Raw genomic sequence first — 60,850 nt, forward strand, 5'->3', positions numbered from 1 at the left:
CAATTAGTTGCACACGTATGTGTTCCCTTTTTTTTCTTGCTTTTGTTTTGCTGTGTGTCTCACTCGTTTGTTCATCTTGCTCTGTTGCACTTCTTTGTTCATTCGTTCTAATGTTACAACGATTTCATTGATTAGTAGTTTATCGCTTTGCTGTCCACTCGTCGCACCGTCCCTGCATTACGAGGGAGAGGGTGGGGGAGGGTGCGGTGGCGTCAATTGTCACAATTAATAAATAATACTAAAACACAGACAGCGCGGCAATCCGGCGTGTGATGGATGGATACGAATGGATAAATTATTAAAATGGAATTCTGATTCTCGAACCCGACCCTGTGCAATCCCCCTGCCTCCCAAAATGGCCCCGCAAAACGCAACACCTTTTTGACAGCATCAAAACTCGGTTCGTTACCGTTGGGCGTCACTTTGCCAACGGAACGATCCGGTGCGGAATATTTGACTTCGTTGTCCAGTTCCGGGTTTGATCCGCACTTAAAATCACATTACACGGGCGACTGGATATTGGTGCGGGTCTGACAATTCTCGTTAAATTTTATCGCAAAAAGCATCACGCCTAAAGACGAAGAAGCGAATAAATCAATTGATTTCTGTTTTGGGCGTACCGTACCCGAACGCCTTGAACCGGTTTCGCTTTGCGACCGTGACGGACGGCCCGGGATGAAGAACGACAGTACTTCCGACACGTTGGAATTATGGCGAATAATCAAAAAGATTCGACGTTGCTGAATGTTACGGCAAGATGGAATCAAATTTGCATGTAAAGCCGGTGCGCTTTCTACCGTGAACGGCGTAATGTAACGTTGCTATACATCGTTGGCTTGTCCATCGCCCTTACAGTGTCGTGATGATGTCTACCGTATCTTTGAATGGGTTCGTCGGGGCCAGTACCGGTGGCGGTGGCCTTGGTATGAGCTGATTAGCGCCTTGTGCGGTACTGATTAACGAGCCCGCTGCTGAGTTCCCCTGCGCACCATTGCCTTGCCCGCTGCCGCTTCCACCCGGTGGGCCATGTACGGCCGGGATTGTCGTCATCGTTGTTACCGTCGAGGAGCTGGAACTGGTGTTGGCCTTCATGCTGATTTCCATGTTGGACAGCGCGGACGAAACGTGCAGCAAGTTTTCCATCAGAATTTGATAGATTTCACCGAGCTCAAACTCGGACCGGGACACAATGAACACATCTGTTGGGGTGTGAAATGAAAGGCATTAATTGTCATACCACCTTTATCCTGCCACACATTAGCTATGTGAATAATTCCCACACCTGATGCCATTACCCAAACGGAGCCAATCGTGTGCTTTTTTATAGTTTATACGATTAATGCACATTATGCGAAATACAGAAATTAATGAAGTGTACAGTGTGAGTATAATTAAAATTCTAATGAAATCATTCACCTGAAAGGAACATGTTTACACACGCGAACGAAGCAAAAGCACAAACGCCGAAGTTGACGTCATTTATTAAACACTCTACATTACACTTATAGTAGTAGGAAGCTCACATGGCACCCACGGGTACGGATATCGCACACATGTAAACTAGCTAACCACAGGTTGATTTGGAGAACGGGTTCGCAAGTGTCATTCTACAATCCTTTCCTTCTTGGTGCTTCATAAATGAAGCCATAAATTACTGTCGTCAGCAGTGGCAAAGTCCCAAGGCTTATATTTATGAAGTAACCTTAACCTGACTTTTACAGCATCGTTTAGTGTTTGGGATAACAAAAAAAAAAACATTCTCGATACTACCGGTAAGTCAGTTCCTACTACAACTTGCTTGTCTAACTTTATTACTCATGTGATCCTCGTTTTTAACACATGTAATAAAGTACCCAAAAAAAAAAGGTTCATATAAATCATTGCTGCAATACGTTAAATGTACACTTTTTTTTGTACATGCTTTCTCCTTTTACCCAACTGTTTCGCGTTTAATAAAGGAATTTAACGTGTCACAAGCAATGCTACCAAACGAACGAGAAACAAAAACAACGTTCAACTATACTCCAACAGGGCTGTGGACTTCACCCCACTGGGTTTTTGGGGTGGGTTTTATGGGTCGCTTTTCCACGGTCAGCAAATCATACAAGGGTCCGCAAGGGTGTTCGGTTTATTGAAACGTTGCAATAGTCTTCAAAAAACCCCTCAACAATGTAGGTGACCCGGCTGGGAAAAAACGAAAAAATCTATTACGTTACATTTTATTTCCAGCACAAACCGGTGCATTTTATTGGATTTTAACTTTCAAGTTGCTGCGTGTCGATAGTGGAAGTAAATGTGTAAACGATGTGTGCTAGAGCGCACGGGGACAAATACAATTTACAGAAATTACGCTCATTGAACGGTAATTGCATCAATTCGGTAGTGTCAAATAGAAAAAGCTTCAGCTTCATGTAAGCTTTAAGATTTGAGGAAAAATATTTAAAAGTAAAACATATCTAGCAAAACCACCTCAAGCAGGGAAAACCAGGAAAATGAAACACTAATAAATTCATTAAGGAGGTTGTACACTATGCAAGATTTCACATTATACTATTTTTCTAAAAAAAAATCTTTCGAGTGCTTGCGTCATAAGACATAAATACATAATGGTGATAGCAAATTAATCGGAATTTAGCAGTTCAACGGAATGTTCATGAGAAGTTGTTGTAACGGCCTAAGGTTAATAGAATAACAATGGAATAGGCCTAATAACAGAATGTAGGTCTAATTTTTGTGTTGCCGGATCACAACAGAATAACGATATGTATTCCTATTTTGGTTATACATATACAATTATTCTCCACCACAAAATAACCCACAAAAAACATAGAAGCTTATCGCTTCCACCCAAGATGTTCTTCCATTCTGGCCTATAATCTATGTCCCTTTAAAGCTTACCGTTTCTATCCTTCGTCAGCCGATGGGCGTAAACATTCAGTATGATCGATAAATCATCGATGGTTTTAAATTCCGTGCCAAGATTGCTGAACAGGCCGTCACCTCCACCGCACGCCACCACACCGGTGTTGCTGCCTGAGGTGAACACGGTACCACCACCACCACCACCACCACCAGCACCGGGCAGATTGTAATTCGATGCAGAATGGTTCGACATTTGTTTGTGCTGTTTAACGTGATTTATCGCTGCCGACCACCTGTGAATAAAGGAGTGCAAAAACCATAACGAAAATATCAGACTATAAATATCACACATCTCTATTGCCCATTGCCGATAATAGTAATATCGACATCCCGGTTAGATGGGGAAGAGTTGACGCGGGGCAAATGCTTACAAAAAAAAAGGCAATATGAGTGCTTACCGCTGGTTGTCGATTAGCTCCACCAGTATGTTCTCGAACTCGCTGTTATTCATTGGCAATCCCGGGGAAGGCGTTGGTGTGTTTTCACCCTCGGTCGACGTGGATGTGTCGAGTGATTCCATCTCCGCATCGTCGATGCAGCGCAGCAGGGCACCACGGACGGACATGTACAGGTTGGAAAGGTCCTGCATTTGTTCGTTCTGGCGCAGGTTCTGCACCACGCTGATAGCTATTTTATGGTCCGACTCAATCAGAAGCAGCAACTGGAACATCAGCTTGTACAGTCCACGGCCCAGATCGAGCAGCAGCTCGGCCGTGGCTGGATCGGTCGAGGTGGAAAGGGACACGACTGTGCTGGAACCACCGGTGCCTTCGTTCGCCGAATCAATGTCCGACGTGAAGAGGGCCAACTTGCAGGACGCCTTTACCTCGTCCAAGCTGTCCAGCACCGTTTCCTTACGGTCGAAGAACGTCTCCAGGTGCTCCTGCACCTCCAGCACACCGTACCGCAGGTTCTCGAAGAGCCGCGGTGTGGTCGCGAGGCTTTGGTGGTACCAAATTTTCGGTGGATCACCGCGCGTTGCCAGCAGATCGGACAGCACCGAAATACGGTGGCCGAGCTGCACTCCACACCCGGTGAAATACCGCATACACTCCTTCGAAATCGAAATGGAGCGCAGCGTCAGCTCCTTCATCAGGCGGAACATTTGATTGAGCAGGTCGGGCGCGTGGGACGACGGTTGGTTCACGAGCAGTGCCACCAGATTGCGGCGCCACACATCGACACTTTCGTCCCGTATCGGCCCGGTACGGAACGGGTGCATGCCCGGCAGATGCGGGGACGCATTGCACGGCGTGATGTCACCGAGGTCGCCTGCGCTCGAACCGCTCGTATCGCTACGCGACACCGAATCCCGCCGATGGCGCCGTTCCCGCAGGCTCAGGCTCGTCGGTGGTCCGCTCAGGTAGGCCGCCTTCGAGAAGATTGGGCGCGGTTCCTCGTCCAGCGGCGATTCCGACTCAACTTCCTCGTCCGACGAATCGTCCGCGTTGGGACGCTTGCGGCGATTGAAGACCGGCGTTTTCTCGCTCAGACTCTCGTCAATGTTTGGGTGTGATGTACGCAAACCGCTGCCGCTGCCGACACCACTACCGCCACCACCACCACCACTGGTACCACCACCGCCACCGGCGGACAGTGAGTGTGGTTCGTTTTCGCCCTCGGACAGTGGGCGGCGTCGCACGCCCCAGTTGAAGTTATCCGTCGATTCGCCCTCGATGCTTTCGCTTTCGTACTCGAGGAAATCAAAGTCCTTGAACACACCAAAGTCCGGTGCACCGTCGTCCCGCTTCGAACCACCGCTCAAATCCTGCTGGGCACCGGACGTCTCGTCCGTGCTGGATGCGGCAGACGATTGGCGCTCGAGCAGATCGGACGATTGGCTGAAGATGACCTGTGAGGAACAACATAACAGAGTAATTAATAGCACGTTCGGGGTACTCATTCTACGCAGAAACAATGATGAGCAGTACGGTGAGCGACGGGTGAGATACATCGAAGGTGTGTGTCTAACACGTAGCCTACCGTCGATAGGTTTATTGTGCGAGTGAGTGCAATACGACTACAGAAAATAGCTTTATGAATGAAACTATGAAACAGTATGTCTAGCGACCCAAGATTGCTAAACACAATATGCAAAACCAATTCTTGATAGGTGTTCACTAACAGTTTGCCATATTTTAGCGTCAACCTCTCCTCAACCCCGAAAACTTCAGGCCGTTATTAATAAGGAAGACATTCAGGGGTGTTTTTTTTTTTTGCACGAAATTCTGCTATCTTGTTGGCGTCTTGCATTTTTCTTATCATGCCATTTCGTAAACTTTTTCGCTCATCATAAAAGCTGAACCCGTTTGCTGCACGCCGTTACCACCCAAGCTGTTGTTGACAGTCCCATAAATTTTGCAAATCTGACAAACTTTTCCGATGCTGCAATCTTTGGCCGACGTTTGACCCCAACGGGGACAAAAAAACCCCTCCATTGCTTATTCACAATCAAAATCGCAATAAAAAAAAGTGGAGCTTAATCCACATTTCCACAACATTAGCGAAATTTGTGCAAGTTGTCACTAAAACCCATTCCAGGGGTGTTAAGACGATTGAAGATTAGGTACAAGATAGAGAGAAAGATAGCAGACAAACAAACCGAACAAAAAAAAAACACACTCATCACAGTCCCAGACAAACAAAAGGGTCTAGAAACACTAACACCGTCAGCTTTCATTTTTCTTTCCCAATTGTACTTTTGCTTTGCTTCCCCGGGGCTAGTGCAGTGATTCTTTTAACTGTAAAACGTGTTCCTACATTTTCCACCCACTGAACCGTAACCCGTGGGGCCATTTCGTTTGCCATGAGCTAACGCTACAAGCAGACAGAAATAGTGGGGCAAAACGACCGTAACGCTCCCGCAAACAAGAACCTTGTAACTTGGTGAGAGAGAGAAAAGTAATTGTCCCACTAGTACTCACGATGTGTGTACAATGATTCAGAATGAATGAATGATTTAAATCTTTCCCGGGGAGTGAGTTAACTCACATCTCCAAGAGCAGTATTTATAATTCTCAAGCGAATAAACTCATTCGCAAAGCATTAAATCACTCACAACAATGCAGCTTTAACGCTTCATGAAGACCTTTAACTCATGATTTAACTCTTGTGTGAGTTAACTTAAGCTTTAACGTTGACCTTCAACTCATGATTTAAATCATAAGTAAACTCTTGAGTATATTAACCCGAGATTTAATAGTACAATCACTCGCACGTGTGTTAAATAGCTCATGATTTCACCAAGGCTGAAGGTCACCGTGAAGAGCTAAATCCCGAGTTAATCCACACAAGAGTTAACTCATGATTTGAATCGTGAGTTAAAGGACGCCGTGAAGAGTTAAATCTCGAGTTAATCCACTCGAGAGTGAACTCATTATTTAAATCGGGAGTTGAAGATCATCGTTCAGAGTTAAATCCCGAGTTAACTCACGTTTTTAAATCATCGTGAATCATCATCCCCCTGCGTTCAATTATTTAAAATTGTTGAATTTTGTTTGAGTGAGTGAAAGAGTCTTCATTCTAACTCCACAACTCGGTTTTCCATCCTTGAAAGGATGTAACTTTCCCATCTCTAGCACAAACAAACCCAAACTAGCGCCAAGAGCACTTACAACGGAGCAAGTTTAAAGCTTCACGCTAACCGTGACAAGAAATTGGCCAAATCGGGGGGAGGGGAAAAAAAACCCCCAAATGTGCCACTGTGAACTGGTGAGCAAAATTCAATTTGCTGTACCATTTAAAGCCCAGCTTCACGCTTGGTAAGGTTCCGAATCGTAAAGAAAAATGGAGAATGCTATTTTCGATCCGGCCCAATTGTCGCTCGTGGATGAATGTCACATGGAATGGAATGTGTCGGTTGAGTTCACGATCATAAATCTCCCTATTTGCTGGCTACGGGCACAAAAACCCGTACCCCTTGAACAGTGAGCAATTCAATGTCAAATCAATCTTCCAACAAAAAAAAAAACGGTTCTAAAACTTATTTTTTCTAGCTTCTTCAGTTCAGTTGTAACTTTCAATTCCATGCGTTTCACTTTCGAGCGACCATTTGTTATCCTTGTTTCAATCCTTAGCTGGTTCCGGTGCTCGGAACCGACCCTATTCTGTACGCAGCCACACTCAATTAACGCAAAACGAACGGGCCTTTGAGGCGGAAAAGCCACATTGATGAATGTTCCATACGGTCAGCTTAGAACACTGACAGATTATTGCGCATTTCCAGCCCACATTGTGCTCATGGCCGTGCGGGGGTGTCCATTGATTGCTCGGAATCGCCACAGCACTTCAACAGCTCTTTCCTCACTGCGTCACCTGCCAACCCAATCGAAACTGCCACAAAATCAGCTTATCGCGTTGGTTATCGCGGTTCAATACACGGTTGGAGCAAGTAGAAAAAAATAATTCCTCTGTCAGCTGCAAAATGTGCAGCATGCGATATATATATCTATAAACACATTTATAGCAATCTTTGGCAAACAGGAGGTTAACAGTGCCAAACACACCGCCAAACTCATCCTGCGTTCGTTCACCGGCTTAACAATGCGACGATGGTTACGCGCGAGCCATCCATCCATTATCGGAGCATCGAAGCACCTTCAGCAATCAATAAACTCATGCGAACAAAGGAATTTGGATTTGGAGCGGTTGTTGCCGCCTTTTGTCAAGGCAGCACCGAACAAAAGCGTCTTCGTGTGAGCATTGTGACGTGCAGGGTAAAGACATGTCAATGAGGCTAGAGGTTACCAAAAAAAAGGAAAGGGTGCGAAAACCACAGTAAGACAGACAAGCTGCTAACGACCGGCACGAAACGTGACATATTTAATGGGACACACACACACAAATGCCACCAAACCATCCCACGCACGGGGCGGGAAAACTATTGTACGGTATAATTGCGGGAGTGTCTTCCGTGTTGAGTGTTTGACGAAAACAAAATGCAGAATAAAAATCCTGTCGATTTCAATGAATGCAACACCAACTACCCATGCTATGTGGTGTATTTTGGTTAGCATTTAAAAAAAGGGGTCTGTTTTATGAAGGAATTTTCTATGTTGAAGGCTGTCCCAACATCCAGCCGTTGCCACCGAAAGCGCCTTTCGCCGATTGCATAACCAATTTCCACTAGAAGAGCCAGCGGTTTTTTTTTAACCGACCTCATCACTCATCTCTGCGTTCACCCATCATCCGTCACCTTTGCTAACCTTACAGACGTGCCATTTTCCATTTCGCGGAACTGTTGTAACCAGAGTTGGCCAATTTTTCTCAGCTTATACTAATATTGAGTGCGTTCCGTTTTTTTTTTTTGCTCCACTCAACTCAACAACAAACGCGGCCTCCGCCGTGTGGGTGTCCACGGTTGACGGTGTATACAATTTTTGCCCGTTACTCTTGACTACGCAACAAAACCATTCCAACAGTGGGCACTTCGCGTACTACCCATGCGGGAAACATTGTCCACACGTGTGCGTTAAAGAAGCGTTCGCAATTCGCGCTCCTTCGCGCAATAGAACACTGTAATTCAGCGCGCTGGAAAATCCGATTGTGTCGAGCACCAGTTTTCATCCAACACACTAACACACACTGCTTGCTGAAGAACCATTGCCCAATACCGGGAAACTAAGCTGCCTGCCCTCCCCCTTTTGCCGTTGCAACAGTGTCTTTGAGCAGCTCAATTGCACAACAGCAACGCGAATGAACACACAAATTGCGAGCGAGCAATGTTTCAAAACGTGTTTTTCCCAACTTTCGCAACGGTTTTTTTCTTTCGGAACTCCCGACCATTGTCCCGACCAGTGCTTAAAGCAGTGTCGCGGGAGATATTTTGCTCGAATATCGACACTCCCCCCCGCATTTCGGTGGGACATTTGATTTGACCATGGGAGGATATTCAAGCACTTTGTTGATAAATGTATCTGTCCCCGACAAGCTCATTTGCTACGGTTCATTTGACGCAAAATAGCGACGATACACGCTAATGATTGTTGAGGCGAACACGGGACTTATTTCACAGATGAATCGGCGGCAATTATCCATCACAACACAGCAGTACACAGCAGATGGCGAGAGGGCTTTGTGATAAATTTAGATCATAAGCATCTGGTTTAAACTCACAGACAATTTGTCTTTACAACGTTAATGTGCTTCCTAAAGACTAATTACTGTGATACGCTTACATATGACTGCGAAGCTCATGTACGTTTACAGACAATTAAAAGGAAAAACAAAATTATAGCTCACGAAATGTACAGTAACTTAATGGACAATTCAAACATTACCAATATTCCCATTATCATGGAACACACATGGCATAGTTCTAAAAACAAAACACAATGATAGAAACAAAAAAGAAACAGAAGAAACATAATAACACATGAGCTTTGGAATAAAAAAAAACACACAAACGTCCAGCTGAAGCGAATTGCAGGAAAACGCGTGAAGCACTTACGTCGAGTGTAGGGAAATAAATATGTTCATTACCTTGGAATACAATGAGCTTATGATATCATCCTTTGCGATATCAAATTTACAGGGATAGACAAAGTTATATGAATAAAAAAGAAAATAATAATAATAAATTACACGACCAACAACGCCATTTAAGCAAGGGCAACATTTGGTTCTTGAAGGAATACCGCCTTCTAAATTACTTTCAGTCATTCTGTAGTGTTCATGTTGCGACATTTAGTTATATCAGAATAATTGCCTTTATAGCATCAAATTTAATATCATTTAAACTATTGCTGTCAAATAGAAAACTATTTGTAATCCAAACAAATAGACTCACCGAAGGGCTCTTGGGTAAACCGACACGTTGTCCGCATGTTGTTAGCAGATTTACCAAACATTCCCGCACGCGTCCCTAGAAAAGAATGGACAAAATTTAATAAATCAATTGTCCGATTGCTTAAACGAAGCATTTCATGGATATGTGCAACACATTGCAACCGCTTACCTGTGACATCCATGGCCGTTTCCATCCGCTCAGTGGTGCAGTATCGGCCGGTGAAAGACTGGCACTTCGGCGCGGTGAGTTTGGTGTACCCGCGTGTCCGTAATGCGTCCCCGTCGCGGTAACATTGCTCGAACCGTTGAAACCTTTCGCACCGATTAGGGCACCGCCAGCGCCGGACGGTGCGTTTGATTCGTTGTCGGATTTTAGCAGCAATTTGCGTCCTATCAGGGGCGTTTGCGATACATCGAAGGAAAACTCCATCGTTCGTCCGGCTAGTTCCTTCTTGCAGAATACCTCCGAATCGCTGAAGCTTCCATGCAGGTTAGCAAAGGACGAACCACCCTCGGACGATTGTGGCACCACTTGCAGACTGGAGCTGCGTGTCACCACGAACTTTAGAATCTTTAACGCTTCCTTCCAATTGGGGCTCTGAGGGAAAACGAATAGATAGTAGCGCATAAAATAGCAATTCAAACAACATTACCAGAACACTCAATATCGTCAGTACGGTACATAGGAATATTAAAGGTACTCACATCCAAATACTTCGATATTATCCTCAGCATATCGCCTGCGATCGGTTGTATTGGGATGGCGGACAGATCCACGTAGTGCAGCATGCAGTGAATCACACTCAGCACCTGCAGTTGCACCTGCACCCAACCCTTCTCCAGCACCTCCGTTAGGAACGCCAGCATGTGCAGACCCATGTGGGCGTACGTGTCGTACAGATACTTTACCACACACTTGGTCCACTGGAATGATTCCTTGCTGAAAGTCTTCCTGCTGTACAGCGTCATGACCGTGCCGAGATTCTCCAGCTTGAGCCCCATTTCGGACGCAACCTGGGCGATGTTCTCGGCGCTCCGGATGCAAATCTCGTTGGCATCCTCGTAGTGTAGCAGCATGTATGGCAGGAGAGCGATCACATTCATGGGAAACGCACAGCTTTGCGTTGGATCACACACGGGCAGATTTAGTAGGGGCGTCAACTGCGACAGCAGCGCAATCGATGCTTCATACGTCCCGGAATGCGTGCAACCTTTCAGCAGCAGCGCGTGCACTCCCGGGTACGTAGACCACTTGAGCTGTTGCTGCAACTTTTCTACCTTATCCCGCGCGTCCGGTCTATCCAACGGTAGACGGTGTAGTACGCGCGTAAGCAATCTTAGTGCGAGCAGAAATTCGTGCTCATAGTCACTTTCCAGCAGTGACACGGCTAACCAAAACAGCTGCGCCAGTATCGTCATTTTATCGTCCTGCGTAGCCGTATCGCCGAGTAGCTTAAGACTCTGGGCACTGCGCGATCGCGACAGTGACGTTTGACCAGCACCGAACTTGGCCGCATTGCGTTCAATTTCTAGCGCCGCGTTCCGATTGCGCAGCTCGATCTGCTTGTCGATCGGCGAGTTGGCCGCCTTGCGTGAGCAGTACGAGATGGAGTAGCTGGTGCTGCGCGTGTGCCCACCGCTGGTCGCATTGTGCAAACTTTGCCCGGGCGATCCACCAACAATGCCCCCATCCCCGGAACGCTTGCTGCCGCTGTACATGCCCGATACCACACCTTCCTTGTTGTTCAAGTTCGGCGTACTTTTGAAGATGTCCTTCATCACATCCAGCGGCCGGAAGTCGGAATCGAGACTGTCGACGGCCGCCTCCAGCGTGAGCAGCAGCTCCGTTACGTAGCCCTGCATGTCTTCACCCTGCTCGGCGACGGTTTCGATCAGCCGCGACAGAATGTCAGACAGCATGCGCGAGTTGATTGGTACATTAAGCGAGCGGAACACTTGCAGACTGCGCCCGGCGTAGTGGCGCGACGAGCAGCTAAGCCCAAGCTGCAGCGCTGTCTGTGCCCAGCGCTCCGGGATCCGTGCGTGGGGATAGCTGTCCGTGAACGCCTTCACGATATGTCGCAGGAAGCACTGCAACTGATCCGCCGACTTTATGCTCCAAACTTTCGCCGTTATGTCCTCGTAGTTCCACAGCGGCTGCTGTTGGCTGCTCGCGTTCGAGAGGAACTTGATCAAACTCTTGATGACGTGTGCCGTCGGCATGGTCGGTCCCGGTTGCGGTGGTGCATTCTCCTCAGTTACGATCATCGGCACGGTCGGCGTTTCCTCGTTCGGTTGGTTCGACGCGGGCGAAAGTATCGACTGCTGCGCGGTGCCGGTGTTTAACCCAAACAGGTAGCTATCGAACTCCTGATCCGGCTCGGTAAAATTGTGATCAATCACCGGCAGGGACGGTACAACAATACCTAACCGCAGCTTGGATGTATCACTGTTTAGCAGTATCTTCGCTACCGTTAAATGATCGTTATGCTCGGCCAGCACAATCTGCACACAAAGCGAAACAAGTTAGTGAAGGGATAAACATAAACCGTTTGCTCGCAAATGCCGTTTCGGTAGCATTAACATTACAACCGAATGCTACTTACCAGCAAGTTCAACAGCAGCTTCTTGCAATGGTCCCGCACAATGCGACGGGTGTGATCCAGCCCGAGAAATAAAATGTGCAGCATGAGCGGAACGTGCAGCGTCCAGTCGAGCCCGGGTATGCCATCCACCACGATGTCGGTCAGCAACATGACAGCCACATTGCACCGATGGAACCCGCTGATGGGTATGTTCGTATCCGGCAAAAACTCGGTCAGCGGCGCAAAGTATCCACCGTACTCCGGCATCGGCAGTGGATGGGGTGCGGTCGGCTGTTCGGTGCGTATTTGCACGAAATTATCCTCCTGGTTCATTTCCGGTTCGTTCATCATCATCATTACGTCCTCGTGGCGCGGCAACACGCACGGTCCGGATGCGGTCCGTATCTTGTCGCTGCCACGGGGCGGCCGGTACGCGTTTGCGAACGTGCGTAGCGCACTGTCCGATTTGCACGTGCTACAACGGTGAGGCACAACATGCCGATGACCATACATAAAACGGTACCGGCAATAAGTAAACAATACGTACGGTTAATTAAGATTCCTTTCTGCCGATCGCATTCGCATCAAGCTCAAACATTCACGGTAAACGGTTCAAACTGAATGAGGTTTAATTAGCACGTCACTCTCCGATTCCTATCGCACCAAATCAACATTTCTTTATACATTTTTGTAACTACTATCATCGGGCCAAACATTGTGATGCTGATTGTTAACGACTATTCTATGGAAAATTAATAATCATAACCGTGATGTTAAACAGACAAGTGGGTGCAGTAATATTAATATATATATGATAAACAGCAAAGTTTGGGAAGCAAAATAAAGCCCTTAATTTAATGATTCGCTGGTTAGTTCTTACTCTCAATTCGATTTTGCAAACCAAATTCGTTATCAATATGCACTCCACTCAAACAAACAATTGTTTTAAAAATGTTGATGTTGTAATGGAATTATCTTCTGCAAGCTGTGAAAAAGTCTTACCCGGATTTTATTGGGTCCTCTCCGCTGTGGCGCTTCGTATGGATAGTTCCTTTTTCTACGTCAACATCCTGCACCTTCGGATCATTGTTGCCGGAAGCGGGACCTGTGATGGGCAATTAGCAGTGGATAAGTTTGGTTTGATTTGTGTGTGTGTGTGTGTTTCTTTTCCTCATTTTTCCATTATCAGTTTTAATTGAAATTAATTTTTCCGGCGAAAAATCTCCAATCATTTCTTAACTTAAGGCGCCGTGAAACGCCGCCGCAAGGCAAACGTTCAATAGCGAACTGACCGTCAATCTTATCGAGAAGTTTTTTTTTTTTTGGTAACCGGCAACCGACCAAGTTCGTCTAATTAAACGCCCTGTGCTGGACTTACCATCTGAGTGGCTGGAGGCTTTTCTCATGCTCGTTAGGCGGTAAAATGGTGGTGTTTCCGTGCGCTCAATTAAACAGTTTAGCGTTTCCACCGTTTGCAGTTCGCTCATCAGCTCGTCCAGCAGCCTGTTGGTGCATGAACGGGCCAAATATAATGCAACCCGTTTTGCCTGGCAAGAAATAAAGCAAAGGTGAGAAAGGAAGCAAAGCAAGCTGAATAATTGTGTGCTCTCCATCCCACTGCGGCCAACATTATTTCGTTCGTCATCGTCGTTAGCATTGTGCAGGACCAGGCGCCTCCATCAAAGCCCGTACGAATTGTCAACCTTCAGCACACCATTCGTAGCAGCGGAAACTGGTTCAAAAGTCCATCACACAACAGATACTTACATTGGCTAGCAGCTCGTTCGGTGCCATGCCGGATATGATGAGCAAGTAGCGTAGTATGACTTTAAGGTTGTTGGGCCAAAACTGGCACAAGGTGCCCCAAAGCTCTTCGATGTACGGGTGTGAATCGGCAAACTTTAAGTGAAAATGTTCAAGAAGAGAGTATGCGTTAGGTGAATATAACGAAGCAAAGATACTGTTAGAACCAATACTAAGGAAAGCAAAAATAAATGGCGCACAAAAATAACCTCTTTGTAAGAAAATATAATTTTCATATTATTTACACTGTTCGAACAAAAAAACTGCCGTAGAAACAGATTAATTTTTATTACCTTAGCTGTAATGTAAAAGAGATTATTCAGTATCATTTCCGTTGCCTCGGTCGAGCCAGATCCTTCACGGCGTCCCCTTGTACCAGCATCCGGATAATACTGTTGAGCAGACAAGAACACAACAACAACGCATTACAGCTTATGGCGTTCGGCAAATTTCGTACATTACTTCTAATTAAATGTGTATAAACACAGCGTTCATTTACTGTACAATATCGGTATGCAAGTGTACATGTTTTCTCAATAATAAACAACATTTACCATAATGTAGGAGAGTGGAGTCGCTGGCGGAACGCTCGAGGCTACAAGTTCTACATTTTCCAACCATGGTAGCAAGCACTGTAGCAATAGTGCACGTGCTTCGGCTCGTGCCGTCTGAAATCGATACGTAATCTCTGCAAGTATAGCAAGAACGTTAGTCAATCGGCAGTTCTTCGGTACTAATCTTATTAACAAGCGTAACTACGCTGGATTGGATTTATCTGAAAAGTGATCACTTACCAGAAAACATTGACATTGTCAGTTCCGGACGAAGGCGCGCTATCTGCCGAGACAGATACATCTGGGATCGACAGTACGCCCCACTCAGTACGGCATCCAACGTGCCTATTTTATCCGGTTCTGCAAGGTGGAAATTAGAAAAGAAAAACAAAAGTTTAATGACATTCTTTTAAACGTACGTAATATTTAATGCGGATTTGAACGATCTCACACAAATATTTTGCACAAAATAGAACAATTAAATCGATAATTTAAATCAAATATTCAAATCGTATCAGTTCAAAAACAGTTCAGCATGATTATCATCATCATTCATCAACAAAAAGCAGCGTACATCACTTAAGACAAGTATACAGTAAACTTATGTACAACCGAAAATACATCCGAAACGTAAAATCTAAACAGGGTAGAATTAAAAAAAAAAACTGCACGAGCTGCAACATCTTTTATCAAGATACTGGTGGATGAAGGATCCTATACCTCATTAAAGCATTTGTTCACCTACTGGCAGTATTTTTTTTTTTCGTATGTACGTTATGCGCACCAAAACATTATTACATTATTCAGCAAACAGATGGCGCCCTGATGGACGGGAAGCATACGAACTGGCAGCTCAGCTGAATACTGCTCGACTGATATCGGCTTTATAACGTATTGTTCCCACTCCACCAAGCCAATGTATTGCGCTCCCTTCCAGTGTAAGCATAAGAAACAGTCGGTTCACTCTGCCGATTTATTAGAACTCCTGAATGTTTGGAAGTATGAACCAGTTATTTGTGATGTTGGTAACCAAAGCACTTACCACAACAATACTTGATAATGATTCAGGGCAATAATGATTAAGGGAGATGTGGTGTTGTATCAAACCTACAATTTAATTACACCCGGAAGCAATAGGGTCACTGTTGGAAACGTATATTTACATTTACATATTAAATTGAGACGAATAAAAAAAAATGCTCTTCCAATTCATTACATATTTTGAACAACAGCGAACAACAGTTCAACCGCGATTTTTAGAACGTTTTTGTTGTTTTTTCTGGGATAATAAAATTTGAAAGCTAAGTTTAGTGTAGAGCACCAAAATTTAGGATTATTTTTCAATTCATACTATAAAACTAATGTAAAAGAAATAATTATTCTGATGATTGATTTAATATGGATTTAGTATGATGAATATGTAATTAATAATTATTGAATTGTTTTACTAAATATTTAATTTTTGTTAATATTTTCTGTTCAAAAATTGCCAAAATACTGAATTCATAACGAGCTCTTTGCTCGACAATCGACTCTGCAACCTTCAGGTGTAAACGGTATTGCACCCCGATTTGACGTAAGGGGATCTCCACGGATACTTGCGATCTGCCATAAGTGTATCGCGGGGATTACTCGGAATTTTAATACACAACATCTAAGTGTAACCATACGTAATGCTCACAACATCTTTTTCAAAAAAAATTGAACTTCATTTTACATGCTGATGGGTTGTTTCATCAAATTGGTAAGTCAAATTTATTCATTACATCAAACACTACCCTGTTTATCAATTTTACACAATTTTCCTCTTATCGTGTTCAAAGGACAACCACCGTAATGCAATTGTCCGTCCTGTTGCAAAAAAAAAGGGTTTCCATTTCCAATTCACACTCACCAAACAAAACTTCCGACTGTCCAGGGTATTAAAAAGTAATAACTCAACTAAACAATCACACGCCATACATATTTATGAACCGTGCACACAACTACTAACAGACAAATAGCTTAACTACATGCGGGATTTAACTCTCCGGGGATACGACACGATCTGGCGCTTTGCACGATAAATCCCTCGCCATCCCTCATCGATCGGTCACGCGTGCCGGCAATACGCTCGTAAAGAAATAAATACAGCAACAGATAGCTTTACGATTTCCAGAATCGATGTTTGCCCAGAACAACTGTCAACAACGATTTAGCAATGAAAATCCCATCCGCACACATGAGAGACAGTGCAATGGAATAAAAATGCAAAACCCCTTAGCACGGATGGGACCCTCGCACGAATCGAACATAAAACCAAATGGACACCAATTCCCGATGCACAGTTACAGCCGTGGCGAAACGTGGGTTGTGTTGCCAGGGAAGGGGAAAAAGTTTGAGCTTTGAAAAATTTAGTCAACCTTTCAGTTTCAGTGCAGTGCAATCCAGTGAAGCAGTGTTGTCCCCTGCGTGTTTAGCACGCTTTCCAATAGAGCCTGTACAGTGCAACAGTTGTCTGATCATAACCGGTAACCACCGACATGTATCGGGTAGCACTCGCGTCGGCTTTCTTTGTTCTTATGTGCCATTTCGGTTTGACAAAACACTATTCGGAATATTACTACTGTGAGAAAAATTATTGTCCCACGGGCAAACCCAACGTGGGCTGTGGATGCAAATTTAACGAATCGTACGCACCGGGCTGCGGTGGCAAAAGTGCCACGCTGCATAAGTTTACCAGGAAGGATGTACAGTTTATACTGCACATGCACAACCATCTCCGAAATTTGTTTGCCTGTGGTTCGGTAAACCGGTTCTTCCCAGCCGTACGGATGGTTCAACTGGTAAGATATCTTATGGCGAGACGATGCAGGGCGTTCTACATGCATACAAATTATTATTATGTGCTAAAAATCATGGTCAAACGGAGGGAGGAATTCAGATTGGGTGCACAAGTAAGTTTGCAGCGTTTTCCCTATAAAATATGTGACATCATTGTGCAAATTTTGCTACAAAGCATTTAGTCGATAGATTATCGTTCAGAAACTACGACGTTTCCCAAACTTTCTGACAATTACTAAACTGCACACCAAATCAATTATTCGCCTTTGAACCCATGAAAGAATCAATCCAATTTTACGATTTCCTAAGAACTAACAACTATGATTTTGATTGGGGCATTCGTCATTCTGATCATTCTGAACAGATTCGTCAAGGATATAGCATATTGACGATTAATGCTCAGAAATTTTACTTTAAATTCGATTCATTTGAAACAATATATAAATCTGGTCGTTTAAATATAATCATTAAATAAATAAAATAAATAAATAATATTATTAAACTAATGCATACAAAAAAAAACTGGCAAAGACTATGAATCCATGAATTCCAATCCATGAATCCATGACCGTATGAATTCCGCCATTGCTGTCGTTAATAAATCGGTGGCATCATTTTTTGCAAAGCACTGGAAACTTACTGATACACCCAATACCCAAAACTACTGCTAAAGAAATCGATAAAGAAAGCTCAACATCTTCATGCAACGAGTATAGGTTGGTGGGTTCTACTGGTTTTATGGTAGAGATGGTGGCTTCACACGATAAAACCCCATACCGCCCAGCATTTGGACCGTTCATCCGTGCGCAGCACTAAATATCTAATCATGTGTAAATAAAATCGAAAGAAAGCATTGGCACACAAACAGTTCTCCTGAAGTCGTAGTGACCGTTCTATTATTCTATTATAATTTCGACCGATTCGAACATATTCAATTCCATCCCGCAGCGTACAGACGACGACTTGCAATCGTTGGCCGAGTGCAATGTGAAAAACTGCACCTACGGACACGATCAGTGCCGTAGCACGGAACACTATCACTACGCTGGCCAAAACATTGCCAAACGTACGGTGTGCGGACGAACGCTTACGGTGACCGAGGTGGTCAACAGCTCAATGTACGCCTGGTTCGACGAGTACTGGGACACAAGGAGTGAAATGTTGGCCAAATATCCCGACTATAGCCCCAGGTAAGTTAAATTCAATGCCACCGGAATAATTTACGCACTAGCTTTTTTTTTGTGTTTTACCGTTTGGTGGTTTTGTTTGTTCATATGCAGAAAACCAATCGGCCACTTCACCCTGCTGGTAAACGATAACGTGTTCTTCATCGGTTGTGCGATGGTTTCTTACGCCAAGCGTATAAAGGATTACTTTGAGGAAACGGGGGAAGACTGTCGTGCATATTATTTCGTCTGCAATTATTCCTTTATCAATCTGAAAAATCGTGCAACTTATACCTCGGGAATGAAGCCAGCCACCATGTGCCAGACGCACCACAGCAAACAGTACCCTTGTTTGTGCAGCGTTCATGAGCCATACTCAACGTCCCTAGATTGGCAGGATCAGGTACTCTGATGGTTGTGATTTTTTGTTTTTGATTTGTAAGAATATTCCTTGCTGTCGTCTCCATGAATATTAATAAATCGGTTCAAACTGTTCCACACCAAAACGATTCATTTTGAAACGCTTTTACTTTGCATTTAGATGAATTTATTTTGGTAAATGTACATCATATTTCAGTTATTAAATCAATTATGGAAGAATTATTGCTGCTCATGTAGCGTAAGTGCAGTTATTATAGCGGAACACTATAATTGCATATGTAGAACACGCACTCAATATCATTTATACTTGAAGGTTATAGTGTCCACTTTCTTTATTGCTCAAGCAGTATTTTGAAAGGAGATATTATTACAAAAAATAAAACATAACTTTTGCGATGTCTTACCATTCAATTGTATTAATTTAGTCCTTGAATTTCGTGCTTTAAGTCGGCAATACTATTATTTTATTAAATTTAATTGATTTTATATTCCAAGTGTCATTTGTAAAAAAAAAAACAAGTTTCACTTGTTTATCGAATCATAATACAAATGCATTATTTATAAGTTCATAAACAATGAGTCGTTTATGCTTTGTTGAAAATTCGTAAATGAAAACTCATTGCGCTTTATGTTATGTACCGCTCTTAGCGTCGAGCTTACAAAGGCAACAAAACGTCTTGAAAGTAATTCTAGTTTCACCGTCTTCACATACAATCGTATCGCACCATTCATTTCAAATTTATTGCACACCCAGCAGCATTGTAAATAAGGCTTCATGACAAAATTGAATCACATCAATGTTTGTTTGCGTATGAAAATTAATTAAACGCCTCATGTACACACCACCAGAGGGCGCAGCTAAGAAATGATCGAATCGAACAGAATCATCTACTTAAACCACATCCTAGCACAACACAGATGAGATTTAATAGATGCATAACATCAATCAATCAATATCCTATTTGTATTGTATTATCTGCTTCAAATATTTAATTAAATGCATCAGTATAACTTACCCCGATCGCTCTCGGTATGTAACGGTCCAACGTTACCAAAGAACCGTTTGTCCAAAATCTGCAGCAACTGAAGGGCGGTCGAGTGTACCTCAACTCTGGGACAGCCAGTCATCAGCAGCGTTACGTTAATCACAGATGTATAATGGTCGCATGGATATTCTCTGTAAAGAGAGTTCACACATTTATTAGTTTTAAGTCCATTAGTAACTATTATTGGTGCATCATTACAAACTGTGCTATAAAAATAAAATCTAACTAACTAGTAACTAGTATTAGTACATGAGAATACATTGTGCTATAAAAATATAATGCACGTCATAATTAGGTTTAGTACCGACTAAACAAAAAAAACTTTTATATTTTTTTGGCAAAATTTTCGAAAAACTTTTGCTACACCAAACAACCAAACGGAATGACTACTTTATTAAGTTCATAAACACATTCATTTCCGATCATTCCCGCGTAATAACAAATGATAAGAATGATGCATTGTGCCACATCAACGTTCGGGTTCGATCCAAAGCACTATCATAAATTTTATCCTTGCTAAGGGCTACGTTCGCCTAGGTGGGAGTGTTCCCACAACGTTGCTGATTGTGTGGATGCATTTCTGTGGGTACTCAAATAATACGTTTTGAGTGCCTTCAATAGGATACCTTTTTTTTTTGGGGGATATTGCGAGCATTTTCGTTTTCCCCCATTGGACGAAGAATGCTATACAAGCGAACTCTCCCCATATAACCCCGGGATTTTCTCTCAGTTTCGACGAAACCCTCGCCATAGCCTACGGAAACAGTTGATGGATCGTAAAGCGGAATAGGTTTGTCTCTACCCATCTGCACGAATTTTGCAAACTCACGACGGTCGTAAAACCGGAAATTGATAAGGAACTTGAGAGCACATAAAACGCGCTGGGTTCGCGTCGTCGCAAGCTGTTATGCACAGCGCAACCCATCCCAGCTGCTGTTGTTGCTCAATATACTGGCAACATTATGTTGAGTCGCATTTTTTTTTTTTTTTACACAATGACTGGTTACGAATTGGTGCATCATGGATTGTCTCCCATCGTGAAGCTGACGGAACAAAGCCTGTTTTTTTTTTGCATTCATAACAAACCTCGTTGTGTGTAAGGGCCTTGTGACGCAAACGTTCGCAATGTCGGATAAACAATCAATTAAGGAATAGGTACGAGCGGAACTAACTCGACTACGTTGCCCTATTTTGCCAATCGGCTGAATATTGGTGTCATTTATAATTCCGTAACCAGTTAATCAATCCCGCTATAACCTGCCAAGCCGACATTTTATTGTGATACAATACAAAAAGTTTACCATTTTATTATGATAAACATGCACTTAAAAAATCATTTTATAACTGAAATAGCTAAAAATTTTACAAAGTAATTTTAAACTATAAAAACTGCTGAACAAACCTGAATTTGATTCGAAACGGTTGGCCATTTCTCGGCCTACATTGCTGGTCACAAAAAAAACACGAACCCTAAACCTAACACAATCTCAACGATAATTGAAAAACAGCAGCATCTTGTGACACCAGCAGAGCAAAAATATCACATTACCTCGTCCTGCAATGTTGCGCGGACACTCGGTAGCTAAAGCTTTACGGTGATAATAAACATTAAAATGCCGTAAAGCTTTTATTTCCACCCGGTCGTACCTGAACGCGCGCTGCTTTCGTTACAAGCTCTAATTGATAGTATGCCACCAAGGCAGCGGAAATGAACCGATCTGTACAGCAAACTCATTAGCAAACAATTTCACACTCAGCGGTCCCTTTCACTCAAGTGTTTGCTTTGTGCAGACATCTGGAGAGAAATCTTTCCATTGTGCAAAGCTAGTGGGGGGAAGGCTTTTACAATAATTAAGACGGTGTCGGGTTGTTTTTTTTTTGTTTGTCGCTAGATCTAATTCCGATAAATTCGTACCGGGAAGGGATAATTCCTTACTGAGAGGGAATGGTTAAATGATAATTAAATGATACAATGTTTTAATGCCTTCGCATTGCAGCGATAAACCATCTATTTACAAAGGAAAGCATAAGTTCAGCCGCCTTTTTTTCCTTAATAACAACGTTAAACAATATCATTCCTAAACCATACTGAACGAATGCGAATAAATAAATTGTTCCAAAACAAACACGTAAAAAGACCGAACGGAACCCTTACCTTGCGCTGAATATCACAGCCAATGCTAGAAAACAAGCATCTGCTTCACGTGGAGAAGCCGTATAACAGCGATCAATGACCCACTCAAGAAGCTGCCCTATATCGGGGTTTGATTCAAGCAGCAGTACGACCGTCTCCTTGGCCAATTCATAAATCTGAAAGTGGAAAAAATGAATGGAAGGTAAATTTTAGTTTTATCAGAGCTATGCAGTTTAAAAGGTTGCTTTAAAGCACAAGAACAAAGACATTTGTCGAATCCGATGCGATCATTACGATAAACAATAAAGTTACGCAGTTGCAACAACATTATTTCATAGTTAAATAGAAGCAAAAATGGCGATTTTTATAACTCCAAACAGCAAAAGTTTGCATGTTAATAGCTATATATACTATTTTTATTTATTTATCAAATGATGACGTATTATCAACGCCGCTTGCGTTGAATTTTGTACAATTATTACAAGGCATTTCCTCCTTGTAATTTGCCTTATCCCGGCCATACTCGGTTGTTAATGTAGCTATATATATATATATATATGTAGCTATATGCTAGCTGCATTTTATATGCCAATTAGAATTCCAATTCAACAACCTACAATTGTACCGCCTTGGGTAGAATATGCTGGGAGCCATTTAACCACACCACTATCCTATTCAACACACATTGAAGTTGTACGTACCTTATCATCTTTGGAAGTCATTAACATGTCCAACCAGCTGTAAATTGCACCATCTTCCGCCAAGTGACCGGAATCAAAACATGGACCACAACATAGAACTGCTGACATGGCCTGTAAACGGGAAGAGAAAATCGTAGCACATGGTTTTAAAAACACTCATATTGCATTCACTATGAATTTATACACTCCTGTTCCATTTTATTATCTCACTTATCTGATGAACTCGTTGCGGCCTCTTCAATTATTCTTCATTGTTTCAAAAATACACTTTCCGAGTACAGGTGGATAAAAGCATTTTTCTCGTTAAACAAAGCTCATTACTGTTTGCATTGAAGCAATATCCAGAATAAAGATAAATACGATTTTCAATCATCAGAAAAACCTCGAAGCGTATTTATTACTCTGCTGGTGTGACTGATGTTTTCTGTGCTTATTAACAATGCCATTGGTTGCTAAAAGGATAGGACTTCAGAATTGCTTTATTACATTACTGGAGATTACGAATATAAAAAATGCGTGTGTTTTAAAAATGTTTTATAATGTTTGTATTTTAACTAGCAAAAAGTTGAGCATCATTGAAAACGTTAAACGTAGCAAGAAATTTATCGAAAACAATATTATTAAAACGATCCAACTCGTCAACAAAGACACAAAGATTATCATCGTTAAAGAACTTTATGGGTTTGCTATAATTTCTTCTTACAATACTATAAATATTATTATGGCTTCTTTGTCCTTTTCACTTGTTTATAACTATAATGCGTTTAAAACTAAACTTATAAAATGCTGTTGTTTGCAGAATAATATACGAGAAGTGAAATAAATGATTTCATCTGACCAATGCCATTAAATTGAGTGTAATCTCTCTCTCTAATTCTCTTTACTATGCACTTGCTATATTAAGATAATTTTAAGTAGAATTGCACAACTCAATACACTCACCTGTAATGCGCTGAATTGTAACCTTTCCTCTTCCGCTGCAATGGTTCCAACGGACGCGTTGGCCGCAGAACCGATACCGGTCGTGGTAGACGAGCTGCCCCATACACTCGCACCAATCGTTCCACCACCGATGCCGCTAACACCACTGCCGATTCCGGTAATGCTAACACCACCGCTACCACTGCTACCCACCCCATGGTGGTTCCCATGGTGGTGGTGCGTGGAACCATGATGGCCATGTGCAAAGGGTAGCGCATATGCACTACCACTCCAACCGACAAACAGATTGACCAGGTTCCGTTTCAGCTCACGCGACAACAGTGTGCCGCACGATTCGAGCGAAAAGTTTTTTATCATCTTGCGTATAAAGTCACAGAAGTGTGTCTTTACCTCGCGCATGCTGCTGCTGTCCTTGCCGTCCGTTTCCGATTCCAGGTACAGGCGGGCACCGTCGATGTACTCGACGAAGGTCGGATGCAGCGACATCGTTTCGCGCTCCAGCACAAATTGACTGATGCCGAACGTGCCGTTCTCCGCAATCTTCTCCAGCACACGCACCAGTTGCAACCGCAGTGCATCACGCCGTCGGCGGCGTCTCATATTCTCCTGCTTCCGATCGATGGCTTCACGGATGTACACTACTAGCTCTTCCATCAGGTCCCTGTTGTAATGACGAACGAGCGGGTAAAGAAGGTGATGCAAAATTTAATCAGAATACGAATACGAAAAATGCATAATCCAATCAAATGATACACTGTTCATTAGAATCTCTATCTCCTGGCAGTATGTACAGTATTTCAAACAGGTGCCATCGTTATCATTACGCATATGTAGGTTCACATTTAATTACTTTGTGTATCTGTCTACATCTTTTACCTTGTTAGGAAACTAGCTTTTTTCCTAATTTTTATCGAACATTCATTCTAAATGTTCACTTCAAATTTTTGTAAATGAACTTAGCGTCCCTTTAGAAACAATTTATATGTACTTTTCCGTATAATTAAACTGTTATAATTTTCCAAGATTTCAAAAAAATTATAAATTCCCTAAAGTTATATTACATTCTCTTTTTTTGGTGATAGCTATGTGGGATTCTCATTATAATATTCTGTAATACATGAAAATAATTTAGTATTTTACTGCTATTCTAAATTCGAGAGATATATTTCGACTAACATCTGTTTTTTTCATGTTTAACTGGAATTTGTTGAGATAGATGTGGGTAAAGTCAAAAAGAGGGAAAAAATCCACATCTACCGCTACATATTCCCCTTAAATTAATAGTTTTTTTGAAATGGATAAATTTGTAACACTTCAACTCGACAATCCTGTAATATATAATTGAAGTAAATAAATAAACAAGAGCGTAGGACGTTAGAAACATTGGGAAGAGAAGAATATTAAAGCTCAGTTCAGAAAAGATTACTGGATTCGGATCAAGTTGAACATGGAAGGCGTCGGAGTTGATTTCCCACTTTCTGGAATGTCTGCATACTGAAATTCCGTTCATAGCAATCTCAATACACCGAAGCAATTGCAAAGCTTTCAGTGTGTCACAAAAGAGAGAAAGCATAGAACAAAACCGTTCTCAGCATACAAAATGTACGGAAATTAGGAGCGGATTCCAGTACTAGCTCAACAAAAGCTCTATTGCATCTTTACCAGAATGAAGGAAGCTAATAATAATAAAAGAAAAATTTGATCAACTGGAAATAAGACAACGAAGTAACATAACCCGATTCAGGGATATAGTAAGTAAATGTGAAAACATAATCAAATCCATAATAATAATATTAAACGGTTCCCTTTCTTTACTCACTTGAGCGCGTCATGGTTTATCATTCCCAGTGCATTAACGGCCGCATCTCGTATATCGACGACTTCGCAACGTAACAACGGTATTACCAGCTTGTAAAGTGCCACCGGTGAAGCGGTCGTCCCGCTGGACTTGTCGCTACGATCCGCCGACAGCGAATCCGGCGACGAGCTGCAAGCAAAACCCCATTCGCCAATATCACATGCAGCGCATACCGGATGAGAAGAGAAAAACAAACGAACAAACGATGAAACGGCGGCATTATACACAGACACGTACAATATGCTATACAAGAAAAAACCATTACCATGCTACAAGCCGCTAAGGTAAAACAACCGAACAAAGTATAAATCGCACTATAGTAAAGGTAGTAGTAACAATGGTAATAGTGATGGTATGATGGTACAATGAGCTGCAATACTTTCGCTGTGGGTTTCTAGCAGGCAACCTCGGTGCGATCCGTTGCCAACGGAAATGCAACCTTTTTGTTTCTGCCTCAAACACATCGACAATATTGCGCGTCAAAAGAACAGCAAGATCAACAAGTAATTGGTACTCAATATTTATGTTGCTACATCCAAATGTGTACACTACGAGCTATACTGAAGAATTACCCTCACGGTAACGAACACGGCTTGTCACAAAATTGGTATTGATTGAAAAGTTATGCAAAGTGTTAAACTAATATTTTTGCTATCCGCTAGAAACAATGAGTGAGTTGCACTTAGATTAATCGTTAGCCTTGAACATTTATTAGGCATTTCAAATACCTTTATCTAAACATTTTACCATCAAATCAAGAATGTACGTTCCCAAAGTGTATTTGGTTGCTATTTGCCATGTCCGTAGCTAATACCGTATTTTTTTTTTAATTAAACCACATGAACTCTCCAATTATTCAAATAAAATGTTATAAAACATATGACAAACGAGCTGTGCTAAAAGATGACGAATAGTTGGATTAGTTGGCACCGCTTCATTCCGGATGCGCAAACTATACCAATAACAACAAAATGGACGTCGCTGTTGGACGCACACCGGATGACTTCAAATCACTAACTTTCCAATTAGGTTTTAGTAAATGTGTGTGTATGTGTCGGGAAGATCAAGCAACTAATTTGATGCTGATGACTCTACAGCAACCAAGAGCAACGTAACGCACACTAATAAAAAAAGAAACAAAAAAGACCGATTATGCTTTCGTTAAAAACGGAAACACACTGTAAATGAATGAAACCTAGAGAACATCATTAAAAAAAAACCTATTTAGAAATAAAAGAAATGTGCATCTGCTGAACAAGGTAACTAAAAATGAGCAGATTAACACTGAAATTATGAACGCGAGTGAAACAGAAATGAAAACGATTAACCAAAGAAAAGAAGAAGAAGAAACACAACAGAATGAGTGAAACAACACATAATGGTAACAAAAACAGTAAAAGTAGTTTGTGTAAAACTATGCCGGAAAGAAAAGAAAATAAACGTTACCCTTGTCTCTTATGTCTGGCATCTTTGCGACCATAGGATAGAGGTAGGGTGAAGCGTGTCACGATTCCTTCTGGTCCAAACACGGATGACGGTATATTGTCCAACGAGTCGGACAACGAGCGGGAATCCGACTGATCATGCAGACTGATCGTTGCGTAATGGTGTAAGTGTGCGTGTGTGCGTGTTTGTGTTTGAATGCGAACGGAAGCGAACATGTTCGGATGGAAGGCACATATTCGGGGTAATAATTGGCCAGCAAAACATTAACATTCCGCATTGGGAGTTCCAGTTCGAGCGTATCGTTATTTTGATGAACCATTATGAGCACGATTTGGGGGGTTTGAGCAGCACGCAAAACCCCGAACATACATGGTAGTAAGTATTTGGTTCGCAATTAGTTAAGCAATAATAAAGGACACCTCGTAGAAAGAGGTGAATAGAATGGCAATAAGGCAATAACAATAGTGTTTAGATTTTCATCATCATTGTTGTTGTTGTTGGTGTTGTTGTAGATGTAGTGGTCGGTCGTAAAGAATAGTGGTGTAACAGTAGAAGGTCGATAAGCGGTGGAAATTGTTGTTTCGATTAACAGGATATGACGCGTCGGCATAGAGAGAAGAAACATGAAAGAAAAACATACTTTAAGTGTTACATATCATTCAATGTCACTAGTCAAACAATTTGTAATGCTTTCTGCAGCATGTGCCAGTGGTTTTACACCTGAAAATTACAAAACAATAAGAGAAGAAGAAAAAAACACGAACGCCAAATGTGTTTACCGGACCCCAATATCCCGTATGCACCGGTGCAATTTACATTAGATACGCCCGCTTGTGGTAAAACACTTTATAGCACAAATTTATAGCAAACGGTGATTGCACTGTTGTGCCTTCACTAAGTGAAACGTGTGAGTATAACAACAAACTCGTGTATCCGTAATTCCCTCGATAAACCAAACACACACAAAAAACACTAAAAAACACACACACACAATCAACTAAACAACCGAAACCGAATGATTATGTGTTTCCATCACATAACATTTACGAAAAATTGGTACAATTTTTCAAATGTTTGTGCTCGTTTCGAACAAAAAGTGGTGCGATGAGTGTAGAATGAATCGAAGTGAAGGGAATACAACAACACGACGATTTGATTCGTTATTTACAGCAAACATCGTGGAAGAGAGTGGAACAGAGTATAATGATGGAGTTTGCACGGCACCAAAAATTTGTGTACTGATGTTAAGTTGTGGCAGCATGAGTATCAAAACAGTGTTTAAAAATATTTAAAAATAAACACACACACACGGTAAACAAAACCAAAATTAACAGTTTATAATTGAAACTTATAGGTTAAAGTGACTGAATGTGAAAACTGTATCACGTCTTTTGAGTAACTAGTAGTTAATATGAAACGTAAGCCTCAAAAACCAACAGACAAAGCGTCTATCCTTTGTTCGTTCTATATATTTAAAGAATGGACATTCTGTACAAACATCCTATTGTCGGTGAATAAACTAAACATTATCTAGCGCGAACCATATCCATCTAAATCCATTTACATTTGGTTAACAACAACCCCCAACATTCTATTGCATCAACAAATGTTATGTTCAATTGTGTGAAAACCGCTTGAATGTTATTGTGTTTTTTGTTCCATCAAAACAAGGTGTTATGATGTGTTTTGACAAAACAAGAAAAAACCGAACAATCCGAGTTACGAAATAATTGTTTCTACAGTACATAGTCACATTTAAAGAAAACACATACACAGACACACGCTACCAAAGGCTATACATGTTGTAAATAATAACCTACGTAGAGGTTACAACTAAATATATTACCAACTGGAAACGAACAATGTTATAGAATACTGTAACGGTCTGAGACCGAGGGCTGATTATCTTTTTACGAGACCATCCATAAGTTTACATACAATCGACACCCATCATCACACGACACGCATACACATATTGTTGGAAGGAAGAAGTGTACGACAAAATAGCAATCGACGAACAGTATTTCCTTTTGGTACGAGACAGTATGCTGTTTGCAGTAAATATGTGTCAAGTCTACAGTTCCGTGTGCGACGCTTGCCACATGCACACAGTACACTTACCTCAGGCTAAGATCAGGCGAGGCACATCGCACAGCAACGCTTGGCATTTGCGGTATAAGACGCATTGCGAGTGCTACCTGATTTTTCCACAGATGTGCCAACGAGTCACGCTGCGCCTCGGAGGGTGGTTTCTTCGTCGGTGCAGAACTGCGTAGTAACGATGCACGATTATCACTAACCGGGCTGCAGGGCGAACGAAACGATGCAAAAAGATAGACGGATCATTAAAATTTAAAAGACGTTGCTGCGTGTTGTTTCTTTTCCAGCTTGGAGATGAAATTCTCTTCCGGCTATTACGTACGTTGGATCTATCACGTTGAACAGGCTCGTTACACGTTGGTAGCAAATGGGCCAGGCTTGCGCCACTACTGATGGACAATGCTGTAAAACGCGTGTCCGCTCCATGAACCCGAACAAACACACACTCCAGGGATCGTACGCTTGGCCAAGCGCTGATTGCGACAGACAAAGGGTTAAGGTGGACGCTTTAGTTGATTCCTCGATGTGCCCCGTTGTCCATACGCCACTGTTACGATCCACAATCCATTGCAGATCGATCAGGTTAGCGTTAAGCATTGCCGTACGGTCAGTCTGAGGTAGCATATGTAGACATTTCTCAAGCACCTACAATGAGAAAACACCCAAAAAGGGAAAAATGTGAAAACTGGGTGAAATTTTTGAATCAAATCGTTATATATTTACCTGCGGACAGCATTTATCGATCACATCAATCAAGGGTGGTTCCGTTTCGGGAATGCCTAGTAATTTTTTCAATACTTTCACCTGCAAACAAAAATGTATAAATTATTCTTTTGATATTGAACGGTTTTTTGCAAACACCACACGCATAATTCACGATAAGAAGTAATTAATATACTAAGCACACTCAACTCTTGATCTAGACATTTGATAATAACATTGAATTTCCTTGAAAAGATTGCATTTTATGGCTGGTTATCGTGATTGTCACAATCTCTAATCATTCAGATTCTAAAATAGCAATGCAATCTGTTATGTAACAGATGAAATATGAATATCTCTGAGTCGTTAATTTAAGTGCATCGTCCACTAAATAATTTCTTAAACCACAACGATTTGTTAATTACGATGGCACACCCATCGATAACGACCATATAAACCATTTAAATCGTTTAAATTTAATCTCATCAATCAAACCACCAACACTCACCTCCTTCAATATGCTGACCGCAAACTTGCGTGGCTGTGATCGACAATTACAAAGCATAACCAATGCTAAACCTTCCACCATGTGCATTGTCGTCGCTAGCGGTAGCTCGTGTCCTTTCTTCCCACCGGTAGCGTGGCTACTGCCTGCCGTCGAGTCCGCAGTGCCTCCACCAGCACCACCACCAATGCCACTGCTGCTGCTCGTACCCACACCACCGATCGCACCCGCCGTAATGGTGGTTGTTTGTGTGATGGAAGAAATGCCCGAGCTACCACTGGAATTGGAATTTATTGTAGCCGCATTCAACGAGGCATTGGCAGCCGTTTGTGGCAGAGCAAGGTTTGATTTTAACATTCCCAAATCTTGCTGATTAGTGGGACGTCCAGCCACCAAACCGCCACCACCGGGTTGCCCCGGTGCAGGAACACCACCGGTGCCAATCGGGCCGACCTTCGTGTTGAGCGTATTGTTGTTACTGTTGCTGTTGCTTCCCGTGCCAAGCAAATTACGCCACACCGTCAGAAATGCGTACAACATGCGCAACCCATTGTCGAGCAGCTGTGGAAATGTGTCCACTACATCTCGTGCCAAAAACTGACTAAAGCCTTGTATCACATCCTGACGCCATTCGGGAAAATCACAAACCAACGTCTGTAACGATTGATGTGCCAAGCCACGTAACTCCTCGTCCATGTGGATCGTCAAGCGGGACAGCATGTCCACCAGCTCGTGCCCGGTCATATTATCCGGGGTGAGCCGTGGAACCGCGGCAATACACGTACGGAACAAATCGATGCGTGGCTTCCGTTCGCCGGTGAGCATTTCGTCCAGCTCCTTGTTTTGATTCTGTATCACCGTCATCATCAGTGGGCGACCGCAGTGAATGTCGAGCGCACGCAAGATGTCCACGAATACACGCCGAACGTGCGGGAAATAGTTCGACATCCCGATGCTGCGGGCCGTATCTTCGGTGAGCATTTTGTTCAGATACGTTTTCTTCACGCGCAGCGTATTGCCGGATGGAAGAACGCCCACCGTACGTGGCATGGGCGGTTCGCCGTCCTTCTGCTGCAGCGAGTCCGCCACCACCATGAACGCGCGCAGCCCAATGCTCATACGCTCCGGCGTCATGATGATCTTGATCGGACGGCCCACACACAGCAGCTCGAACACGATCTCGCGCATCGCAAAGTCGAGCCGTTCCTGGGCGATAAATTGGATGATTTTTACAAATATGTTGAGCGGTGTGTCGCGCGGGACAACCGCTTTGGAGCCGCGTGGAAACAACGAGTTCACGATGCTTTGCAGCCGCGAATGGGTGGCGGAATTGGATTCACACTTTATCCGGATGATGTACACCCAGAGCAAGCGGTACAACGATTCCAACGCAACGCGGCTCATTTTCGGATCCTTGTTCTTCAGATTGCTGAGACACATCGCCAGAAAGCAGTGCCAGTTGCTGAGAAAGAAGGATTTCTGCGAAACGCACAGCAGGCACGTCACCAGGGGGAACAGGGCCAGCTTGTGCTTGGACTTGGTGCATGCGTCCAACGTTTGCGAGTACAGCAAATCGATGAAGTTTTTCACGCACGGTACATTCACCTCATTTTTCACCGTAGCCGCTACCGGGACTAGAATTTCCACAAACAAGCCAGCCATCGCGTGCTTAATATCCTTATCCTTTACCTCCAGGAAGTACTGTGCGCATTCGTGCATGAACTGAAACGATGCCTCAAACTCCTCGATCGGGGCCATCTTCACGCGGAAGAACTTCATGCCCATCAGCAAGCTGATAATACTGTGCGTAGTGAATGGGCTCGGTTCCTTGCTGCGCAGTTCCTTCAGCTCCGTCATGAACCGCTTCCGCACGGAGGAAAATCGACTCTGGGCCAGCACACCGACCACCTCTGCGTATAGATCGGCAATGCGATAGCAGTCGTTTGCGTTCGGCGCAGTTTGTGCACCCTCTTTGTACTTGAACTGGCGAAAGGCAAGGTTTTCAATCTGCTTCGTTATATCATCATGCCCGGGGTGGAACGGAAACTGACGCAGGATCTCGATCAGTGCAAGGCAGAAGATGAACTCTACTGCCGCTTCTCGGCGCAACAGTTGATACTCTAAATCCAGCCCCGATTTGTTCACCGCGTGGTGTGCGGTGGTGGTTGGTCCTGTTTGTAAGTCTCGCTTTATGTTCTTGTCACAAATCTGATGCTTGTGCCAGGCAAGCAGCGCCTTCAGTAACGATGGCAGACAGTGTTCAGCGACGGAACCGAGTGCCTGGAGCAGCTGGTCGAACTGGTAGTCCTCACCGCGCTGCAGCAACTTTGGCAAGTTTTTGTCCGACCCATCCAACAGTACGCTTTCGATTTTCTTCTCCGCCTGCACGGTAAAGTCTGTGAACAGCGTACGCATTACGATTTCTCCAGGCCGTAGCGTACCATCCGATGCGGCCATCATATCGATGGTGGCCGCCATTCCACCGCCACTGTTGCCGGACAGAATCGCCGAACGATTGTGGCTATTCCAAGGCAACAAACTAAGCCGCACTGAGGTGATGTTGGAGGCGCTTAGTGGTGATTTCGATGGTTCCGAGGTTTCGATATTAACCGGACGCTCGATCACGGTTATAGTATCGCCTTCGTCCACTATTGTACTGTTGTTCGCTCCAGTGCCGAGTCCCGATGCTCCAGCACCGCTGGCAACCGGTGCCAATTGCGACAGTTGCATTTGAGATCCATTCTTTGAGGTCCGATCGTTGCTAAGCTTCGGTGTGCTGCGTACACTGTCGGATGATTGGCCCACAGTTCCAACACTAGCGGCACCGATAGATTCATGCTGAACAGTGTTGGCCTGCTGCTGATTTATTCCCACATTTGTTGGTTCACTATTGTGCTGAGATTCTACAACGAAACAAAAAGAAAAGATAAGCAAAAGTATATTAATAACATTTTCCAAAACTAACGACAGATTTTGTATGCCAAAATTTACACCTATGTCATTTATTTGAAATGTAAATAACCAGTCTATGCCATATTTTAATTAATTTAAATATAATATACGCAAACCGGAAGCGATTGCGGTGTTAAAGCCGGAGTAAAATCCATAGTTGTCGAATCCGACGTCAAATCGCAAGTTCAATCCGAAGTTTCGAAGATTCGGAATCGAATACGGAGCTGAATAGGAAGTCGAATCGGAAGTCGAACATGGAGTTGAATCGGAAGTCGTATCCTTAGTTAAAACCGGAGCCAAAATCAAAGTTGAATTCAGAGCCGAATTTGAAGTCGAAACCGAAGTCGAATGACGAAGGTGAATTTACGATAAAAGTGCACACTTTATCATTATTAACCGTGACACTATAACTCCCTTCTAGCTATCAATAGCTTTCATTGGAACATTTCTGGCATAATATTCACAAGTAGTACAGAAGGACAACAAGGATAAAGCGTTATTGGGAAAGATTAGAAACAAATTGGCTTAAATGAGTGATGAATTCTTAAAACATGATTTTTACATTATTGAAAAATGTAATTATAATTCTTCATAACTTCTGCCGCACCATTATTATGTATTTTTACAACATTATACTATTATCAAACATTTGACGGATCACAATTCCGAATAGTAAACAACTACCAAACGCACCGTAAACTGTTCCGTTGCACTTTCATTATAACACATCTAATCTTGTTACTTTATTATTTTTAAATCATACGTTTTTAGATTTTTTGTTTTTTTTGCGGAAACGTAAACCTTCCTTTTGCTTGTTTCCACACACTCAGCACTTTCAAATTACTCAGTTGTTTTAGCGGAACATAACCAGTTCGCATCACCAGCAATACAAATTTGCATTACCATGCTTTATGCAGGGTGTTTTACGACTGGAACAGATGCTATTCTTCTACCAAAACACAGACCAACACACACACACACCACAGGTCGACACCTAATCGATAATGAAACGTTCGTGTGGTAGCGCTGGCGAACGGTAGAGTAAGCGGAAGTAAATGAATCGCGCCACCCAGCCACGTGACTATTGCTAATTCCTGAAAACGACAGACACAAATAAACACACTAAGCCGGCAAGAGGGGCGCCGATGAGTTGAAACATAACGAGAACAATTTACTGTCGTGATTAGAAGTTATTTAATGTTGTACTAAAAATTTTAGTACACTTTAGTACAAATGATCCCTTTTCGACGGGGAGTTTTATAGGCCGATAATGATCACAAACAAATCCTTTCCATCAACCATAATGCCATGTGTGTGTGTACCGATATGGGGATGCGACCAAAAATAAACAACCTATCACTGCCGTTAACGCCGAGCAGCAAACGGTCTTTGATCTTTGGTGGGGACCCGATAAAAAAATAAATGAAAAATCAGTTCGACAAACTGAACGGAAAAGAAACTAATTTTTTCACACCATTTTTTTTGCTTGCCCACCCCACATGTAACGGTCGCAAAATGTGGGTGAAAAAAAGAAGAAGAAATAAACATTCATTACCCCCACGAAACATGTACCGCACGTGCGCCATTTCAAAAATAGCCACCCAGCGCAAATAGTACAATTACGTAGGACATGGTTTTTCGGGCGGCATGTCTGGGTACGGTCCAGGATCGTGTGTGTTTTTTTTTTGCTTGTTTTGGCATTTTATTTTATTTCGTTATTACTTTTCCACTTTTTTCTATTGACATTTGCAGTCATTCGTCAAGGAACACAAAAAAAAAACAGCAATTATTTAATAATAATGTTTTTCTTTGCAACTTTACTGTATAATGCTCGTTTAAATGACTTGCGATCATTCGTTAAACTACTCTCAACTTTGTTAAAACACAAATTATACTCACGTGCCGGGGACAGTAGGACAAGTGCGTGCCCAAAACGTGCCACTATTCTAAGTAATTTTCCAGGCAAACTGCCGCGTTCAAACATAAACTAGTATTTGTGTTTCCTGCCTCGCCTGGATCGAACTCCTCTATTCACGTCCAACTGCTGCTAATGTAAATGCACAGGACAGTGATCGTTCAGCTGCTCACTGATCCCATTTCACTGCGTATCGCGTGGTAACTGCTTTCTGCGCCACGCAAACAGCACCAAACACAAAGCTCAAACCACCACAGCCGATGCGGCCGAAAACGGAAAGGAAACGACACGAAAAAACAAAAAAACACGGGAAACGAAACACAAAATGCCACCCTTTTCCCTTTCTGTCAGGACGGACACAGTCCGAAGCACTGCTAGTTATGTTACCGTGTAAGGTGCCATTTTTAGCACCAAACTACCGTCCCGTCCCACCACACACAGACACACCCTGTGCGAAGGGGGAAGGAAAATAATACACACACGTAACTAGTTCATCACGTACCGAAGCAATAATTCCCGACAAAACTAGACGGGATGAAATTTCATTCCTTTCAAAGTTGGATCATTTTTTTTGTAGGGTGTGAAAACATCCGATTTCCACCCGGTTCGATCGCGGTTTCGATGATCGCGTCGGCGTACGATCGGGCTTCCCAATACACATCCCGCCGACACATCGATACACATGTTGTTGGGCGGGAAAAAATCGCATACATCATTTTTGAACCGTCAGCAACCATTTTACTAACGCTACGACCCACTGATGCCACTGTTGCTCATCATTAGCCAACGCGCGTTTGATGCCATCTTCGCACGGGTTGACGTTCCAAGTTGGCTAATGATGCTGGCGACATTCGCCGTACTTTTCCTTTGCTAAAAGAGTGAACGGGACTAGTGATCCTCAACAAAACGCTCGTTAATTATACCCTGCACTGTTTCTAACTACGCGGTTTACGCGGAAAACACACGAAATAAAATCAATTTCGTACACATTCACCAAACAGCTTGCACCTGTTAAGTTACGGAAAATTCACTCCACTCCACTGTCAGATAACAGATAATACGGAGAGACCAGCAGATTATTGCACACCTCTCGATAAGAGGAAGACTATAGACATGACGCTTCATTGCTTTATCAATAGAAGTATTGATTTCTAATTTAATTACCCTTTTTTAACAAAGGCAAAATGCACTCCGTGTGCTAGAAGGCGCACTAGTATTCACCAACAAAATGCCACCCCGAAAACCTCGATCGCGAAGCAACCGTTCCGTTTGTCAACGATTCACGCTTACATGAGTGGCCACACTGCTGGCCGGAAGAAAAATTCATCTTACACCCCGCACGGGTCTTCGGTCTTTGCCGGTTTTACAACAACAACAACAACAACAGCAGACGGTTCAAACGGCCGTCCGTCTGAGCAACACATGACTGCGCGATCTCAGCAACGGGCAGGCCGCCGTTCTGCGCGTACACGACAGACACGCAACAGGCCGCGAATGCGCGTCACACGGTAGAAAATGTTGTTATCTACCGTTTACACCGTAAGGCATCGGACGGACGGCGAAAGCGACGGCAGAGTGATGGTACATGATAGCGCCAAAACGTACATCACCACCGCTACCGAAGCGACGATAATACGCACAGAAAACAATTCCACCGTATGGATGATTGTATGTTTTTTTTCCTTCCTTTTATCAACCCCTTAAATATGAGGAGAAATTAATTTTAAGTGTTGGGAAGGCAAGAAAAGTGTCATGCGGTTGTTTGGTCTGACCGTTGGATAATTTAAAGGATAATTCTGTGGGATAAAGCTGGATGCTGTACACATAAGCTTTCCCAACGGGAAAAAAAACACATCATCGTGTCGGAAAGCTTTTCCACTGCCGTTCAAAAACACAGCTTTTGCAAAGAACCTGTTTCACTTTGCAACAGCTCAAGAAAGGTGAACCCGATCCTAGATCATATTCCAGTTCAATTGGACGAAAACACAGAAATAACTCCAAACGACCCATTCTCAGCTGTCGCATTCGTGATGCATTGAGACAGGGCTTTCCAGTTTAAGTAATAATGGCCGGAATCATACTCTAGGCCAGTTTTTTTTTTTTGTATGCGTTTTGACGTTTCTAGGCTTATCCGCTTAGGCAATGGTCTAACGTGGTTGCTGGTGAAATGTATGGGATTTGACATTTTAATAATCTGAACTATACATTGTGTCAAATGGATTGATTTTAAAGGTAAATTTCTAAACTTTAATCGATTTTTCTCAAATTGTAATTCCGCAAAAATGATCCCTTGTGTTCTTCTTTACGTCAAAATGCTATGTCCTTTACGAATCTGTTCAGAATGACCCTCTACCTGGACTATTTGACAGTTACAGGCTAAAAGCTTAAGCATTCTTACTTATGGTATGATCTGTCCCAATGTTGAGAAAACCTTTTGGATTTTTTTTTTTAAGTTGAACTAGAATGTGGCAAAGGTAAATCTGGAATCCGTTCCACTTGCAGTTGCAAGTTGCTATCGATTTTGACGAAAGCTGCCACGACTGACTCTTCTGTAATGTTGGAGATCTTTACTAATTGAGCTTTACCATCGTACCGATGTCACACAGCAAAAGCTGGAGAAATCTCTCGTTATTGCAGAACAACTTTGCAAAGAGTTTATGTCTAACATTTCACAAAATATTAACATGGTTATAATGTTGAATCTAAGAATATTTATATTGCGCAGGGTTTCAAAGGAATTCCCAATTTAAGATACAATGTCGAAGCTATTGCGGGATTTGCGCGATTCGTTGCTACAAATGTAAAACATTCCACTTTCTGTTTGAGCTCTAGGTCTTGTAGTTAAATTTTAATTTGCACCTACCCTAGTGGGAGGACTATTCCAGATGAGAATTGGTCGACGACATTCAGTTTTAAGAACCCAATTTAGTAGAACTATGCATGTGAAGAACTCCGACTATTTCGCATTGCGATGAAAGCATACACAGTACAATGAAAGTGCTAAAAAAGGGGTGTCTCCCAGGGTTTGGTTAGCCCCATGAAGTTTATTACGTCATTTGATACATAAGTTCGGAAATCTACTGATTGTGATTAGGGGTTTGCCGCGGAACAAAATGCTTCTATTTCGCCTGGAGCATGACGCATTGCTGCTACATCGATGTAGCTCTTCGATTCTGCCATCGAATCAAATGACCTGCATCAGCAAAACAAAGCATACAGCGTATGTAAACAATGGTGGCGCGAGGAGGCCTCCGCTTTACGTCATTCCGATTCTGCTGAATTTTCCCTATACAATATCAATATTGTAATCGAAAAGCTATCGCAATGGTGCGTTTAGTTACACAAATAACATTCGGAGAACATGTCCACCAAGCTTGGCAATAGCTCTCAAGGGCAGCAAAGGGCTAAAGCAGGAAATGAAATACAAAAGAAAGCACCAAGTGCACGCAAGTGAACTGGAGCCTTTCTCGCAGCCATTGCCGCAGCAGACTGCGCTTTCCCCCACAAGGCAGAATCTTTAACCCTGGAATCAATGATATTTGTCCTACATCTGGCAAACGTACTCCGGTCGCTTACCTGTACTGATGGATGCTAAATTTGTGCTGCTTGCGGACGGAATGTCTTCGCCATTGTCGGCCGTATCCATCCCATCGTCGATGCTTTCGCGCTGCATTGTGCGGTTACGGATTGGACGACACCCGTCGAAACGGTGGTCCGGTTGCGATTGCAAATCCCAGCTACGTGATTCACAAACAACAACAGCTTTGGTAAACACTGGTACGCACGCTTTTCACTTTTCACTATTGATCGAACGGTTCGTGGGGCTATGTTGTGTTAATGTTGCCACTTTTTACTCTTCTTCGTTGCTTTGCTTTCTGTTAGTGCTGTCAAATCAATCGTTGACAGTGACAGACAAAAAAAACACCGCCGCATCGCCTAATGACAGCTCAATACACCACCCACTTTCGCGCACTCCCTCTGGCTGACAGCATATGCAACAGCTGATTATTGTTTACAACACGCAAAGCTCTGTTCCTTTCCCTCGTACACTAATTATCTTCTCACAGCTGCGAACGATTCTTCCATAAAGAGTTTAAATTTTATCGGCATTTGCAAATTGCCTAATTGCGCCATTCAAAACACCGACCGGCTTTCTAGCCAATCAGCTGTTTGAGGTAAACAATCTCCACTTACAATGCCCAGCGCGCTGACTTTGACACATTGTCGTCTTGTTTGCCTAAAGTTGTTGGCCTAATTGGCGTCATTTGTTCGTTGTTAAATGACGCCCTAAACAAAAGCAGGGCAACGCTCCACTTCCACACGTAGAAATTGAAGTGATCTATATGGAGGGAAAAATACCGTTTGCCCAATTAGTCCATAGTGATCATAAACTTCTTCGTATAATTTGCAATAGTGAGCTGCCATTTGCCACAACTGCCTTGAAATTCTTTGGTGATGATTAATCGATTAGGTGGATGTGTTTTCTAAAAGGATTTTTAAGTTAAAAATTATGTCCAAATACCAGAATTGCATAAATCACCGATCATAAGCAAACATTCCCACAACAACCTGTCTGCTACCTGTCAACTTCTCATGTTGGGCAGATGCGGCAATTGTTTTGCCTTCGAAATGTCACTACTGCAAATATTTCGCAAGTGTTCCACAACGCTCGATCCGGAACCATAACGCCTCGGCTATGGACATCGAAATTCACCCGCTAACGCACGATCCTACGTCGGCATGGAAGGAAATATCGAAATCACAACGTGTGATAAAAATCAACACCAAACCGCCCGCAGCGGACGTACCACCGAACAAAGTGCGGGTCGTCTGCATGTCCGATACCCATTCGCTGACGCATCACATCAAGTTCGACATTCCCGAGGGCGATATTTTCATACACGCCGGAGACTTTACGCGCTGTGGCAAGCTGGATGAAGTGGTCGACTTCAACGAATGGTTAAGTATGTTTGGTTCGTTTGTTGTTTTCAGGTGCGTGGAACGCTTCACTATATCGTTTTCCCTCCCTTACGCAGAGAAACTGCCACACAAACACAAGCTGGTAATTGCAGGGAATCATGAGCTTAGCTTCGACCATACCTTCACCCATCCGTTCCAAAATGCGAGCGCCTGTTGCAAGAAAACGGGCTCCACCCTGCTGGACGAAATACCTACGCTGGGCAATTCGAAGGAAAGCCTGGCGGAAGCGGTGAAAACGGAAAACATTCGACAGTATTTGAGCAACTGCACCTACCTGCAGGATGAGTGCATCGAGCTGTATGGTTTGCGGATTTACGGAACGCCCTGGCAGCCAGAGTTTTGCAAGTGGGCATTCAACGTGAAGCGCGGCCAGGCATGCCTGGAAAAGTGGGAACAGATACCGGAGAATGTGGATATACTCGTGACACACACACCGCCCGTCGGACATGGAGATCTTTGCTGTTCGGGAGTGCGTGCCGGGTGTGTGGAACTGTTGGCCACGGTACAGCAGCGTGTCAAACCGAAGTATCACGTATTCGGGCACGTCCACGAAGGTTACGGCATTACCTCGGACGGGAGAATCATCTTCGTGAATGCTTCAACGTGCGATATTAACTACCTGCCCAATAATCAACCGATAGTTTTCGATGTGACTCTGCCGAAGGGTCGCACCAAAGATGATTAGAGCGTTTGTGAAGGTTTCCCGTGTTAAGCGGCCAACTGTGCCATACCATGACATGCACTTTACAGCATCGTGACCACTACCACTAGTGTAGTTTGCGCACTGACAAATCGAAAAACATACGGCATCTGCGGGGAATATGACCGCCCAGCTCAAAGTCACTATAAAACTTCTAGCAGGCCTGTTACTTGAAGGGAGTGATCCTATCCATTTCCTTCTCGATAGTTGCTTTATTATCAGGCAATTTTGATTCCGTACTGTTTGAAATGGCGCATATAAAAGAACGCCGGTGTGATGATCGATGATCGTGTGTTCGCAAACACCCGAGAACCATAGGTTCACCCAACAGAAATGGAACATTAGGTATTATTGTACACGTGTGATTGTTTGCTTCATCGAATTTTCTATGCAGAAGTCTTTTTTACTTTCCTCTATAATCTACAAGATATACATCTGCCTGAGGGAAGCATGATTGTGGCCTTTCAATGCCAATAAAACAAATAAAAAGAGGAAGCTAATACAAGTCCAACTCTATAGGACAGTTCTTGTACTGAAACCGCACAAAGAGAAACGCAATTAGTCATTATTGGGGTAAAGGAACGTAATAAAATAAGCCACATTAAGACTAGAGTTTAGCTGTGCAAACTATTAGCTACACGTTCGTTTTCTATTTATAATGCGTAACAGTAGGGTTAATTGAAACAGTAGAAGTAATTGCTCAAGCTCATTTCATTTCATTTTTGGAATATAAAACCAATACTGTAATGAATGCCGCATGTCCTGAACCATTCTTACCCGTGTGTTTGGGAAGTTTCGGTTGCTTTCGGTGAGGATATTATAATGTTTGTGATTCATTTTACTTAGATGCTTAGAAGTTGCAAAAGCTTAAACCATGGTGTATTTGTAAAATTGTTTCTTTAAAATACAGTTTTGTTTTGTTTACAAATGTGTCGGAGTCCTTGTTGCGCAACATTCTTTCTTTCGCAGACAATAAAAAACCCCCTTCGCCAGGTTTGTGTTCAATTGTGCTATTTATTATAAAACTACTGCCAGATTGTGTTTTTTTTTCTTTCAACCAAATCGGTAGTACATTTATAACTTGCACGGCCTCTACTTTCTGGTAGCTAATATCAGCACTAGCTAACATGGTTTTATATCAAATTACAATAAACTAAACATAAATTGTACCATAAAATAAAATGTATGTCTGTGTTGTTACATTCATTTCGGGGTCGAATCGCGGAGAATGGGATGATCAAAAACATATAATAGCAGTAGTACCTTGGGCGTTACACGATCGGGCCTAAGTGAAATCAATCCTCACTTACACACACACACACACATTTCTGTTAAAGTGTCCTACACTAAAGCAAACCCTAACAAGCATGTAAATTTTTAGATTGCTATTTCATTCTTCTGTAACGCTATTGCATCCAACAAGCGAGTGTGTTATCCAATCTAATAAATGTCCTTATCCAAATCCGTTTGATAGGAAACCAAGACTTTTAACCTAACATACCGATCCTTGTTTAGATTTTCTCAAAATTGAATAATTCTGCATGTAATGTGAGTGATTAATAACCGTATCACGATAGTAAGAAGCATTATATAATTGTGCAAATAAATTGTCTTTCCGAGCAATTACTACAAAACAAACAAACGTAACTACAAAGACGTGGACACATCAACGACATGTACGTTATTGCTAAGCAGATAGAAAATGCGAATCGCACAATGTCTTTTTTTATTAACCTTTTACAGACTGCGTCAAAAACTGCCGGGCTATGCATGTGTGTGTGTGTGTGTGTATGAAACAAATTCTTTTCTTAATAGAACGATAGCAAAAACAAAAAAAAAAGCATTTCATGCTCGATGGCAGAACCACATCTTCAGCTTTCCTTTGTAAAAACGCAAGCTGTAATGTTAATATTCTCGTTACTGTTTCCTTATAATATGCCTAATTCAATCTGGCGTTGTTATGCTGGCGCAAATGAATGGGCCTTTTGCAAATATCTAGCTTACTTTTTTCACCTGTTTTGCAACTTTCTCACTTGCGCTCTGTAACCGCAGTACAAACTTTAATGGCCTGTCATTTACACTGATCATGAAGATGAATAACACTTTACGCTTATTCACCCCTCCCTTTTCCGCGTGCAACTTACACTTAGTGAGACGATCGAAAAGGAAAGCTTTGTTGGGTTTCTGGGGGCTGTGTGTGTGTGTGTGTGTGTGTGTCCTCTAAATTTAGATGCCAATTCCAATCTTATTGGAGGACAATGGGGGCAAGGGGCGTAACGTGTTGTGTGTCATAGTTTAGAAGAACGGAGGCTCTAATTTCTCTCTCCCTCTGTTTGTTATGCTTCATAACGGCTGGGTTGGGGCTTAGTAAGGAACGTTTGAGAACAGATATGACACACTTTCGCCGTTGTGCGTCCGACGGACAGCCTCAGCGAACATCATCGAAACGTCGATACACTGTCGAAAGGACGAAAAGGATTTTTAATCATGTGCTACCCCCCGTAACCGTACCACACCAAAGCCACTTACCTGAATTTTGGGACAATCCTTCATGTGACCGTCCTGCGGAATCGTGTTCGTCACCACCACTGCCTCAAAGCAGGCATTGTTTATCCTCGAGATGGCCGGCCCACTGAAGATGCCGTGCGTTAGTATGGCGTACACTTTCGTCGCACCAGCCTCGACCAGCTTGTCGGCGGCGTGACAAATGGTGCCGCACGTGTCAGCCATATCGTCCACCAGGATCGCAACCCGGTCCTTCACATCACCGACCAGCACCATGGATGCGACCTCATTCGCCTTCTTGCGTTCCTTGTGGATCAGCGCGAACTCCACGTTTAACCGATCTGCGATCGAGGTAACGCGCTTCGCACCGCCCGCATCCGGTGACACGATGATCGAGTTACGCCATTCGGCAATGTTCTCCCTGATCCATTTCAATACAGCCGGTTCGGCGTACAAATTATCGACCGGTATATCAAAGAAACCCTAAAAAACAAATAAAATAAAGAGTGTTAACAAACAGTCGCAATATCTGCAGTACGTAACATAAATATAAGACCACTAGCTTTATGACAATCACAAAAAAACGGACACAAGAAAACGTTGAAGAGATAAATAACAATGATGTTTTACACAAGCTACGCAAAATAAGAAAATACGATACACCTTTATGTTTTTTTTTATTCTAAAAAAACTAGTTGCCTTTTCGCATATCCGTCAGTCTTACCTGAATTTGTGAAGCGTGCAAATCCATTGTAATAATATGATCGGCACCAGCGACGGAAAGCATGTTTGCAACCAGTTTGGCGGAAATCGGAGCACGGCTCTGTACAGTAACGATGGGGGAAAAAGAAAGAGAGAAAAAAGCAAAAGATAACATTAACGATTAGATGATCGAAAATTGTGGCTAATGTTTCATACTTTTATTAAACAACAACCCCAAACAAAAAAAACCATCCAACATATGCTGCCCTTGCAGTTTTATATTTCCATAACTTATGTTTGTTAATCTCCCGAGGGGTTAGTAAACAATCACATACGATCATCGCTCACAAGTGAATAATGCTTCTCTCCGCTGGCGGCTGTTGCGATCATGCAGTCCAGTATTAGTTGCGAATTCAATATTATGTGTGCAAGGAGGAGGAGCAGGAGTTCCCATTTTATTTATTATAACAAAGCAAGGATTATTTTACTTCAAAATATGACGAAACCAGTACAAGGAATGTAACGAAAACTGACATAAATAGTACAATATAATACAATTAACATGGACGACAATGGAGTTCAACACTTTAGACGATATGTAGTTCTTCATGTGACTGTAGAATACAAATCATATTACCCCAAAAGGTATAATTCAGTTCTCTGCAACAAGAAATACAAGGAAAAAGACGCAGGAATGTACAGTGAATGGTGCAAAGCTGCTCAATCATTCGTGTGTATGGTATACTAAATGGGAAAAAAAACATCAGAACGCACAATCAAATCCGGCTAACATATTTACATGGCCACTGCTACGACACAACACACAATTCACACACAATCTGCGTAGAGTGTTTATTGTTTTTTGTTTGTGATTATCGCAAAGAGAACAGATCCTATCCTGCGTTTTTCGTTTTGTTTGATCGTGATTGTTTCAATGATTTCTACGCAAATTTTAATCAAGCATTTGCCTTAGGAAGGGACACTCGCACAATGTTTTGCTACCAGTTCTCGCATTATTTCGATTTTCCGTTCGCTACTCACTAGATAGGCCTCTGGCAGATAATCCTAAGATGGGTGAGAAATGATCAATACACAATAATGATACCAACAACAAAAAAACAGGGAGAAAACATGAGGGAAAAGAAGAAGAAAGAAAAAAACGTAAGATCTTTGGCTTTAAAATTTACTGCTGTAAAACTAGGCGATCTCCATTACGATAAATCTTGCGATCTTGTGGCTATAATTTTAGCCGGACATTTCTGATATCCTCGGTGCTTTAGGGCGTGTTTTGTTGCTTTAGGAAAAAAAAAAATCACAATTATCAAAATACAAATTTAGAATGATGTGTTATGTGCTGGACCATTAATCTGTACAGGTGTAGGTACACATGTCTAAACACTAAGCGTAGAACATTTGAACAGAATTCTCTAGTTATATGTACAGAGCTAATAAATCGAAGGAAAAAGTGTTGCTCAGTGTCTCTCCCTTACGGCCGATTTACAGTAACATAAACAACGCACATATTCAACAAATACAAATGTAAAAAAGTACACGAGAAAAGAAGAACCCGATAGAACCAAAAATGATTTCGAACCCAGTACCAGTAAAGAACATGTAAAAACAACAAACCAACATACAACTGCACAATGAAAAGCAAACAGAAAACAATGAAAGATAATGAATAAAGGATAAACCATTCGTATAGATAATAAAAGAATATTTTAGCGTAACCAATAAGAATTCATTCCGATTCATTTCCAATTCTTGTTATACAGTGTTTTAGTTGATTTTTCTATATTCTTTTTTACTATTTGCCAATGTGGAAATATAAATTTTCGTTTGTAAATTTCCGCTCTGTTGTGCTTATCATCGCGTCCCGATTTGCAATAACAACCACCCGGCGCAAAAAGGCATTTGTACGATGGAACGCAATGTACCTAAACAAACGTTACACATGATTTCTTTTTCTCCAATCATGGAGGAAATTTGTACTAGGCTAGCTGTTATGAAAGGACAGAACAACAAATTTTTACAATCTCGATGACCAATTGATATTAATATCACCAGATCTAATTGTTCACAAATTTAACAACTCGTATAAATGTATTAGGGGGATTTATGTTTGTTGTACCATAAAGTTAAGTTTTACGGTGTATGATACGGTTCTACATGGTACCCACATACAAGAATCGAATGATTAAACAGCTCCACCATTCGCCTGTCCACGAACGGAACACAAAATGCGTTAAAGTTCGCTCATTCACGTATATGATATCCCTATCTATTATATATGCTTGTTTGCGGAATGATATGTGTACCACAAAAAAAAAAAATAAAAAAGACAAAAGAAAAAAAAAACACAATAATAATGCCAGGACTCAAACAGATGACAAAAAGGTACATAATCTTAATATGATGAAGTAGAAAAAAAACATTAGAAAACCGCTCTTCAAACCCTACCCGGAACTTCCACTCATTGGTTTTCATGAGCTCTGCCAGCTTATCGTCGCCTGTCTGTGTGGTGTACAGTGTAGTTGTGGTGGGAAGGGTGATACAAGGCCGCAATGTGGGCCAATCAATACATCAATCAAACAGATCAAGGAAAGGAGAGAAAAAAGTATTATTTAAAACAATGTTTTCACTAACGGCACTCTATAACACGTCTTACAAATTATAAATGATCATCGTATGAACGGGAAAATCTGCTCCCAGATCAGGATGCATATAGTATTTTGTGGTTCTAAAGGGCTTGTCCTAGAAAATACATTCACGTAGTTGAGAGCCGCACGCCTCATCTACGACGAAACTGACCGTCAGAATGAGGGATGTTTACAAACAAACAGCAAGTACTACCGAACCATCTCCACAGCACCCCCCCTTTGCCTTTCGTTCAAGCACAAAGTGGTACAGCAACTGGTCGGAAAGGAAAGTGAGTTGATTAACGTATCAATTCATTTCAAACCGTGCCTTTACCGCAACCCGTGCCTGTGGGAGCTGATAACCTTTTGAAGACGGAAAAGAACAACGGCACAGTTGCTCATGTGGGGTCATACAATCTTTACATTCTAGCATCGTCCAGCTAGATTCCAATAATATTAACGTTACTATCTCCCATTGAAAGGGAAACGCACTTAACAGCCGTTTTAACTCTTTCGCGTGAAAGTGAGAGAAACAACCCGTTCGATCGTATTTTATTGCCTTCTTTTCCCTATTTTTTTTCTCGTATGACGACCGATGCATAGAGACAGGATCTTGTAAACACCAGCGCATTGAAGAACCGTGTTATCGCGGCATCGTTTATACAACCGGTTGGATGACAAGCCACTGTTACCAAAGGCAAAAACTATATATTTCCACATTATCATTCTTGAGTATGTTTGGAGGTAAAGCATTTGGAGCACGCGATTTCGTGTTTTAATAATTAACCTCCGTATGATTATTCGAACGGCAAAAGAAAAAACAAAAACAAATTCGTTTAAAAAACTAAAAAATCGCTACACAAAATTCAAATCTATCTTACGCAACTTCCTCGGGAGCACTACTTTGCCGCACAACAAAAGCTAACAGGCCATCCACCAACAACAAGTATTAACCCTACGCTTGTATTATTACAACTATGATGTGCAGCATCATCTTTACGTACAACAGAACAATCGCTATAACGGAAAGAATTTTGCTGCTGCTGCTGCATCATCACCATCACCATTCCACCTGTGGATTGATTGTTGCAGCTTTGTTTGGCTAAACATACCTTATCTTTCTTGTCCTGTCGGGCATACGGGAAGCATGGTATGACCGCGGTCACACGGGACGCCGATGCTATCTTGCACGCATTGATCATAATCAGCAGCTCCATCAAGTTATCATTGATCTCGCCGGAACCGGACTGCACGATGTACACATCTTCTCCACGAACGGATTCACCAATTTCGACACTAAAATTGTGATAAAAAAATATGATTAGCAATAATGAAGGGAAAACTTTGTAGCACATTATTTTTATCTATGCTCTTCAACATTAACATATACATTATATACTAGAAAAGACTAAGTGTTTATGGACTGTATAAATAATACCCGATGTTCCCGAAGCACAAGGGGTGGCCATGCAGCGGTGATCCCGGATTACAACGGATCGCCGTCGCCATACAGCCAAGCCTACAACTTCTCATCAATAATTAGTACTGTATTCCATGTTCACAAGTAATATAGAAGGAAAACAATTTCAAAAATTTGTAAATTACAGATGGCTCGATCGATCGACCTCCTACTAAGGAAAGTGTGAGGAGCAACAGTTATTGGTAATGGGTGTAAATCACAGTAGGCATGATCGGACCAGTCATTTTGCCCACGTTATGGTTATGGTTAAATAAGTCTACCGTTATTGATATAATAACACACCATCCATAAAAAAGTGTAGCTTGGCATTTCGAACGTTTTATAATAATTTTATTTTTTCATTTTTAAAAAGTGCATGAACTGGCCAATATTTAAACAATTTGTACAAATTGAATGTTTTTAAACTAAAATTTGAGCACATTTTCAATACACACCAATAGAAGGCAAATCACACGTTCAAAAATGAGGTTCGATCCACCTCATACAATGTTTCCGACATTGCTGCAAACACGTGCTTCCAAACGGACAACTAAAACCACCTGTCTCTTACACCCCCTCCCCGGCCTGTCACGCCTACTTCGACCACTGTACCGATTTCGACTCGCTAAACGTGTTGTACCTTTTCCCTACTGCACCACTGTAAGCTGCTACACTTTGCCGGCAGCAAACCAAACAATATGCTATGCCGAGAGACGCTTTACGATGTAGTGGTGTAGTGATGCAAACGAAGCGTAAGAATGTCACAAACATTTGTGTTTGCCCTAGTGTGCTTGGATTGGAGATAAGCTTCTCTGTTCAATAATGGACTTGAAGATAACTCGAGGTGATCGGATCATGCTTCCTTTCCAGTAGTTGCTTCGTCGTAAATCTTTCGAATTAATACAATTAACACAACCGAAAGCTATTTTTACCAAAAGCTGGCACTGCTGAACGCATGAGTGTCGGAAGAACATTTTATAAATTTCATTTGATATTCTCTTATCGACTGATGGCAAATACATCACCACACACTGATAACAATCAGCTGTGTGTACACTTGCCGTAATGAACGGTGAAATATGTTTAATTTCGAATCATGTAAACAGGACAAAGGTCCTGAGTGGGGGACAATGCTTTGCATCGGGTCGTTGCCAAAAAAACAACCTGCTTGATCGATTCTAAAACCAATCAACATGGCGCGGCTGTAGGCATGGCAACGGCACAGAGTCGCAGAGCAAGCCGCCGAATTGAAACGAAGAGGTTCACATAAATTGAGCTCAATCAATCCCCATCATCCAACACCTCTAGAGCGAGACGCCTTTTGCGCGACCTTGTGAACGCATAAATCATGCTAACGCCAAGAAACAAGAAAAATTAACTCCATCATATATCTAGGAACGAACACGCATTTCTTGTTTATACGTAAAGATGTGTGCGTGTTGTGTATGCGTAGGAACTCGAGCCGGTACCTGAGCACTGATCGCATACACGTGGTGTGGAACTATTTTTTTTCCTCGTTGCTCACTGCCAACAGCAGTGGCGAAACAACGGGGAAATCTACCCAACGCCATTACATCACGGGCATCTAATTTCACCAACAGCACACGATGGATGCTGTAGTTCGATTCCATCACAAATGATAGGATCTGAACTCCAAATTAATGGGAAACTGTTGCAGAAAATGATGCGAAAACCGGTTTTGTTTTGCATTTTGACAGATTACCACCAGCAGTAGGACAGAATTTTCTTTTAGCAGAGGGGAACATGCTACAAGAAGAGTCACATCCAATTAGTTAGACGGCTAAATACCATCGAGCATCCCTCTTTCACGGTGTAGTCCAAATAGACTCTTATTCCTGTATCCCTCCACAATGCGGTGTACCGCACACCTCAAGGTTACGAAAATCCTCCCAGAACAGTGTGTGGCTACGGATGTTAGTCAAACGTGCGGAGGGAGAATCAATTTATTTTTAACCGAGTACCTTTCGGTGCCTCGATTACCCGTCACAGCCCAATTTGCCCGCACCGAACACATCACCCTACACAATCCTGTATGAACGGAAGCACTCAGTATCAGCGAGATCACTTTGAAATATATGCGCCGATGTCGCCGTTCCGCACTGCCATTTTGTTGCAAAAACTGATCCCTCATTATTGGGTAGCATAACAATGCATCATAATTGGCCATTTGATACGCTTCTTCCATCGCATTGTTCGCATAAATCCGTACGATGCTTCTCGTTTTTGTACCATCCAAGTGCTCGTCAAACACCTGTCCATACACACGTACTCCGCAATGCTTGCTAGGAAAATTCGTACACAAATTCACATACACAAACGCGCGCGCACGCACACATCCACTTACCAGGTTTCCAAGTTGCTGAACTTTTTCGTCACTACCTTGCCAAGATCGATACCGAGCCGGTCGACGATGCGCGAGGCAAGATCCGGATGGGACGAACCAGAAAACACCTTAATGTTGGGCATCCTCGACTGTAGGAATTGGTGAGGATCGACACTGCTAGGAACGGTGATACTATCGGTAGGCTGCTTGCTATCACTGCCGCTGTCGATGCTGCTACTGCCAGTACTGCTGTGTGCCGCCGATGACAAACCAGGCACGAGATTGTTGCCGCAGATCTGGCCGCTGCCGATGCTGTTGCTGATAACGGATGCCTTCTCCAAGTTGCTACGGACAAGCGTTCTGGCGCGAATCGGGTGAGATGATCGCACTGGCATCACGGTGTTGAATTAAATAGCAATCAAGTGAAAAGAATCCGTCATTCCCATTGGTTTCCAGACCCACAGTGCACACTGGCTGTCCGAGTGGACATTTACGCCGTGTCCACGAAAATACATTTTATGAAAGTGAAGTGCTTTGTTTAATGATCGGAAAAAGAATATTTCTTCACATAAACTATATTACTGCTCTTCTGAGAGTAATCATAACACTGAAGAACTTTAAACCTGCTCAAGGGCGGTGGTTGTTTATAGAGTTTAAACACTTTCTCATCATACACTTTTCGACAAGGATTGATAAGAATATGTATCTATTTTTTTATACATGGACGCTAAAAATATAGCTTCCCTCGAATGCAAATGATTTACTACCGTTTTCTGAAGCTGACCGTGTTTTGTCCTCCACGCGGTTTCCAAAGTGCCCACCCAATCAGCTGAAACTTCATCACGCAGAGCGTTCAATTTCCCATTCGTTTGACATTTCGTTCCAACACGCACACGTTCTCACACGCACGCACACACTCGCAAACAAGCAAGGGAATAAAGGACCCACGAAAGTAACTTGCCTGCTTTCCGGATGATAGTAATGTTGTTGGATCAATTTCATTTTCGTTGCTAATTGATTGCGACGAAAGTAAGCTTTCTTATCGCGTTGCCCTTTTGCTACACACAGCCCGGCTCATAGCAACCGCCGGTAAGGTAAGGTAAGCGTTTCTGGTAGTAAACCCATCGCAGTGGTGATTAAAATTAATGAACAAACTAACCGACTGACGTCACGGACGCACGGTACAGAGGATGATTCTGCAAACAAGTTCGAGCTTTCGTCACAGAAAAGTGAAACGACGGTGCTTATAGGTTATAATATTTGCCTCTACGGTTACATCCAAACATGTAACACGAAGCTAAACAGGAATTCAAGGCGTTGCAACTCTATAACCAGAAGGTTGCACTGTGTGTTTGTGTTTACCCGTATCTGATGTTTAGTCGCTCCAGGATTTGCGGCTTGGAAGAGGAACATTATGCTTGGAGAATGAAAATGGTATCCTTTTCTATTTTAATTTTAGGCCTTCCACAACTGCATCTCATCGTTACTGCTGCATGGTAGCAAAACTACAACGCTAAACACCTCTGCCTGCTCTGGTCCCATCTTCACGACCTTAGAGGATAGTAAAACATTCTTGAAAATCATGGCGAACATGGCAGTATCCCGCATCAAACGGGAGTTTAAAGAAGTGCTTAAAAGTGAAGAGGTAACTAAGTTCAACATTCTCAGAATTGTTTGTTGAAGAAATTTGAATGCTGCAGAATTGATGCTGATAACAAGATTGCATAACACCCATTTATGCTACGTAAACAAACACACTTTTGACGGAAATATGCACCAGAATCGAACCAGTATCGGCAGCACAGCCTGCTTCGATTCATGGATACACATATAGCAAACAACTTTCGCTATTGTTCGCGCTCCTACCTTCCGGGCGATCTTGTTGATCTTTGCTCTGTTTACTGCCTTTTCTGCCCATAGTGATCGGGTTTCTGACGGGTGTAATATAGACCACAGCTTCACACGAACGATGCTACGCCAGCAGGTCACTTAGATTCACGTTACTGTCTGGAACGTTGGTGATAGAAACGGCAGCGTTCTCGGTAAAGCGCTTCAAACGCCACCAACACTAACTTGGGCCTGCGCTCGATGGTCATATCTGATCGTACTTGACCTTTGTGACTTATTTTTCCAATCATACCGAATCAACGGATTCCTCGTCATCTGATCTGATTATTCCATTGATGGGAGGCAGGAACGACGTCAAACAGGTTGTTTTGAACGTTTGTTTGTTGCATTTGTTTTGTATTTTTTCGTCAAAAGTGTGTAAGTAATTATTGCGAAAACGCTTAACAATACACTTGCTACGCTGAACGTCAAGGCCAGTGTAAATACAAATTGCACCATTTTCTAATCTGAACAGCTCAATTTGGGTTGTAACATGCTAACGTAATGTATCCTTTTCCTATGTGCAGATAACACAATGCTCGATAAAGCTAGAAATGGTAAATGATAACTTTACGGAGCTGAGAGGAGAAATTGCTGGACCACCGGACACACCGTACGAAGGAGGCAAATTTATGCTAGAAATAACGGTCCCCGAAACATACCCGTTCAATCCACCCAAGGTAGGTAGATGAAACTAAATCTACAGGAAGAGATAGTACTAAAGCTCTCTTTTGTTTGTAGGTGAAATTTATGACTAAAATATGGCACCCCAACATATCCTCCGTGACTGGTGCAATCTGTCTCGATATACTGAAAGACAACTGGGCAGCAGCGATGACCCTGCGGACGGTGCTATTATCGTTGCAAGCGCTGCTAGCCGCTGCCGAGCCGGACGATCCCCAAGATGCGGTCGTTGCCACGCAGTACAAAGACAACCATGAAATGTTCATCCTAACGGCGAAACACTGGACCAACGTGTACGCCGGCGGTCCGTTTGCGAACACGGATTTTGACCAAAAGGTGCAACGATTGCGTGATATGGGTATACCTGAGTATGATGCGCGAGCTGCCCTGTCACGCCATAACTGGCATCTGGAGCGTGCCTCCGAGCAGCTATTCAGTTAGTCTCTTGATAGAACCTAGTTGTCGTGGGCTTTCGCACAGCCTTGGTGTGTTTTCCGATCCGGCGCGCGACTCCTTGTGTGTGTATGGGTGGTTTATTTTTGTAATTGTTCTAATTTCCCGCCAGTCAGGGCCTCATTCATAATTTCGATGAGATTTAAGGCTATCCCCGGTAGGTGGAACCAGAAGACGAAAAGTCAAGCGCAAAAAAAGTTATTAAAATCGAATTTGAAAACGGAAAAGAAACAAAACTTCAGCAACTTTCAACAGTGATACATTGCCCGAGACCGTCTAAAAACTACTAGCATTCATTTGTAAAACAAATCATCTTCTCCCAATCGAAGGCTTTGGAAAGCTGGTAAACATACAGTAATGAGACACAACCGAACCGTATGGGGTAAAATGGAACTTTTTCAGGTTGTGGGCCGCATACTACACGGTCATCATGTACCAAAATGAATCGAAAGGAAAGCAAACAAAAAAGAGCAATACATGGCTTCAAACATTGCAAAAGACACAGCAAACAAGGGACATATATATTCCGCAGATGAAAGCGACAAGACGGTGGATGATATAGGCTTCGCAACCGTTGAAGTGGGCGATAAGCGAAGGATATTAATCGTTTAGTGGGTGAACGCCGGGAAAAAGGAAACGGTTCAACTTTCGCGAAGAGAGAGAGAGAGAGACAGAGATAGAAGAGCAACCATTCTTTACCGTAAAATCCATTGTTGGACTGTACAGTGAAACCTAATGCACATGTTTGGCAAAACCAGAATGAAATATAATAAACTGAACAAAGCCATAGTTTTACACCGTGTGTTTTTGGGGATGCTCATGAAAAATGTGCTCGTATTCCTCTTTCTACAATTTAAAGGCATTATTATTCCAAATTGGACGGACAAGAATAGTTGATGTATTGGGTGTGCAAAGTAAGTTTCCAGTGTTTCATAAAAGATGGCGCCACCGCGGTACAATATGTGATTGGGTTGAGTCAAAGATATGAAGCAATCCGGAATGCTGAAAAGACTAGGAATTGGCTGCACGAGTCACTAAAATCTTTGGAGAATATTGAATGAAAAATTCTAATTCCCTCGCCATATAGTTCGGAAATGGAAATATTTAACTACCGCTTGTTTCGATCGATACGGAATGCTCCTAGAGGAAAACGCTATCTTTTCTTTGAGAAAATTTACAGCATAACTTGATCTGTTATTGGAATCTTAAGGTAAAGATTTTGTTTAGTTTGAAATTCATAAAATTCCAGCAAGTCGAAGTTTCTGATGGACATTAAAGATAAACTTAGTAACAATTAGTCATAAAAAAGGTTCATATTTTGGGGGAAAACATTGGAAACTAACTTATACACACAACATTGAATAATTGCTACTTATCTTTGCTAACATTAGTATCTCCAATAGTATTTCTCCAAAATGTGGGGAAAGGTTCGGGAATTTATTCTTAATGGAAAATTTAAAACAGTTTCATTCTCACCCTCAAGAACCACTCGTTTAGAATGATTTTTCCAGCGATTTGTCACGCAAATCGATTAACAGCAATCATTTCGTACCGTTCGCTTTCATCTTTAGACTGGCCAAATTTTTCTGCTTTATCGACTCCCGCCAATCCGTTTCGAGCTTTATGTACGTACCGCCCTGCTGGTACGTTTGGTACTGCAAATTCTGCTCACCGCCGGTCCGTTTGCCCACCATGGTAATGATCTGCTTCATCGCTCGCTCCTCAAACTCGCGCTGGTTGTCCTGATTGCTGCGTGCGGACATATCACCGGCCCAGTGCCGTCCGTACGATAGCTTCGGTTTGCGCTTAACGTCCTTGGATTGCTGCTGCGATTGTTGCTGCTGCTGGTGATGTTGCTGTTGCTGCTGCTGATGGTGGTGAAACGATGGTGGGCTGCTGTACTCCGATTCCTCCCCATCGGAGCTGCTGCTAGTGCTGCGACTTTGGTTTGTGCCGGACTTGTCATACTCATCCGAGTCCGAGTCACTTTCCGTGTCCATTGCGGACTGTGACATTTGGCGATTCGAGCGATGGTGATGGTGATGATGGTTCACCATTGCATCACCGTCCACGTGGAACGTTGGTAAGAGCCCTTGCCGAGAACGATGCGGCACAATGCCAATGCCACTCCACCATGGATCGGCGGATGTGTTTGGTGGTTTAAAAGGCGGCTGCTCGTAAAGACAACCGCCCTCGGAAGCGTGCAGAGCAAGCTGTAACACGGCACGATCACGATCGGTGTCTACCTGCACGGTATGTTCGCGAAATAGGCAACCCTTCGTTTTTTTTGAAAAGATTAACATAAAACCAATGATAGAAAAAGCCTCGTAGGGAATCATTTAATTCATATCGCCAAACTAATACCATTTCACTTACCGAAGGTCCGGGCAATGCTTCATACCGGTAGGCTTGCTTCCCACAGCACGGAAACCGTCCGGCCGGGCCCGCCACCCGTCCCTCGGCTGCCGGGCCAAGAAACTGGGGCTGTTCGGGATGGTACTGGCACCACATCATCTGGCTCACCGGGAAGTGCGTGTCACAGATCGAACAGTACAGGAAATGGCAGTGGCCCCACAGCCGCCAGTACACCTTCCGCCAGGAGCGCAACTCTTTGTGCAGGCTCGAAACATAGTTCGTTATGTTCCACGACGGATCCTTCACGTGCGCACTGATCAGCTGGCCCCAGCGATTGAGGCGCAAATTTTGCGGCAAACAGTGTATGTACGAGCTGACCGTTTGGGTGATAAATTTGCCACACTTCAGACACCGGAACATACCGGCCAGCGTTGCGTAATGGCCGCGCAGTGCCTGTGGTTCGATATCGCACAGGCTCATGATGAGCTTGGTCCAGAGCCGTGGTGCGATGCGATCCTTCTTGTCCTTCACTACCTCCAGCTCGAGGTTGGTAAACATGGCCGCTAGCCGCGTGATGATGCTGTCGTTCAGGCAGGCCAGATTTGCGGAAGCCTTCACGACTTCGTTAAGTCGAGCGTGACAGAACGAAAGGCAATCGAGCAGCAGCGGTTCCATCTGCAGAAAGCTAGCCGACACCAGTATCGGTATCACGTTCGACGGATCCAGCGCGGGCCATTCGTCCTGGGCGACCGATTCCTTCTTGACCCACTTCATGAGCCATTCGAAGATTTGCAGATCGCAGTGCACGGAAATGTCCATATCCTCGAGCCGCTGGCCGGCAGTCACGTCCGCAAAGTAGCCCATTTTGGTGATGAGCAGCTTCTGCGGACAGGAGAAATCTCGCGACGAACCCTTGACTTCGTCACACACGTGAATGATGACTTCGGGTCTTTGAAAAGGGAAGCATTTGGGGTTGGAATAAATGGGCAGAAATGCAATGTGCTGTGGGTGGGCGCATACTTACTCCGCCCGACTATCGGGAATGGCGATTTGTGCGATGGATGATTTTCTCCGTACGCCCGTTTTGGTCGAGCTGCTGCTGGCTATAAGAAAGTTTTGTGAAACGTCCCCCACAGCCGAAAGGGTCGATTTTTTACTACTGCTACCGCTCTGCGTGTCTGGTGAAGATGCACCACTGGTAGCAGATTTACCGCCACTGGAGCAACCCACTCCGATCGAGCTCGATCCGTTGATGGATCCGAGCGGATTGTTCACGTTTAACTTCTGCCCGGTGCCACCTTTGTGATGGTACCCTGACCCATTCGATGGGCAGATGAACGGTAGCACCGAATCCAGTATGCCCTCGTTCAGCACCTCGTCCAACTTTTCGTTCAAAATGGTTTCCAGCCGATTCTTCGGCACCTCGACCGTCTCGGGTTTACTCTTTTGCGACTTTTGCGACACGGTACGCTTTTTGGCGGGCAGTTTCTTGTCTGCCGGTGAGCGTATGCTGCTGCTCACCGTCCCCGACGACGATGCATCATCACCTTTCGTGTCCTTTTTACCACCGGCGGTTGTGTTTCTTGCGGGTGAAATGAGTGCAGTGGAATCTGTCGATTTTCCACCGCTGGGAGTACGTGAACTTTGCTGTATGCTGTTTACCAACTCATTGCGTGCCAGTTGGTTGTAGTCGAAGGTGGGAGGATTTTTCTTACTGCTGTTGAAGGAATCGTTCACCTGGCAGGTTACGTTCAGGAACTCGAGGAAATCGTGCATGGATATTGCTTCCGTTGACTCTGCTGCTGTGGACTCCGACATGATGGGGTCTGGTGTTTTTTTAATTACCTTGTGATTATTCCGATTTCTCCTAAAATCCTTTTGCAAAACAGAAAATATTGTTTATTTCCGGGTATTGAATAAATTAAATGGGACGAAGAGAACCTGCCCGGAGCGTCGATCTAAATACTTGAAAATTTAGAAATGGAATGAAAATTTTATTTACTCTCGGTTGCCGTTGGCAACGGCATGCAACTTCCGGATGGGCTAGATTGTACATGATGAAACAAACTCACATTTTAAATGATTAGAATTTAAACTGTGAACATTTTTAATCGAACACACATTTTGTGCCCTAATTCCTATCGCCCTAAGTTGAGATTCTGAAATAAACAATAAAAAAGAAAATCATTGTTTTCAATATTTTGAATGAATAGAACAGAATAATATCGCCACAAACGTTTTCTCACTAGGCAGTTCGATCACGGTTTCACCTCTTCATGTTGGTAGTCTTGCGATTTGACTGCTGTCAAAACTGGCATCGGAAGGACGTGACGTCATACGAGTCTTTTCCACACGTTTTCGTAGGGAACGACAGCCGTGAATCTAAGCACAGAATGGTAAATATGTGAAAATATCAGTAAAATAAGTGTTGAACTTGCTTTTAGCGCGCCGGAAAACATTCGCCTTCGATGATGCTAGTGAAAGATGATGAAAACAATGGGAGATTGTGGATAACTTAATCAAAAAGCAAGATGCGGATTCTATGAACAGCAGCACCAACGCTACCCATACCACCGCCTCCGGGTACCAAGTTTGACAGCTGAACCGGATTGGTTGTCTGGTTTGTCGGGTCCTGCCGTGTATGCAGCGACTGAAATGATGTCGGGGGTTATGTCGCCCGGTACAGGCATGAAACCGCTAGCAGATTGACTGGATGTGAATGTTTTCCGGCGTGCCATTTTGAAAGCTTTGTAGATTCGTTCCGACAGCATCTAATGTGCATTGTTTGTTGCTCCGTAGGGTCGTGTACGTACCAAGACGATCAAGAAGGCCTCAAAGGTCATCATCGAGAAATACTACACTCGATTGACCATGGATTTCGACACCAACAAGCGCATTGTCGAAGAGGTGGCCATCATTCCGACGAAACCGCTGCGCAACAAGATCGCTGGGTAAGTGAATAACCGACAGCAACATCCTGTTGCACTATAAGAATCGATCGAACGGCATGATTGACCGCGGTATGGTTTTTGTATCCACTTTCAGTTTTGTAACTCATTTGATGAAGCGTCTGCGTCACTCACAAGTGCGCGGTATTTCCATCAAGCTCCAGGAGGAAGAACGTGAACGTCGCGATAACTACGTGCCGGACGTGTCTGCACTGGAGCAAGATATCATTGAGGTCGATCCGGAGACGAAGGAGATGTTGAAGCATCTGGACTTCAACAACATCGTCGTACAGCTGACCAACCCGGCCGCACCAGGATACAGCAATCGACGCAACTAAAGGCGCGCGGGCCAAAATGTGTTTTTGAGCGGTATCGTGTAAGATTACTGTACTGGGATTGGTCTTTCCCGTAACGCGCCGTGAGCATTGTGTGTGTGTGTGCGCAAGAAAACTACGCGGAATACAGGAGAAACCAATGTAAACGACAAATCAGTGTACGTTCTTCGTAAAGGAAATTATCCATTTCCGTGTTCCTGGCTGCTACGTTCTACGATGACATTCGTAAAGTGTTCCGGGCTGAGAATCTTGCATCGAAAACTTGCCAGAAACCGTTAAACGTGTTATTCCGCATCAGCTGCTGATGCTGATTTCTACATAAGCGAGATCATTGTTTTGTGTCGGTAATGTTGCTTTCTATTCGTTGTCGTGCGACTCAATCAAACAAATCGTTGATTTTATATGATTTTCGTTTTTTTTCTGTACGCTTTAAAGCATCAAAGATAATCATGGTCTTGTGTTTTTATCAAAATCTATATAAACTTAGAAAAGACCTTACTTTTCGCATTAATTTGAGTATTTTAACAACCTGTACACAATTAATGTACTGCAGTTCCTTGCGTACTCATTGGAATTATAGTTTTCTTTGAAGCCTTATCCAAATCACAGACATTCAGCCGTTAGGTATGTTCATTATTGTAGCATTATTACGTTTGTAGTATACTTTTTGAATATTTATTAACAGAAATTTTGATTTCCTTTGATAAAAATGGATTGCCAAAATAACGATTACGGTCAACAAGTGTAGCATAGTTTAGAAGATTATAATTTTGTTTGTTCGTAGTGTAGAATATTGCTGAACATTCCCATTACGTACTGTATTTCTCGGTAACAACATAAATGGCAGGATTATTTAGAGGTTCGGTACGATCCTTGAAAGAACGGAACTGAATCCAAAAACGTGCTTGTTTTTTTGCCATCTCTATTCTGCATGAAGCTGTGGTCTCAGCTATTGTACGATTTTTTGGACGTACAGCAGTGATGAGTTGTGTTAATTTTCTTTTCAAGATAAGTCAAGTATTCATTTTTCTGATGGTTATATTGTTAGCTCGTTTATTTAATTTAATTCGTTTATATCAACTGATTTATTACAAATTGTGTCTCTGGCCAATCTCACGTATTGATTGGAGGATAGAAAGGATTGCTTTTATCGTCAAACAACCGAAAACATATTGACATGTTGCAAAATTCACTGATTTTTCTTGAATCATCTAGGTATTTTTTGCTTTGAGTTAAAATCTGAAATAAAAAGGAAAAGAATTTCTTCAAAGAATTCGTACAATTTTCGATGTAACGATTAATGGCATGTCCACTGTGACATACCAGTCTGCGGAAGCGTTCTGCGAAAACGCTAGCTGTCAAATGGTGCTTCAGCGCGTGACACAGTGTGACGAAGACAGTTTTCCGAGCGACTGTATCGTACGGGTTCAGTTTTCCTAAGCACGCCTTGGCCTGCACAAGTCGATACAGTTTCCGCACGGTAATCGAGAAAGCTAGTTGAGTGAAGAAGTGTTTTGCTGCATCTGCAAGTTGCCGGG

General features: G+C 42.9%; 7 protein-coding genes across 8 annotated transcripts; 4 read left to right on the forward strand and 3 right to left on the reverse strand.

Moving 5' to 3' along the window:
• Positions 1–849: 849 nt before the first annotated feature.
• Positions 850–39,027, reverse strand: LOC128716270 (protein furry). The gene is made up of 25 exons (XM_053811191.1): positions 38,898–39,027; positions 30,458–33,357; positions 29,971–30,051; positions 29,570–29,892; positions 29,269–29,451; positions 27,148–27,291; positions 25,663–25,830; positions 23,844–24,504; positions 22,902–23,012; positions 22,222–22,376; positions 20,037–20,197; positions 14,891–15,010; positions 14,651–14,784; positions 14,390–14,488; positions 14,061–14,192; positions 13,672–13,840; positions 13,296–13,398; positions 12,315–12,768; positions 10,414–12,213; positions 9,878–10,306; positions 9,710–9,784; positions 9,403–9,432; positions 3,321–4,774; positions 2,899–3,155; positions 850–1,199 (listed from the first exon to the last, which is right to left on the reverse strand). The coding sequence occupies exons 1-25, from the start codon at positions 38,992–38,994 to the stop codon at positions 850–852; spliced, it is 10,590 nt and encodes a 3,529-aa protein (XP_053667166.1). The 5' UTR covers positions 38,995–39,027.
• Positions 17,173–19,051, forward strand: LOC128716271 (antigen 5 like allergen Cul n 1-like). The gene is made up of 3 exons (XM_053811192.1): positions 17,173–17,475; positions 18,422–18,663; positions 18,754–19,051. Exons 1-3 carry the CDS (start codon positions 17,173–17,175, stop codon positions 19,049–19,051), a joined length of 843 nt encoding a protein of 280 aa, XP_053667167.1.
• Positions 39,028–40,017: 990 nt separating the features above from the next.
• Positions 40,018–40,986, forward strand: LOC128712210 (UPF0046 protein C25E10.12). Its single transcript, XM_053807105.1, has 2 exons — positions 40,018–40,285; positions 40,358–40,986. The coding sequence occupies exons 1-2, from the start codon at positions 40,018–40,020 to the stop codon at positions 40,984–40,986; spliced, it is 897 nt and encodes a 298-aa protein (XP_053663080.1).
• Positions 40,987–43,365: 2,379 nt separating this feature from the next.
• LOC128713911 (ribose-phosphate pyrophosphokinase 1) lies at positions 43,366–51,045 on the reverse strand. Of its 2 annotated transcripts, XM_053808782.1 has the most exons (7): positions 50,964–51,045; positions 50,672–50,807; positions 47,920–48,143; positions 46,669–46,700; positions 44,231–44,329; positions 43,531–43,989; positions 43,366–43,458 (listed from the first exon to the last, which is right to left on the reverse strand). In XM_053808782.1, the coding sequence occupies exons 1-7, from the start codon at positions 51,043–51,045 to the stop codon at positions 43,366–43,368; spliced, it is 1,125 nt and encodes a 374-aa protein (XP_053664757.1). The 2 variants fall into 2 exon arrangements, with proteins under 2 accessions (XP_053664757.1, XP_053664758.1); XM_053808783.1 differs by lacking the exon at positions 46,669–46,700 and having other exon boundaries at positions 47,960–48,143.
• Positions 51,046–52,232: 1,187 nt separating this feature from the next.
• Positions 52,233–53,662, forward strand: LOC128713912 (ubiquitin-conjugating enzyme E2-22 kDa). Its single transcript, XM_053808784.1, has 3 exons — positions 52,233–52,295; positions 53,065–53,217; positions 53,279–53,662. Exons 1-3 carry the CDS (start codon positions 52,233–52,235, stop codon positions 53,660–53,662), a joined length of 600 nt encoding a protein of 199 aa, XP_053664759.1.
• Positions 53,663–55,215: 1,553 nt separating this feature from the next.
• LOC128715447 (SANT and BTB domain regulator of class switch recombination) lies at positions 55,216–57,847 on the reverse strand. The gene is made up of 3 exons (XM_053810346.1): positions 57,054–57,847; positions 56,051–56,978; positions 55,216–55,950 (listed from the first exon to the last, which is right to left on the reverse strand). Exons 1-3 carry the CDS (start codon positions 57,845–57,847, stop codon positions 55,216–55,218), a joined length of 2,457 nt encoding a protein of 818 aa, XP_053666321.1.
• Positions 57,848–58,305: 458 nt separating this feature from the next.
• Positions 58,306–59,326, forward strand: LOC128715448 (40S ribosomal protein S17). The gene is made up of 3 exons (XM_053810347.1): positions 58,306–58,425; positions 58,829–58,980; positions 59,075–59,326. Exons 1-3 carry the CDS (start codon positions 58,306–58,308, stop codon positions 59,313–59,315), a joined length of 513 nt encoding a protein of 170 aa, XP_053666322.1. The 3' UTR covers positions 59,316–59,326.
• The last annotated feature ends 1,524 nt before the right edge of the window (positions 59,327–60,850 follow it).

Source organism: Anopheles marshallii, chromosome 3 (assembly GCF_943734725.1).
Source record: "Anopheles marshallii chromosome 3, idAnoMarsDA_429_01, whole genome shotgun sequence".
Classification (NCBI taxonomy): Eukaryota; Metazoa; Arthropoda; class Insecta; order Diptera; family Culicidae; genus Anopheles; species Anopheles marshallii.

Excerpts from the sequence above, each read along its gene's own strand:
- LOC128715447 (XM_053810346.1), bottom strand. The coding sequence starts at position 57,847 with ATGTCGGAGTCCACAGCAGCAGAGTCAACGGAAGCAATATCCATGCAC. Across the intron at positions 56,979-57,053 it reads ATTCCCGATAGTCGGGCGGA|ACCCGAAGTCATCATTCACG; the intron begins GTAAGTATGCGC and ends CCCTTTTCAAAG. Across the intron at positions 55,951-56,050 it reads AAGCATTGCCCGGACCTTCG|GGTTGCCTATTTCGCGAACA; the intron begins GTAAGTGAAATG and ends AAAAAAACGAAG.
- LOC128716270 (XM_053811191.1), bottom strand. The coding sequence starts at position 38,994 with ATGCAGCGCGAAAGCATCGACGATGGGATGGATACGGCCGACAATGGC. Across the intron at positions 27,292-29,268 it reads TCGCCTGATCTTAGCCTGAG|TCTGCATGATCAGTCGGATT; the intron begins GTAAGTGTACTG and ends CGCAACGATCAG. Across the intron at positions 9,785-9,877 it reads AACGGCCATGGATGTCACAG|GGACGCGTGCGGGAATGTTT; the intron begins GTAAGCGGTTGC and ends ATTCTTTTCTAG.
- LOC128713912 (XM_053808784.1), top strand. The coding sequence starts at position 52,233 with ATGGCGAACATGGCAGTATCCCGCATCAAACGGGAGTTTAAAGAAGTG. Across the intron at positions 52,296-53,064 it reads AAGTGCTTAAAAGTGAAGAG|ATAACACAATGCTCGATAAA; the intron begins GTAACTAAGTTC and ends TCCTATGTGCAG. Across the intron at positions 53,218-53,278 it reads ACCCGTTCAATCCACCCAAG|GTGAAATTTATGACTAAAAT; the intron begins GTAGGTAGATGA and ends TTTTGTTTGTAG.
- LOC128716271 (XM_053811192.1), top strand. The coding sequence starts at position 17,173 with ATGTATCGGGTAGCACTCGCGTCGGCTTTCTTTGTTCTTATGTGCCAT. Across the intron at positions 17,476-18,421 it reads CCGTACGGATGGTTCAACTG|CGTACAGACGACGACTTGCA; the intron begins GTAAGATATCTT and ends TCCATCCCGCAG. Across the intron at positions 18,664-18,753 it reads TATCCCGACTATAGCCCCAG|AAAACCAATCGGCCACTTCA; the intron begins GTAAGTTAAATT and ends GTTCATATGCAG.
- LOC128715448 (XM_053810347.1), top strand. The coding sequence starts at position 58,306 with ATGTTGGTAGTCTTGCGATTTGACTGCTGTCAAAACTGGCATCGGAAG. Across the intron at positions 58,426-58,828 it reads GTGAATCTAAGCACAGAATG|GGTCGTGTACGTACCAAGAC; the intron begins GTAAATATGTGA and ends GTTGCTCCGTAG. Across the intron at positions 58,981-59,074 it reads CTGCGCAACAAGATCGCTGG|TTTTGTAACTCATTTGATGA; the intron begins GTAAGTGAATAA and ends ATCCACTTTCAG.
- LOC128713911 (XM_053808782.1), bottom strand. The coding sequence starts at position 51,045 with ATGCCAGTGCGATCATCTCACCCGATTCGCGCCAGAACGCTTGTCCGT. Across the intron at positions 50,808-50,963 it reads GGCATCCGTTATCAGCAACA|TCCTACAGTCGAGGATGCCC; the intron begins GCATCGGCAGCG and ends ATCCTCACCAAT. Across the intron at positions 43,459-43,530 it reads AGGATTGTCCCAAAATTCAG|TGTATCGACGTTTCGATGAT; the intron begins GTAAGTGGCTTT and ends TCCTTTCGACAG.
- LOC128712210 (XM_053807105.1), top strand. The coding sequence starts at position 40,018 with ATGGACATCGAAATTCACCCGCTAACGCACGATCCTACGTCGGCATGG. Across the intron at positions 40,286-40,357 it reads CGACTTCAACGAATGGTTAA|AGAAACTGCCACACAAACAC; the intron begins GTATGTTTGGTT and ends TCCCTTACGCAG.